The 71,365-nt window shown below is 52.4% G+C and overlaps 2 protein-coding genes across 3 annotated transcripts in view; both read left to right on the top strand.

Moving 5' to 3' along the window:
* Positions 1-10,796: 10,796 nt before the first annotated feature.
* LOC116957515 (H(+)/Cl(-) exchange transporter 4) lies at positions 10,797-44,880 on the top strand. 2 transcript variants are annotated; one of them, XM_032979720.2, is made up of 14 exons: positions 10,797-11,067; positions 14,408-14,604; positions 15,650-15,786; positions 19,118-19,217; positions 24,848-25,035; positions 25,403-25,525; positions 25,848-26,054; positions 31,125-31,205; positions 31,903-32,460; positions 35,494-35,674; positions 35,969-36,234; positions 37,507-37,639; positions 38,380-38,596; positions 42,084-44,880. In XM_032979720.2, the coding sequence occupies exons 2-14, from the start codon at positions 14,436-14,438 to the stop codon at positions 42,172-42,174; spliced, it is 2,451 nt and encodes an 816-aa protein (XP_032835611.2). In that variant the 5' UTR covers positions 10,797-11,067; positions 14,408-14,435; the 3' UTR covers positions 42,175-44,880. The 2 variants fall into 2 exon arrangements, with proteins under 2 accessions (XP_032835611.2, XP_032835610.2); XM_032979719.2 differs by having other exon boundaries at positions 11,037-11,254.
* Positions 44,881-68,572: 23,692 nt separating this feature from the next.
* The window catches only part of LOC116936956 (chromosome-associated kinesin KIF4-like), a 210,960-nt gene continuing 208,167 nt past the window's right edge, over positions 68,573-71,365 (top strand). Inside the window, 2 exon segments of the mRNA XM_076056569.1 lie at positions 68,573-68,614; positions 68,980-69,008. Of these exon segments, the coding sequence (XP_075912684.1) occupies positions 68,573-68,614; positions 68,980-69,008 (71 nt within the window).

Below are 71,365 nucleotides of genomic sequence, written 5' to 3'. Positions count from 1 at the left end.
TTGCCCCTGAAGAGCGCCCCGAACACAGCGCTCCACACGTGGCTGTGTCAAGGCGCTGAATTCCCGGAACCTGGCCGACCTACCGGACACACAAAACGGAGAGACCATTTCTCTCCCCTCATTGCGGCCGCCCCTCAGTGGAGACAAACGTACAAAGTCTCTCCCGTAGCCAAACTCTGCGGTGACCTCCGGTGGAGGTTGGCACACCGCACGTTGCCATCGGCCGTGTGGCTCAGCCGAATCTCGCCGGGGGTAACAGACTTGGTGCATTTCCTGCGGTGCCAGGGAGGATCTGTCCCACCAGTACTTGAACAATGTTCCGCCTTTTTGGGGGAAATCTTCAGGAAACTGGGGGTGCCCTTCTACAACAGCGGCAGCTTCGTATACGGGGTGGTGCCTTACCTGGCTAACAAGCGCCATGACCTCGCCAACTTCGCCTGTACTCAGGCGAAGTTGGCGGTGTACAGAACGAGGAGGAAGACGCTGCAAGGTGACACTGACGGCTGCTCTGTGGCGCTTCCGGTGTTCAGGGGCCTGCTCAAGGCGCGGCTCTGGCTGGAGCACGCCACGTGACACACACACGTGTCGGTGATGTGCAGCGCGTCTTGTTCCAACGTTGAGGAGCCGGACAAGCCCCTCTCTGTACCAGCGTGGACGGCACCCCCCACGTGTTCACCTTCTGAAGCGCTCGCTCGTCACGTGGCGTGCGCGATGACCACCACCACGTGACTTTTACTTCGTGTTGTGCGCGGTGCATTTAGCGCCACAGCGCGTGGATTTATAGCGTTTATTATTTGTGTTGCTGGTGACTTTGTGTGTTTGTGTGGCTGGTGACTTTGTGTGTATTTGTGTTGCTGGTGACAGTGTGTATTTGTGTTGCTGGTGACTTTGTGTGTATTTGTGTTGCTGGTGACTGTGTGTATTTGTGTTGCTGGTGACTGTGTGTATTTGTGTTGCTGGTGACTTTGTGTATTTGTGTTGCTGGTGACTTTGTGTATTTGTGTTGCTGGTGACTTTGTGTATTTGTGTTGCTGGTGACTTTGTGTATTTGTGTTGCTGGTGACTTTGTGTATTTGTGTTGCTGGTGACTGTGTGTATTTGTGTTGCTGGTGACTTTGTGTGTATTTGTGTTGCTGGTGTGTGTGTCTCTCTGCGTGTGTCTGTGTGTCTCTCTGCGTGTGTCTGTGTGTCTCTCTGTGTGTGCGTCTGTGTGTGTCTCTCTGTGTGTGTCTTTCTGCGTGTGTCTGTGTCTCTCTGTGTGTCTGTGTGTCTTTCTGCGTGTGTCTGTGTGTCTTTGTAGTGTGTGTCTGTGTGTCTCTCTGTGTGTGTCTGTGTGTGTCTCTGCGTGTGTCTATGCATGTGTGTCTGTGTCTTTCTGCGTGTGTCTGTGTGTCTCTCTGTGTCTGTCGGTGTGTCTCTCTGTGTGTGTGTCTGTGTGTCTCTCTTTGTCTTTGTCTCTCTGTGTTACTCTGCGTGTGTCTGTGTGTCTTTCTGCGTGTGTCTGTGTGTCTCTCTGTGTGTCTCTCTGTGTGTGTCTGTGTCTCTCTGCGTGTGTCTGTGTGTCATTCTGCGTGTGTCTGTGTCTCTCTGCGTGTGTCTGTGTCTCTCTGCGTGTGTCTGTGTGTGTCTCTGTGTGTGTCTGTGTCTCTCTGTGTGTCTTTGTGTCTTTCTGCGCGTGTCTGTGTCTCTCTGCGTGTGTCTGTGTCTCTCTGCGTGTGTCTGTGTGTCTCTGTGTGTGTCTGTGTGTCTCTCTGCGTGTGTCTGTGTGTCTCTGTGTGTGTCTTTGTGTGTCTGTGTGTCTGTGTCTCTCTGTGTGTGTCTGTGTCTCTCTGTGTGTCTCTGTGTGTCTCTGTGTGTGTGTCTGTGTGTCTCTCTGCGTGTATCTGTGTCTCTTTGCGTGTGTCTGTGTCTCTCTGTGTGTGTCTGTGTCTCTCTGTGTGTGTCTGTGTCTCTCTGTGTGTCTGTGTGTCTCTGCGTGTGTTTGTGTCTCTCTGCGTGTGTCTGTGTCTCTCTGCGTGTGTCTGTGTCTCTCTGTGTGTGTCTGTGTGTCTGTGTCTCTCTGTGTGTCTGTGTCTCTCTGTGTGTGTCTGTGTCTCTCTGTGTGTCTGTGTCTCTCTGTGTGTGTCTGTGTGTCTCTATGTGTGTGTCTGTGTGTCTGTCTCTCTCTGTGTGTGTCTGTGTGTCTCTCTGTGTGTGTCTTTGTGTGTCTGTGTGTCTGTGTGTCTCTCTGCGTGTGTCTGTGTCTCTCTGCGTGTGTCTGTGTGTCTCTGCGTGTGTCTGTGTCTCTCTGCGTGTGTCTGTGTCTCTCTGCGTGTGTCTGTGTCTCTCTGCGTGTGTATGTGTCTCTCTGCGTGTGTCTGTGTCTCTGTGTGTGTCTGTGTGTCTCTCTGTGTGTGTCTGTGTCTCTCTCTGTGTGTGTCTTTGTGTGTCTCTCTGTGTGTGTCTGTGTGTCTCTGTGTGTCTGTGTGTGTGTTGTGTCTCTTTGCGTGTGTCTGTGTGTCTGTGTCTCTCTCTGCGTAGTGCTCGCTCGTCAGCGGGGCGTGCGCGACCACCACCACGTGACTTGTTTGTGTCGTGCGTGACGCATCTCGCACTACACCGCGTGTTCTTATCACTTTTGTGTTATTTGTGTTGCTGGTGACTTTGTGTATTTCATACCGAAATCGCCTCCAATGCTGTTGCTGCTGGCGGCAATGAAAGTTGTTTAAAAGTCTCTGCTGTGTCTCTCTCCCCCACAATGCCGAGGGGGGATCTCTGCACCTGGTGGTGTTTCGAAACCTTGGAGCGACCAATATCTGGAAATAAAAAAACAAAGTCACAACGAGTAGCATTGCATCAGCAGCAGCAGCCTCAAGGTGTTAGCAAGCAATCCGTGTTCTAAAACTCGACTGATATAATCCATAATAAGGGTTGTTTTTTTTGGGTTAGATAGCGCAAATATGTGTCGTTAATCCACCAGCTCCAGACACAGCCGATTAGTAAGGGGTTTGTCACGTAAACAAAACGTGCCAATTAGTTATTAGTTGAGCACTAACCGGTTGTGTGTTGGAAAGTTAACCCACTACAACATTTATGATGATGATAATGACCCCTTTCCGGCAAGAACAACACCGCAGGAGGTGATAAGATGTCCAAACACCAAATTGACAGCGATTACCGCTAAGAGGCATATCGTCATCAAGTTGTCTGCATCAACCACACATCACGCTTGTGGTAAAAAAACTCAGACCAACACGCGCTTGTGGTAAAACACTCAGACGAACACGCGCTTGTGGTAAAACACTCAGACCAACAGGCGCTTGTGGTAAAACACTCAGACCAACACGCGCTTGTGGTAAAACACTCAGACCAACACGCGCTTGTGGTAAAACACTCAGACGAACACGCGCTTGTGGTAAAACACTCAGACGAAGACGCGCTTGTGGTAAAACACTCAGACCAACACGCGCTTGTGGTAAAACACTCAGACCAACACACGCTTGTGGTAAAACACTCAGACCAACACGCGCTTGTGGTAAAACACTCAGACCAACACGCGCTTGTGGTAAAACACTCAGACCAACACGCGCTTGTGGTAAAACACTCAGACCAACACGCGCTTGTGGTAAAACACTCAGACGAACACGCGCTTGTGGTAAAACACTCAGACGAACACGCGCTTGTGGTAAAACACTCAGACCAACACACGCTTGTGGTAAAACACTCAGACCAACACGCGCTTGTGGTAAAACACTCAGACCAACACACGCTTGTGGTAAAACACTCAGACCAACACGCGCTTGTGGTAAAACACTCAGACCAACACGCGCTTGTGGTAAAACACTCAGACCAACACGCGCTTGTGGTAAAACACTCAGACGAACACGCGCTTGTGGTAAAACACTCAGACGAACACGCGCTTGTGGTAAAACACTCAGACCAACACACGCTTGTGGTAAAACACTCAGACCAACACGCGCTTGTGGTAAAACACTCAGACCAACACACGCTTGTGGTAAAACACTCAGACCAACACGCGCTTGTGGTAAAACACTCAGACCAACACGCGCTTGTGGTAAAACACTCAGACCAACACACGCTTGTGGTAAAACACTCAGACGAACACGCGCTTGTGGTAAAACACTCAGACCAACACACGCTTGTGGTAAAACACTCAGACCAACACGCGCTTGTGGTAAAACACTCAGACCAACACGCGCTTGTGGTAAAACACTCAGACCAACACGCGCTTGTGGTAAAACACTCAGACGAACACGCGCTTGTGGTAAAACACTCAGACGAACACACGCTTGTGGTAAAACACTCAAACCAACACGCGCTTGTGGTAAAACACTCAGACCAACACACGCTTGTGGTAAAACACTCAGACCAACACGCGCTTGTGGTAAAACACTCAGACCAACACACGCTTGTGGTAAAACACTCAGACCAACACACGCTTGTGGTAAAACACTCAGACCAACACGCGCTTGTGGTAAAACACTCAGACCAACACACGCTTGTGGTAAAACACTCAGACCAACACACGCTTGTGGTAAAACACTCAGACCAACACACGCTTGTGGTAAAACACTCAGACGAACACGCGCTTGTGGTAAAACACTCAGACGAACACGCGCTTGTGGTAAAACACTCAGACCAACACACGCTTGTGGTAAAACACTCAGACCAACACGCGCTTGTGGTAAAACACTCAGACCAACACACGCTTGTGGTAAAACACTCAGACCAACACGCGCTTGTGGTAAAACACTCAGACGAACACGCGCTTGTGGTAAAACACTCAGACGAACACGCGCTTGTGGTAAAACACTCAGACGAACACACGCTTGTGGTAAAACACTCAGACCAACACGCGCTTGTGGTAAAACACTCAGACCAACACACGCTTGTGGTAAAACACTCAGACCAACACACGCTTGTGGTAAAACACTCAGACGAACACGCGCTTGTGGTAAAACACTCAGACCAACACACGCTTGTGGTAAAACACTCAGACCAACACACGCTTGTGGTAAAACACTCAGACGAACACACGCTTGTGGTAAAACACTCAGACCAACACGCGCTTGTGGTAAAACACTCAGACCAACACGCGCTTGTGGTAAAACACTCAGACCAACACACGCTTGTGGTAAAACACGCTTCCTCTTTTAACCTCTTCCTGGCTCCGCCCATCGCCGCCTTTGTTACCCTCACCTGCCATCACAGTCCCACCTGACACTCACTCAGTCCTCCAGCTCTTTTACCTTTTGAATGTTCCGGCCCAATCCTCTTGTTCCACCGTGCCCACTCCTCTTGTTCCACCGTGCCCACTCCTCTTGTTCCACCGTGCCCAATCCTCTTGTTCCACCGTGCCCAATCCTCTTGTTCCACCGTGCCCTATCCTCTTGTTCCACCGTGCCCAATCCTCTTGTTCCACCGTGCCCAATCCTCTTGTTCCACCGTGCCCAATCCTCTTGTTCCACCGTGCTCAATCCTCTTGTTCCACCGTGCCCTAACGTCTTGTTCCACCGTGCCCTATCCTCTTGTTCCACCGTGCCCAATCCTCTTGTTCCACCGTGCCCTATCCTCTTGTTCCACCGTGCCCAATCCTCTTGTTCCACCGTGCCCAATCCTCTTGTTCCACCGTGCCCACTCCTCTTGTTCCACCGTGCCCTATCCTCTTGTTCCACCGTGCCCTAACCAATCAGGAGCATGGAGTGTTTGCTCCAGCCTTTTTGATTACTCTATCCCAGAGATCGCGTGGGACAATCACTACATATGTATGTTGAACTCCTTTTGCACCGTACATAGGCAGCCGAGATAATCTGAGGTGCGGGGGGAGGGACAGCAACTTAAACACAACAACAAGAAGCAGTTCTAAAAGAATGAGTGCGTCAATCTATATGACGGATTTGAAAGTACAGAGTTCCCAGTGGCTTCTTAATATCGGAAGGAGGAGCATTCCAGACGGCCACAGAAGCGCTGTAACAGGATAAAATGAATCCGACACAAAATTAATGATAAAATTGTGCGTCTGAAAATAATTAAACTCATTGGCCTACACCGCAGCTATGGCCTCCTGCTCTCTGGCCTTGTTTCACCAGCAGTGCTAGAACAGAGAACAACACGAAAAGGCGAACAGTCGAAGCACAATGCAAACGCACTGTGACAATGATGCGATGCATTGTCCTTGTAACTGATTGGCCGAGACCAGAGCGACAGCCTCCTTTGTGGCCTCGTCTCAACAACGGTGATAGACCGAAATATACAAACATGTGAACAGTGTCAGGGCAATGCAAACGAACGTGCATTGATAACAACGTTACGCATGGCCATTGACATTAATTGGCCTGCAACAATCGCCTTGAGGGTTGCTTATGGACCAGAGCCTTGTGGTTCCATCGTTTAGCAAATGAGTTGTGTATTTGACAATGCATGCGTTGTTGTGGTTGCAGAGAGAGAGAGAGGGACACAGACACAGAGAGACACACAGACACACGCAGAGAGACACAGACACACGCAGAGAGACACACAGACACACACACAGAGGAGATACACAGATACACACAGAGAGACACACAGACACACGCAGAGAGATACACAGACACACGCAGAGAGACACACAGACACACGCAGAGAGACACACGCAGAGAGACACACAGATAAACGCAGAGAGACACACAGACACACGCAGAGAGACACACAGACAAACGCAGAGAGACACACAGACACACGCAGAGAGACACACAGACACACGCAGAGAGACACAGACACACGCAGAGAGACACACAGATACACACAGAGAGACACACAGACACACGCAGAGAGATACACAGACACACGCAGAGAGACACACAGACACACGCAGAGAGACACACGCAGAGAGACACACAGACAAACGCAGAGAGACACACAGACACACGCAGAGAGACACAGACAAACGCAGAGAGACACACAGACACACGCAGAGAGACACACAGACACACGCAGAGAGACACACAGACACACGCAGAGAGACACAGACACACGCAGAGAGACACACAGATACACACAGAGAGACACACAGACACACGCAAAGAGACACAGACACACGCAGAGAGACACACAGACACACGCAGAGAGACACACAGAGACACGCAGAGAGACACACAGACACACGCAGAGAGACACACAGACACACCCAGAGAGACACACAGACACACGCAGAGAGACACACAGACACACGCAGAGAGACACACAGACACACGCAAAGAGACACAGACACACGCAAAGAGACACAGACACACACAGAGAGACACACAGACACACGCAGAGAGACACACAGACACACGCAGAGAGACACACAGATACACACAGAGAGACACACAGACACACGCAGAGAGACACACAGACACACACAGAGAGAGACACAGACACACGCAGAGAGACACACAGACACACACAGAGAGACACACAGACACACGCGGAGAGACACACAGACACACACAGAGAGAGACACAGACACACGCAGAGAGACACACAGACACACGCAGAGAGACACACAGACACACACAGAGAGACACACAGACACACACAGAGAGACACACAGACACACGCAGAGAGACACAACAACAACCGCCATTCACCACTAAGTGGCGGTGACGTCACCACGACGCTTGTGCCAGGCCATGTGCACCTTGAGGCCACGTGAAGTGTCAAACGCCCGCTGACAGGAGGTCACGGGGCAGACCCAGGTGCCACGGGTCGACTGACTGAGATGACTGGCTGATTCACCACCTGTGCCCCCTACTGTGCCAATCTGCTGTGCTTTAGCCACCCGGTGCTCCGCTCGTTGTTATGAGCGTCGCTCCTCTGCCCTCCGTTGTTGTTGGAGGGCGACTACCTCCAACTGCCCAGTTGAGGGTTGCTTATTGGACCAGCTCCTTGTGTTGTGTATATGACAGTGCATGCGTTGTTGTGGTTGCATAACATTTTAAAATAAATAAATGAACAAAAGGGTTTTAATTGAGACGACTTGAGGCCACAATCAGAATCTTTATTTAGACTGCAGGAGAAATCCGATGAGCTCTGAAGCTCTTTACTAACAGGTGTCCAGTCGGGTCGATCTGACCTCGGAGTTGCAATGCAATGCGGCATTGAGAGTCGGCTTGGGTACGGAAATGAATGGTCCGCAGCTGTGTCAAGATAACCAAACATTATCGAAACTAAAAACTTAACTTTTATTTATTTATTTGACCGTCTACGGCCCACTGAGCTATGTAGTTATTTTTCAGGGTGACCTGGCTATCATAAATGATAGCTCAACAAAGTGGCTTATCACGTTGACATTTATTACAGCAGCCAAATATTCTAAACGCGTGAAGTTAATTCTAAAAGTGGCGGGGAAAAACCAGGGGACCTGGAGAAAAATCTACCACGTGGAGACAGAGAGAGACGCAAACTCAAAATATACAGTGGGCATCGTCAGAATCGGGATCAGGATCGACCCCACGAAATCCTGCATACCAGGCGAGGGAGATAACATCTCACCACCGCAATGCTCCAGACACACACAGACACACACGGAGAGATGCACACAGAGACACCATGATCTGCCTTTCGGCACTATGTGACGGTGACGTCACCAGAGCGCCTGTGCCAGGCCAGGTGCACTTTGAGGCTACGTGAAGTGTCGAAGGTTCGCTGACCACCGGAGTGGAAGAATGGCATGTGCATCTTCCAGATGACAAGCAAAAAGATCAGCTCCACGGTAGATCCTGGTGTCAAGAACATCGGCCCGCATCCGCTGTTCTATCACTATGTAGTCCAGCAGATGTTCTTCATTTGGCCGGGCGTGCATTCATGATGTATGGATGCACCAGTGCCGGAACAGTGTTGGTAATTACCGTTGTTATTGAGCTGATCTGGCCCATGCCTTCCAATCACTGCAGCCCAGGTGCCAGTGTCATGACCGACTCTGGCATGAAAGTCACCCAACAAGATGACTCTATCCCGAGGGGCCACTTGAGCTAGCACCTGTGACAGGAGGTCATAGAAGGCATCTCACTCATCGGCCTTGTCTGCATCCCTCCACTAATATTCCTTTTATTTGGGGGTGTAACCAACCACCATCACCACCTTTCCTCGCCTCTTGTTGATGTGGTGGGCGAGCCCACAGTAGCCTGGGACTTCCGGCTTCCCACACCTCACTGCCACACTCCCACGCCCCCTTCATTATTTTGTTCAGAATGAAGAGCCACTCCCTTTTGTTTAACAGTCTCCTGCCCTGAGTAGAGGAGTGTATACTCCTCATGGTGACTGGAGCTAGAAACTGTCCACTGGACCTCCTGAATACCACAAAGATCCAGGCAGTAACAGGCCAGCTTCTGACAGAGGAGTGGCAGCCTCTCCTCCGCAGTGAACATTGAAACGTGGCCTCTCGCAGTAGTTTTTTGCCGTTTCTGGAGGAACCCTATGGGTACGGGTTCAGCCTCCTGACTCTGCCAAGTGGGTTTGGCCAAGAAACGTCATAGACACCTGCCCCCCTGGGGCCTCTGACAAAAGATTAGTTCCATATTTTCCACGTATTCTTGTGGCAATTAAATTGAATGTGGAGGGGTTATCAGTCCTTTGACTCAACACTGCCCACAGACTCACAATGCCCATAGACTCAACACTGCCCACATACTCAACACTGCCACCCATAGACTCAACACTGCCACCCATAGACTCAACACTGCCACCCATAGACTAAATTCTGCACATAGACTCACAATGCCCATTGACTCAACACTGCTCACAGACTAAACACTGCCCATAGACTCAACATTGCCTAGACTCAACACTGCCCATAGACTCAACACTGCCACCCATAGACTCAACACTGCTCATAGACTCAACACTGCCACCCATAGACTCAACACTGCCACCCATAGACTCAACACTGCACCATAGACTCAACACTGCCACCCATAGACTCAACACTGCCACCCATAGACTCAATACTGCACCATAGACTCAACACTGCTACCCATAGATTCAACACTGCTCATAGACTCAACACTGCCACCCATAGACTCAACACTGCTCATAGACTCAACACTGCCACCCATAGACTCAACACTGCCACCCATAGACTCAACACTGCCACCCATAGACTCAACACTGCACCATAGATTCAACACTTCCACCCATAGACTCAACACTGCCACCCATAGACTCAACACTGCCACCCATAGACTCAACACTGCCCACAGACTCAACACTGCCACCCATAGGCTCAACACTGCCACCCATAGGCTCAACACTGCCACCCATAGACTCAACACTGCCACCCATAGACTCAACACTACCCATAGACTCAACATTGCCACCCATAGACTCAAAACTGCCCACAGACTCAACACTGCCCATAGACCCACCACTGGGCTGCTATACACATCGAGATGAAATACGCGAATATTAAAGTGGGCCATTGTCCGAAACGTCTCCTGTTCGGTAATTTTTTCTCACATTATTCGCGTTTGCGAGAATTCATTCTCGAATCCGCGTTAATCCGCGCCTACCCACGTGACACAGCAAAATAAAAACTTCTGCGCAGCAAAGTGGAGTTTCCGAACGCTGCCCGCTCCCCGATGAAGCCCCCCCCCACCGCGAGAGATCCAATCAGGAGCGAGCTCTGACTTAAGGGGGGGGGGGGTGGTCACGAGACCGCTCATGAATAATTAACGCGGAGCTCGCGAGCCCCCCCCCTCACGTGACTTCAATTCGATTTCTTTAATCTAAATCAATATGAAGGCAGCAGTCGATAGAGGAGTCGAATGAATGCGATCCTATTGGAGAGGAGTCGTATGAAGGGGAATCAAATGACAGGAATCAATATAATAGGGGTCGAATTGTGAGGAATATATTAAAGAGGAGCCGGATGAAGAGAAATCGATTAAAGAGGAATTAAAAAACGGGAATCGATTGAAGAGAAAACCCGTGCTGAGGAATCGAATGAGGAGAATACGAAAGAAGAGGAATCGGATCACGAGGAGTCACGTGGGGCCGTGCCGGGGGAAGTCACGTGACCCGCGATAGGAGGAAGAGGGAACGCAATCGGTAACACCAACAGCACTATCACCAATACCATCACCACCACCTCCTCCAACATCACTACCATCAACATCACTACCATCAACATCATCACCACCACCAACATAACTACCATCAACATCATCACCACCAACATCACTACCATCAACATCATCACCAGAACCATCAGCACCATCAGCAACACCACGGCCAGGTACTAACACAGCAGACCGTGACAGTGCAGTGTGTGTGTGTGATGGTGTCTCAGTGATGATGTCTCAGTGGTGATGCTGATGGTGTCTCAATAATGTTGGTGATGGTGTCACTGTGATGCTGCTTCAGACATGGTGGAGTGGTGAGCAGCGGCGATGGGTGGCCGTGTGGGTGGTCGTGACCAGGTGATGATGGTGGTGTCTCAGTGGTGATGGTGATGAAGTGGTGATGGTGGTGTCTCAGTGATGGTGGTGTCTCAGTGGTGATGGTGATGAAGTGGTGATGGTGGTGTCTCAGTGATGGTGGTGTCTCAGTGGTGATGGTGATGAAGTGGTGATGATGGTGTCTCAGTAGTGATGGTGATGAAGTGGTGATGGTGGTGTCTCAGTGGTGATGGTGATGAAGTGGTGATGGTGGTGTCTTAGTGATGGTGGTGTCTCAGTGGTGATGGTGATGAAGTGGTGATGATGGTGTCTAAGTAGTGATGGTGATGAAGTGGTGATGAAGTGGTGATGGTGGTGTCTCAGTGGTGATGGTGGTGTCTCAGTGGTGATGGTGTCTCAGTGGTGATGGTGTCTCAGTGGTGATGGTGGTGTCTCAGTGGTGATGGTGATTAAGTGGTGATGGTGTCTCAGTGGTGATGGTGGTGTCTCAGTGGTGATGGTGTCTCAGTGGTGATGGTGTCTAAGTGGTGGTGGTGTCTCTGGTCATGGTGGTGTCTCAGTGATGGTGGTGTCTCAGTGGTGATGGTGATGAAGTGGTGATGATGGTGTCTCAGTGATGATGGTGTCTCAGTGGTGATGGTGGTGTCTCAGTGGTGATGGTGGTGTCTCAGTGGTGATGGTGATGAAGTGGTGATGATGGTGTCTCAGTAGTGATGGTGATGAAGTGGTGATGGTGATTAAGTGGTGATGGTGGTGTCTCAGTGGTGATGGTGGTGTCTCAGTGGTGATTAAGTGGTGATGCTGTCTCAGTGGTGATGGTGTCTCAGTGATGATGGTGTCTCAGTGGTGATGGTGATGAAGTGGTGATGATGGTGTCTCAGTGATGATGGTGCCTCAGTGGTGATGGTGTCTCAGTGGTGATGGTGGTGTCTCAATGGTGATGGTGGTGTCTCAGTGGTGATGGTGATGAAGTGGTGATGATGTCTCAGTTGTGATGGTGGTGTCTCAGTGGTGATGGTGTCTCAGTTGTGATGGTGGTGTCTCAGTGGTGATGGTGTCTCAGTGGTGATGGTGATGAAGTGGTGGTGTCTCAGTGATGATGGTGTCTCAGTGGTGATGGTGTCTCAGTAGTGATGGTGTCTCAGTGGTGATGGTGTCTCAGTGGTGATGGTGTCTCAGTGGTGATGGTGGTGTCTCAGTGGTGATGGTGTCTAAGTGGTGGTGGTGTCTCTGGTCATGGTGGTGTCTCTCGTGATGGTGTCTCAGTGGTGATGGTGTCTCAGTGGTGATGGTGTCTAAGTGATGGTGTCTCAGTGGTGATGGTGTCACAGTGATGATGGTGTCTCAGTGGTGATGGTGTCTCATTGGTGATGGTGGTGTCTCAGTGGTGATGATGGTGTCTCAGTGGTGATGGTGTCACAGTGATGATGGTGTCTCAGTGGTGATGGTGTCTCAGTGGTGACGGTGTCTCAGTGGTGATGGTGTCTCAGTGGTGATGGTGTCTCAGTGGTGATGGTGTCACAGTGATGGTGATGTCTCAGTGGTGATGGTGTCACAGTGGTGATGGTGGTGATTAAGTGGTGATGGTGGTGGCGTCTCTCTGCTGATGGTGATGAAGTGGTGATGGTGGTGTCTCAGTGATGGTGGTGTCTCAGTGGTGATGGTGATGAAGTGGTGATGATGGTGTCTCAGTAGTGATGGTGATGAAGTGGTGATGGTGATTAAGTGGTGATGGTGTCTCAGTGGTGATGGTGGTGTCTCAGTGGTGATGATGTCTCAGTGATGATGGTGTCTCAGTGGTGATGGTGGTGTCTCAGTGGTGATGGTGGTGTCTCAGTGGTGATGGTGTCTCAGTGATGATGGTGTCTCAGTGGTGATGGTGGTGTCTCAGTGGTGATGGTGGTGTCTCAGTGGTGATGGTGTCTCAGTGATGATGGTGTCTCAGTGGTGATGGTGGTGTCTCAGTGATGGTGGTGTCTCAGTGATGGTGGTGTCTCAGTGGTGATGGTGATCAAGTGGTGATGATGGTGTCTCAGTGGTGATGGTGGTGTCTCAGTGGTGATGGTGATGAAGTGGTGATGATGGTGTCTCAGTGGTGATGGTGTCTCAGTTGTGATGGTGGTGTCTCAGTGGTGATGGTGTCTCAGTGATGATGGTGTCTCAGTGGTGATGGTGTCTCAGTAGTGATGGTGTCTCAGTGGTGATGGTGTCTAAGTGGTGGTGGTGTCTCAGTGGTGATGGTGGTGTTTCTGGTCATGGTGGTGTCTCTGGTGATGGTGTCTCAGTGGTGGTGGTGGTGTCTCAGTGGTGATGGTGGTGTCTCAGTGGTGATGGTGTCACAGTGATGATGATGTCTCAGTGGTGATGGTGTCACAGTGATGGTGATGTCTCAGTGGTGATGGTGTCACAGTGATGGTCATGTCTCAGTGGTGATGGTGTCACAGTGGTGATGGTGGTGATTAAGTGGTGATGGTGGTGGCGTCTCTGTGCTGATAGTGGTGATGTCTCAGTGGTGATGGTGTCACAGTGATGGTGGTGTCACAGTAGTGATGGTGTCTCAGTGGTGATGGTGTCTCAGTGGTGATGGTGTCTCAGTGGTGATGGTGTCTCAGTGGTGATGGTGTCTCAGTGATGGTGGTGGTGTCTCTGGTGATAGTGTCTCTGGTGATGGTGTCTCAGTGGTGATGATGTCTCAGTGGTGATGGTGGTGTCTCAGTGGTGATGGTGGTGTCTCAGTGGTGATGGTGATGTCTCAGTGGTGATGGTGGTGTCTCAGTGGTGATGGTGGTGTCTCAGTGGTGATGGTGGTGTCTCAGTGGTGATGGTGGTGTCTCAGTGGTGATGGTGTCTCAGTGTTGATGGTGTCTCAGTGGTGATGGTGTCTCAGTGGTGATGGTGTCTCAGTGGTGATGGTGTCTCAGTGTTGATGGTGTCTCAGTGGTGATGGTGTCTCAGTGTTGATGGTGTCTCCCACTCTGCTGCTGCTGCAGGTGAATGGCGAGGTGGTGAGCAGCGGCGATGAGTGGCCGTGTGGGTGGTCGTGATGAGGTGGTGGACGAGGAGAGGGTGGTGAGACAGCTGAGCAGCGACGAGGAGCTGATTGACGTGGCGGGGGCCGTGGTCTCCTTCAGTACCACGAACAACGACGACGACGATGAGGAGATCATCGATGGAGGGATCACCAACGGTGAGCGCGTGTGGTGGGTGGGGGGTCGGTGAGTGGGTGGATGAGTTGGTGTTTGTGTGGGTGAGAGGGTGGGTGGGTGAGTGGTTGGGTGAGAATGGTAGTGATTGGAGTAGTGATAGAGGTAATGGGTGGTGTCTCACCGCGTGGCTCACCGTGTATCTCCGTGTGCCACTGTGTGTCTCCACTTGTCTCGCCGCATGTCTCCACGTGTCTCCGCGACTCTGTGTGCTTTCTTTGCATGTCTTCGCGCGTGTCTCTGCCAGGCCCGTGCGTGTCAGGCTTCAGTGCGTGTGTCTTGTGTGTCACCGCGTGTCTCTGCGTGTCTCCGCATGTCTATGTGCGTGTCTCTGTATGGTGTCTCTGCGTGTCTATGCCAGGCCCGTGCGTGTCAGGTTTCAAGGACGCGTCTCACCGCGTGTCTCTGTGACTCACCGTGTTTCTCTGTGTGGTGTCTCTGCGAGTCTCCCCTAGGCCCGTGCGTGTCAGGCTTCGGTGCGTGTGTCTTGTGTGTCACCGCGTGTCTCCGCGTGTCTATGTGCGTGTCTCTGTATGGTGTCTCTGCGTGTCTCTGCCAGGCCCGTGCGTGTCAGGCTTCAAGGACGCGTCTCACCGCGTGTCTCTGTGACTCACCGTGTTTCTCTGTGTGGTGTCTCTGCGTGTCTCCCCTAGGCCCGTGCGTGTCAGGCTTCAAGGACGCGTCTCACCGCGTGTCTCTGTGACTCACCGTGTTTCTCTGTGTGGTGTCTCTGCGTGTCTCCCCTAGGCCCGTGCGTGTCAGGCTTCAAGGACGCGTCTCACCGCGTGTCTCTGTGACTCACCGTGTGTCTCTGTGTGGTGTCTCTGCGTGTCTCCCCTAGGCCCGTGCGTGTCAGGCTTCAAGGACGCGTCTCACCGCGTGTCTCTGTGACTCACCGTGTGTCTCTGTGTGGTGTCTCTGCGTGTCTCCCCTAGGCCCGTGCGTGTCAGGCTTCAAGGACGCGTCTCACCGCGTGTCTCTGTGACTCACCGTGTTTCTCTGTGTGGTGTCTCTGCGTGTCTCCCCTAGGCCCGTGCGTGTCAGGCTTCGGTGCGGGCCCCGCGGGCCTCCTGGAGGAGGCGATCCCGGGCGTGGGGACTTACGCCGACTTCAACACCATCGACTGGGTTCGTGAGAAGTCGCGCGACCGCGAGCGCCATCGCAAGGTGAACAACAAGCAGCAGCAGCAGCAGCAGCCTTGCAATCACCCGCTCGCAATCACCCGCTCGCGATCACCCGCTCGCAATCTCCCCTCCCAGCTCGCTGGCAATCTCTTACACTCATTTGAAATCTCCTTTCACTTGCTTGCAATCCGTCGCTCTCACTCGCTCACTCGCAATGCCACCCCTCCTTGCTTGCAATGTGTCACTCGCTCGCAATCCACCATCACTCACAATCTATGACAGAGAATCGTGTGCGTGTGTGACAATTGTGCTGTGTGTGTGCTGTGTGTGACATGTGTGCTGTGTGTGTGTGTGACGTGTGCTGTGTGTGTGCTGTGTGTGTGCTGTGTGTGTGACGTGTGTGCTGTGTGTGTGTGACGTGTGTGCTGTGACAATTGTGCTGTGTGTGCTGTGTGTGTGCTGTGTGTGTAACATGTGTGCTGTGTGTGTGTGACATGTGTGCTGTGACAATTGTGCTGTGTGTGTGCTGTGTGTGTGACATGTGTGACATGTGTGTGACACGTGTGCTGTGTGTGTGGGACATGTGTGCTGTGTGTGTGCTGTGTGTGTGCTGTGTGTGTGACATGTGTGCTGTGTGTGTGGGACATGTGTGCTGTGTGTGTGCTGTGTGTGTGACGTGTGTGCTGTGTGTGTGTGACATGTGTGCTATGTGTGTGTGACGTGTGTGCTGTGTGTGTGACGTGTGTGCTGTGTGTGCTGTGTGTGTGCTGTGTGTGCTGTGTGTGTGTGCTGTGTGTGTGTGACGTGTGTGCTGTGTGTGTGACATGTGTGCTGTGTGTGTGCTGTGTGTGTGCTGTGTGTGTGACGTGTGTGCTGTGTGTGTGACATGTGTACTGTGTGTGTGACATGTGTGTGTGCTGTGTGTGTGACATGTGTGCTGTGTGTGTGACATGTGTGCTGTGTGTGTGGGACATGTGTGCTGTGTGTGTGCTGTGTGTGTGCTGTGTGTGTGTGACATGTGTGCTGTGTGTGTGTGTGTGACGTGTGTACTGTGTGTGTGACATGTGTGCTGTGTGTGCTGTGTGTGTGCTGTGTGTGTGCTGTGTGTGTGTGACGTGTGTGCTGTGTGTGTGTGACATGTGTGCTGTGTGTGTGAGTGGGGAGCAGTAGTGTAGTGGTTAGCACTTGGCTACGAACCTGGTGAACCGAGTTCGATTCCCGCTCACATGAACACCAGTGACGATTATCTAAACCGGTCCTAGCCTTAAATGAGTACCTGATGTGGTGTGAAAACATCACCACTGGGGAGACAAAGGCGGTCGGGCGTGGTGCTGGCCACCCACCCCCTCATGTGCCACAGTGCCAGCCTTCATAGGTGCTGGTACTCGCTACTAAACAGCACTTGCCCCAACAGTCTGTTAAGGCTATACGGGAGAGCTTTGTGTGTGTGTAACTCTGTGTTTGTAACTCTGTGTGTGTAACTCTGTGTGTGTGACTCTGTGTGTGTGTCTCTGTGTGACTCTGTGTGTGACTCTGTGTGTGTGTGTCTGTGTGTGTGCCTGGCACAAGCGTCGTGGTGACGTCACCGCCAGTTAGTGGCGAATGGCGGTTGTTGGTATCTGTGTGTGTGTGTGACTGTCTCTGTGTGTGTTTCTCTGTGTGTGAGACTCTGGTGGTCCCCCTCTTTAAGAAGGGAGACCGCACAGACTGTAACAACTACAGGGGCATCTCACTCCTCAGTGTGCTGGGAAAGGTCCTGGCAAGGATTATTCAACATCGCCTTGCCAGGCACGCTGAGGAGAGGCTTGCGGAGCCCCAATGCGGTTTCAGGAAATGGCGGTCCTGCACAGATGCCATATTTTCTGTCTGTCTGCTACAGCAGAGGTGTAGGGAATTCCAGCAAGACCTACATCTCTGCTTTATTGACCTGGTCAAGGCCTATGATACCATCAATAGGCCTGGGCTCTGGGTTGTTCTTCGTGCTTTTGGAGTATCTGACCCTCTGCTCACGATCATTAAGGACCTTCATGATGGTGAGCGGGCCCGGGTAAAACTACGTGGCCGGGAGTCAGAGCCATTCCCTGTACACCTTGGGGTGCGACAGGGATGTCCTCTGGCTCCCACATTATTTAACATCTATTTTGACCACGTAGTTCGTGAAGCCTTCATTAGCTGTACCGGGGGAATCTCCATATGGTACAGATATAATGGTAGGCTGTTCGATGCCCGGGTGCGGTCAAGGGATGGCTCCCTATTGCTCAACCACGTTATGTATGCCAATGATTTGGTAATAGCTGCTCATTCAGAGGAGTTGGAGACGCTGCTGCTGAGACTGAAGCGTGCCACTAAGAGATGGGGCCTTACCATCAGCCCCACCAAAACTAAGCACCTGCCTGGGTATTTTGTACCATCGGACACTCCACCCCCACAACTCCCAATCGGTGATGGGGCAGTTGTGGAGAGAGTGGAGAGTTTCCCATGCCTGGGCAGTGTGCTTATGACTGGCTCCAGTTTAACAGCAGAGGTCTCACTCCGAATCAGTCGAGCGGCAATATCTTTTCATCGGTTGCATAACGCTGTGTGGAAGCTACCTGGTCTGTCGCTCCGCACTAAGCTTCAGGTCTTCTCGGCCACGGTCATTCCCTCCCTTCTCTACGCTTGCGAAACGTGGACCCCCTTAATGGAGCATCTTCGCCGGTTGGAAACATTTAGGCTGGCCTGCCTACGATCCATCCTGGGTTTAATCAGGCTGGATTGTGTGAGGAGCTCACAAATCCTTGAAAGATCTGGGCAAGGTCCCATCGGTGAGCTCCTCCGGCAGGCAAGGCTGCGTTGGCTGGGTCATGTAGCCCGCATGCCCAGCCACCGCATGCCGAAACAGCTTTTGTTCGGCCGGATTGAGGGGACTAAACGGGCACGGCACGGGCTAGAGAAGAGATGGAGTGATGTGGTACAGGAGGACGTGGCGCTGAGTGGACTTGCCGATGACCGGTACCAGCGGTGTCAAGATCGGCCTCTGTGGAGGAGGCTCGTGAAGGACGCTACTGGGCAGTTGGAGGCAGTCGCCCTCCAACAACAACGGAGGGCGGAGGAGCGACGCTCACAACAACGAGCGGAGCGCCGGGTGGCTAAAGCACAGCAGGTTGGCACAGTAGGGGGCACAGGTGGTGCATCAGCCAGTCATCTCAGTCAGTGGACCCGTGGCACCTGGGTCTGCCCCGTGACCCCCTGCCAGCGGGCGTTCGACGCTTCACGTGGCCTCAGGGTGCACATAGCCTGGCACAAGCGTCGTGGTGACGTCACCGCCACTTAGTGGTGAATGGCGGTTGTTGTTGTTGTTGTTGTGTCTGTGTGTGTCTCTGTGTGTGTGTAGATCACAAGCAGGAGGCGTGAGTCGGTGTGGAACTTTGTGAGGAGTGTTTTTGACGCGTGGTCGGGCTGGCTCGTCGTCACCCTCGTCGGGATCTCCGCTGGTAACCCGTGCCACTCCTTCTGGGACTCTACCACAGCCTCGCTGTCACTGTCCCACTGTGTCCCACTGTCACTGTGACTGTCTGACTGTGACTGTCCCACTGTGACTGTCACTGTCCCCCCTCGTCGGGATCTCCGCTGGTAACCCGTGCCACTCCTTCTGGGACTCTACCACAGCCTCGCTGTCACTGTCCCACTGTGTCCCACTGTCACTGTGACTGTCTGACTGTGACTGTCCCACTGTGACTGTCACTGTCCCCCCTCGTCGGGATCTCCGCTGGTAACCCGTGCCACTCCTTCTGGGACTCTACCACAGCCTCGCTGTCACTGTCCCACTGTGTGCAACTGTGACTCTGACTCTGACTGTGACTGTCCCACTGTCTGACTGTGTGACTGTGACTGTCCCACTGTCTTACTGTGTGACTGACTTTGACTGTGACTGTCTGACTGTGACTGTCCCACTGTGTGCGACTGTGACTGTCCCACTGTCTGACTGTGTGACTGTCTGACTGTGACTGTCACTGTCTGACTGTGTGACTGTCCCACTGTGACTGTCACTGTCCCCCCTCGTCGGGATCTCCGCTGGTAACCCGTGCCACTCCTTCCGGGACTCTACCACAGCCTCGCTGTCACTGTCCCACTGTGTCCCACTGTCACTGTGACTGTCTGACTGTGACTGTCCCACTGTGACTGTCACTGTCCCCCCTCGTCGGGATCTCCGCTGGTAACCCGTGCCACTCCTTCTGGGACTCTACCACAGCCTCGCTGTCACTGTCCCACTGTGTCCCACTGTCACTGTGACTGTCTGACTGTGACTGTCACTGTCCCACTGTGACTGTGACTGTCTGACTGTGACTGTCCCACTGTGACTGTCACTGTGCCCCCTCGTCGGGATCTCCGCTGGTAACCCGTGCCACTCCTTCTGGGACTCTACCACAGCCTCGCTGTCACTGTCCCACTGTGTCCCACTGTCACTATGACTGTCTGACTGTGACTGTCCCACTGTGACTGTCACTGTCCCCCCTCGTCGGGATCTCCGCTGGTAACCCGTGCCACTCCTTCCGGGACTCTACCACAGCCTCACTGTCACTGTCCCACTGTGTCCCACTGTCACTGTGACTGTCTGACTGTGACTGTGACTGTCCCACTGTGACTGTCACTGTCTGACTGTGACTGTCACTGTCCCACTGTGACTGTCACTGTCTGACTGTCACTGTCCCACTGTCACTGTCTGACTGTGACTGTCTGACTGTGACTGTGATTGTCCCACTGTGACTGTGACTGTCTGACTGTGTGCGACTGTGACTGTCCCACTGTCTGACTGTCTGACTGTGTGACTGTGACTGACTGTCTGACTGTGACTGTCTGACTGTGACTGTCTGACTGTGACTGACTGTGACTGTCCCACTGTCTGACTGTGTGACTGTGACTGACTGTCTGACTGTGACTGTCTGACTGTGACTGTCTCACTGTGACTGACTGTGACTGTCCCACTGTCTGACTGTGTGACTGTGACTGACTGTCTGACTGTGACTGTCTGACTGTGACTGTCTGACTGTGACTGACTGTGACTGTCCCACTGTCTGACTGTGTGACTGTGACTGACTGTCTGACTGTGACTGTCTGACTGTGACTGTCTCACTGTGACTGACTGTGACTGTCCCACTGTGACTGTCCCACTGTCTGACTGTGTGACTGTGACTGTCACTGTCTGACTGTGACTGTCCCACTGTGTGCGACTGTGACTGTGACTGTCCCACTGTCACTGTCTGACTGTGATTGTCTGACTGTGACTGTGACTGTCCCACTGTGACTGTGACTGTCTGACTGTGACTGTCCCACTGTCACTGTCTGACTGTGACTGTCTGACTGTGACTGTTTGTCTTCGTTCCCCTGCACCTCCGACTAGCAGCACAGTTGGCTACGTACGGTGCGAAAGAAGTTCAACAATAAGTACATACTGTACATACTGTACTTATTCAGCTGATCCGGCCCATGCCCTCCAGTCAGTCCAGCCCAAGTGTTTGCATCATGGCCCACTATGGGCATTAAAGTCAGCCAACAGGATGATTCTATCCCAAGGGCCACTTTAGCTAACAGCTGTGACAGGAGGTAATAGAAGGCATCTGACTCATTGGCCTTGTCTGCATCCCTCCACTGATGTTCAATTTTGGTGGGGGTGTAACCAACCACCATCACCGCCTTTCATGTGGATGGGGAAGCTAGCCCACGTTAGCCTGGGACTCACAGATTCCCACACCTCACTACCACACTCCCACAACACCCCCTTCATTCTTTAGTTCAGAAGAAGAGCCACTCCCTGTTGTTTGGCAGTCTCTTGTCCTGAGTAGATGACTGTCCACCCCTCATGGTGACTGGAGCCAGAACCTGTCCACTGGATCTTCTGAATGCCGCAGAGATCCAGGCAGTACCAGGTCAGCTTCTGACAGAGGAGTGGCAGCCTCTCCTCCTTCACAGTGGGCATTCGAGTATTGCACGTGGACACTCGCAGTGGCTTTTTGGGTCATGACACAGACACCTGGGCTGGAGTGATTGGAAGCCATGGGCCAGGTTAGCTCAATAACAACGGCAGGAGGCTGGTAGACTTCTGTGCAGCCCATGGGCTTGTAAACACCAAGACGCTGTTCCAGCATTGGCGCATCCACACCACATCGTGGATGCACGCCGAGGCCAAGCAAGAACATCTGCTGGACTAGTAAGTAACGGAACATCGGATGCGGGCCTATGTCCTTGACACCAGGATTTGCCGTGGAGCTGAACTTTCTACTGTCACAGTGGGACAGTGACAGTCACAGTCAGACAGTGGTGGCAATAAAATCCATCAAGGACCCCCACTCATACCCACAGTAGCCTAGTCTTGTCTAGCTGATCTGGGGCTGGCATCATTCCCCCATCTGTTGCTAATCAATTCTTGTGAATAGCTATTGCTAATCGACCGTTGCTAATCGATCGTTGCCAATCGGCTGTTCCTAATCAGCTGTTGCTAATGGGCTGCTACCGTCAGTGCGCTCACATCCACCGCAGTGTCCCAAAGCGTGGGCTCTGGATGGGTGTGAGGGGGTTGGTGACCCCCTCCCAACATCAATGAAAGACGGCATTGTAAAGAGAAAAATAAGCTCGTGCCGGAGGTCCTGGTCGGACAGGCGCTTGTGATCTCTCCTGGCCAAACCCAGGAGACTAACCTCATCGCCTGCCCATTGGTTGCTCCAGAAACAGCAGGACAACACTGCGAGTGGCCACATGGAATGTCCGAACGGTCACTGCGGAGGAGAGGCTGCCTACTCCTCTCTCGGGAGCTGGACCAGTTCCGCCTGGAGCTCTGGTATTTCAGGAGGTCTGGTCGACCGGTTCTGGCCCCAGTCACCATGAGGGTTGGACAGTTATCCACTCAGGGCACGAATCTGCCAATGAGCAGGCAGTGTCTCTTCTTTTGGACAAAAGGAATGAGGTGGTGAGGTTGGGGAAGCTGTGAGTCCCATGCTGATGTGGGCTTGCCTCCCCATCAACGGGAGGAGAGGAATGGTGGTGGTGGTGTTGGCTCATTAAACTCAACTCATTGTATGTTATATACAGTGAGGGAAAAAAAGTATTTGATCCCCTGCTGATTTTGTACGTTTGCCCACTGACAAAGAAATGATCAGTCTATAATTTTAATGGTAGGTTTATTTGAACAGTGAGAGACAGAATAACAAAAAAATCCAGAAAAACGCATGTCAAAAATGTTACAAATTGATTTGCATTTTAATGAGGGAAATACATATTTGACCCCCTCTCCTAGCTGAGACTAGGAGCACACTCTTAAAGGGAGTGCTCCTAATCTCAGCTTGTTCCCTGTATAAAAGACACCTGTCCACAGAAGCAATCAATCAATCAGATTCCAAACTCTCCACCATGGCCAAGACCAAAGAGCTCTCCAAGGATGTCAGGGACAAGATTGTAGACCTACACAAGGCTGGAATGGGCTACAAGACCATTGCCAAGCAGCTTGGTGAGAAGGTGACAACAGTTGGTGCGATTATTCGCAAATGGAAGAAACACAAAAGAACTGTCAATCTCCCTCGGCCTGGGGCTGCATGCAAGATCTCACCTCATGGAGTTGCAATGATCATGAGAACGGTGAGGAATCAGCCCAGAACTACACAGGAGGATCTTGTCAATGATCTCAAGGCAGCTGGGACCATAGTCACCAAGAAAACAATTGGTAACACACTACGCCGTGAAGGACTGAAATCCTGCAGTGCCCACAAGGTCCCCCTGCTCAAGAAAGCACATATACATGCCCGTCTGAGAGTTTGCCAATGAACATCTGAATGATTCAGAGGACAACTGGGTGAAAATGAGACCAAAATGGAGCTCTTTGGCATCAACTCAACTCGCTGTGTTTGGAGGAGGAGGAATGCTGCCTATGACTCCAAGAACACCATCCCCACCGTCAAACATGGAGGTGGAAACATTATGCTTTGGGGGTGTTTTTCTGCTAAGGGGACAGGACAACTTCCCCGCATCAAAGGGACGATGGACGGGGCCATGTACCGTCAAATCTTGGGTAAGAACCTCCTTCCCTCAGCCAGGGCATTGAAAATGGGTTGTGGATGGGTATTCCAGCATGACAATGACCCAAAACACACGGCCAAGGCAATAAAGGAGTGGCTCAAGAAGAAGCACATTAAGGTCCTGGGGTGGCCTAGCCAGTCTCCAGACCTTAATGCCAAACATCAGCCTCAAAACCTTAATGACTTGGAGAAGATCTGCAAAGAGGAGTGGGACAAAATCCCTCCTGAGATGTGTGCAAACCTGGTAGCCAACTACAAGAAACGTCTGACCTCTGTGATTGCCAACAAGGGGTTTGCCACCAAGTACTAAGTCATGTTTTGCAGAGGGGTCAAACACTTATTTCCCTCATTAAAATGCAAATCAATTTATAAAATTTTTGACATGCGTTTTTCTGGATTTGTTGTTGTTATTCTGTCTCTCACTGTTCAAATAAACATACCATTAAAATTATAGACTGATAATTTCTTTGTCAGTGGGCAAATGTACAAAATCAGCAGGGGATCAAATACTTTTTTCCCTCACTGTACTAACTTTTGTTATTTTATCAAATGAGGCCCACTGAGCTATGTAGCTCTTTTTTTAGAAGCCACCTGGCCACAAATGATAGCTCAACGTGGAAATTGACACGTGGAGGGAAAAACGGGAGGATCCGGAGAAAACTCCACGTGACCACCACAGGGAGAGAGGGATGCAGACTGCACCGATACAGCAGGCATCAACAGGGTCAGGATCGAACCCGTGACCTCCTGTAAACCAGGCGAGGGAAATCGCCACTGGAGTTTTTAGTTTTAGTTCTCTGTCTCACTGTGTTTATCTCTGTCTCCCTCTCTCCCCGTGTGTCTCCACCCCCCCCTCCATCGTCTCCCCCACGTGTCTCCCCCTCCTGTCTCTTCCTCGTGTCTCTCTCCGTGTGTCCCCCGCGTGTCTCTCCTGTGTATCTCTCCCCATGTCTCACTCCGTATCTGTCCCCGTGTCTCCCCCATCTCTTCCCGTGTCTCCCCCATCTCTTCCCGTGTCTCCCCCATCTCTTCCCGTGTCTCCCACTCGTCTCTCCCAGGCGCACTGGCTGGGTTGATAGACATCGTATCCGACTGGCTGTCAGACGTCAAGGAGGGAGTCTGTGTGGGGGAGCTGTGGTACAACCGGGAGCAGTGCTGCTGGGACTCCAACGAGACGACGTTTGAAGAGAGGGACAGCTGCCCCAAGTGGCGATCGTGGGCACAGCTCATGCTGGGGGACGCCACGGTGAGAGACGCGGGGGGAGAGACGCGGGGGGAGAGACGCGGGGGGAGAGACGCGGAGGAGAGACGCGGGGGAGAGACGCGGGGGAGAGACGCGGGGGAGAGACGCGGGGGAGAGACGCGGGGGAGAGACGCGGGGGAGAGACGCGGGGGAGAGACGCGGGGGAGAGACGCGGGGGAGAGACGCGGGGGAGATCCAGGGGGGAGAGACGCGGGGGAGAGACGCGGGGGAGAGACGCGTGGGAGAGACGCGGGGGGAGATCCAGGGGGGAGAGACGCGGGGGAGAGACGCGGGGGAGAGACGTGGGGGGAGAGACGCGGGGGAGAGACTGGGAGATGTCGTGTGATCCACTACCCCCCTCTTTGTGCAGGGTCCTGGTGCATACACGTTGGACTACACTCTCTATGTGGTCCTCGCCGTGCTGCTCGCCGTGGCGGCCGTGAGCCTCGTGCGGACGTTCGCTCCCTACGCGTGTGGGTCGGGAATACCCGAGGTGATGTCATCAACACAGTCACCACCAACATCACCGCCATCATCACCATCCACATCACCACTATCAACACCATAACTATCAACATCACCACCAGCCGATGGAGAGTTAACAATGGCGCCCGACTGATTCGAAGTGAGACCTCAGCTGACGTTGATGTCGTCGTCGTCGCTGTATGTAACTAACATCAACAACATCAATAACATCATTGTTGATGTCGTTCTTGTTGTTGATGTCGTTCTTGTGTTTGTCGTTGTTGATGTCGTTGTTGTTATCGTTGTTGACGTTGTTGTTGACGATTCATCGTCGTCGTGGCTGTTAACAGATCAAGACGATCCTCAGCGGCTTCATCATCCGGGGATACCTGGGCAAGTGGACGCTGCTGGTGAAGGTGGTGACGCTGGTGCTGGCCGTCTCCTCGGGCCTCAGCCTGGGCAAGGAGGGACCGCTGGTGCACGTCGCTTGCTGCTGCGGGAACATCGCATCACACGCATTCCCCAAGTACCGTAGCAACGAGGCCAAGAGAAGAGAGGTTAGACACACACACAGAGACACACACACAGAGATACACACACAGAGACACACAGACACACACACAGACACACACACAGACACACACACAGACACACACACAGACACACACACAGAGACACACACACAGAGACAGACACACAGAGACACACAGACACACACACAGACACACACACAGATACACACACACAGATACACACACAGATACACAGAGACACACACAGACACACACAGAGACACACACACAGAGACACACAGACACACACACAGAGACACACACAGAGACACACACACAGAGACACAGACACAGAGACACACAGACACACACACAGAGACACACACACAGAGACACACACACAGAGACACAGACACACACAGAGACACACACAGACACACACAGAGACACACACAGACACACACACAGAGACACACACAGACACACACACAGAGACATCGTGTCACACGCATTCCCCAAGTACTGTAGCAACGAGGCCAAGAGAAGAGAGGTTAGACACACACACAGAGACGCACACAGAGACGCACACAGAGACACACACAGAGACACACACACAGACACACACAGACACACACACAGAGACACACATACAGAGACACACATACAGAGACACACACACAGAGACACACACACAGAGACACACACAGACACACACACAGAGACACACAGACACACACAGAGACATCGTGTCACACGCATTCCCCAAGTACCGTAGCAACGAGGCCAAGAGAAGAGAGGTTAGACACACACACAGAGACACACACACAGAGACGCACACACACACACACACACAGACACACACAGACACACACAGACACACAGAGACACACAGACACACACACACAGAGACACACACACAGAGACACACACAGAGACACAACAACAACAACCGCCATTCGCCACTAAGTGGCAGTGACGTCACCACGACGCTTGTGCCAGGCTATGTGCACCCTGAGGCCACGTGAAGTGTCGAACGCCCGCTGGCAGGAGGTCACGGGGCAGACCCAGGTGCCACGGGTCGACTGACTGAGATGACTGGCTGATGCACCACCTGTGCCCCCTACTGTGCCAACCTGCTGTGCTTTAGCCACCCGGCGCTCCGCTCGTTGTTCTGAGCGTCGCTCCTCCGCCCTCCGTTGTTGTTGGAGGGCGACTACCTCCAACTGCCCAGTAGCATCCTTCACGAGCCTCCTCCACAGAGGCCGATCTTGACACCACTGGTACCAGTCATCGGCAAGTCCACTCAACTCCACGTCCTCCTGTACCACATCACTCCATCTCCTCTCTAGCCTGTGCCGCGCCCGCTTAGCCCCCTCAATCCGGCTGAACAAAAGCTGTTTCGGCATGCGGTGGCTGGGCATGCGGGCTACATGACCCAGCCATCGCAGCCTTCCCCGCCGGAGGAGCCCACCTATGGGACCCTGCCCAGATCTTTCAAGGATTTGTGAGCTCCTCACACAATCCAGTCTGGTTAAACCCAGGATGGATCGTAGGCAGGCCAGCCTAAATGTTTCTAACCGGCGAAGATGTTCCATTAGGGGGTCCACGTTTCGCAAGCGTAGAGAAGGGAGGGAATGACCGTGGTCGAGAAGACCTGAAGCTTAGTGCGGAGCGACAGACCAGGTAGCTTCCACACAGCGTTACGCAACCGATGAAAAGATATTGCCGCTCGACTGATTCGGAGTGAGACCTCTGCTGTTAAACTGGAGCCAGTCATAAGCACACTGCCCAGGTATGGGAAACTCTCCACTCTCTCCACAACTGCCCCATCACCGATTGGGAGTTGTGGGGATGGAGTGTCCGATGGTACAAAATACCCAGGCAGGTGCTTAGTTTTGGTGGGGCTGATGGTAAGGCCCCACCTCTTAGTGGCACGCTCCAGTCTCAGCAGCAGCGTCTCCAACTCCTCCTCTGAATGAGCAGCTATTACCAAATCATCAGCATACATAACGTGGTTGAGCAATAGGGAGCCATCCCTTGACCGCACCCGGGCATCGATCAGCCTCCCATTATATCTGTACCATATGGAGATTCCCCCGGTACAGCTATTGAAGGCTTCACGAACTATGTGGTCAAAATAGATGTTAAATAATGTGGGAGCCAGAGGACATCCCTGTCGTACCCCAAGGTGTACAGGGAATGGCTCTGACTCCCAGCCACGTAGTTTTACCCGGGCCCGCTCACCATTATGAAGGTCCTTAATGATCGTGAGCAGAGGGTCAGGTACTCCAAAAGCACGAAGAACAACCCAGAGCCCAGGCCTACTGATGGTATCATAGGCCTTGACCAGGTCAATAAAGCAGAGATGTAGGTCTTGTTGGAATTCCCTACACCTCTGCTTTAGCAGACGGACAGAAAATATGGCATCTGTGCAGGACCGCCCTTTCCTGAAACCGCATTGGGGCTCCGCAAGCCTCTCCTCAGCGTGCCTGGCAAGGCGATGTTGAATAATCCTTGCCAGGACCTTTCCCGGCACACTGAGGAGTGAGACGCCCCTGTAGTTGTTACAGTCTGTGCGGTCCCCCTTCCAATCCTGCGGAACCCGTCCAGTGGTCCAGACTGTTGTTATGATGTCATATAGGGCAGTCTGTGCACAAACGCCGCCCTCCCTCAGCATTTCGCTTGGGAGATCATCTCTGCCCGCTGCCTTTCCTGGTCTCAGACTCCGGATCGCCTTCAGTACTTCCTCAACAGATGGCACCTCAGCCAGCCACTCACAGGGGGTGACTTCTTCCAATATTTGAGGCACCGCAGCCTCAGCAGGGTCATCCTCACTTTGTGCCACGATGTTTTCCTGGCTGAGGGATTTTCCCTCCCCCAGGACCTCACAGAAATGCTCAGCAAATCTGCAAACCTGTTCCTGGGGGTCGGAGATTGGATCACCGTTTTTTCCCCTAATGATGGTAATAGGTGTGGCGCTGCAGGTTACTTTTTTGATGGAGTTAAATAGAGATTTGTGATCACGGGCCACTGAGGCAGACTCCATCTCCTCAGCAACCCGCGACCACCACCCATCCTTGCAGCGCCTCACGGCTCTCCGAACCTCCGAGCGAAGGCTGCGGTAAGCCTCCTCATTCTCTGACGTGGGATTCTGTAGCCAATGACAGTGGGCCTGTCGCTTTTTCTCAACCATCCTGAACACCTCCTCTGTCAGCCAGGGTCTCTGGGGAGGTCTGGACCGCGTACTCAAAGCAGCCATTGCAGCTGCATGAGTCACAGTCCTAAACCTCGCCCATTTACCCTCGACATCAGGAGGAGTCGGGGACGATGCCAATCCCAGCCGCAAGCGATGATGAAATTCTCGCTTGCAACTTTCATCAGATAACTGAGACCAGGCCACTTTAGGCTGGAATGGGGTCCTGGGTGTACACCCACCACCGGAGTGGAAGAATGGCAGGCGCATCTTACAGATGACTAGTCGATGGTCAGAGGGCAGATCAGCTCCACGGTAGGTCCTGGTGTCAAGGACATGGGCTCGCATCCGCTGGTCCGTCACTATGTAGTCCAGCAGATGTTCTTGCTTGGACCCGGCATGCATCCATGATGTTGTGTGGATGCGCCGATGCCGGAACAGCGTGTTGGTAATTACAAGCCCATGGGCTGCACAAAAATCTAGCAGCCTCCTACCGTTGTTAATGAGCTGATCTGGCCCATGCCCTCCAATCACTCCAGACCAGGTGCCAGTATCATGACCAACTCGGGCATTGAAGTCACCCAACATGATGACTCTATCCCGAGGGGCCACTTTAGCCAGCACCTATGACAGGAGGTCATAGAAGGCATCTGACTCATCGGCTTTGCCTGCATCCCTCCACGGATGTTCATCTTCGGTGGGGGCATAAGTAACCACGACCACCATTCCTCACCTCCGGTTGATGGGAAGGCGAGTCCAAAGTAGCCTGGGACTTACAACTTCCCACACCTCACCACCACGCTCCCACGCCCCCTTCATTCTTTTGTTCAAAAGAAGAGCCACACCCTGTTGTTTGGCAGTCTGCTGCCCCGAGTAGAGGACTGTCCACCCCTCATGGTGGCAGGAGCCAGAGCCGGTCCACCGGATCTCCTGAATGCCACATAGATCCAGGCGGTACCGGTCCAGCTCCCGACAGAGGAGTGGCAGCCTCTCCTCCACAGTGAGCCTTCGAACATTCTACGTGGCCACCCGTAGTGGCTTTTCGTTGTTTCTGGAGGAGCCCTGAGGGTAGATATTCAATCTCCTGGCTCCGCCAATTGGGGTTTGGCCAGAAGACGTCATAGACGCCTGGCCCCACGGGGCCTCTGGCACAAGCTTATTAGTTACATATTTCAGTTTAACTCGTGGTTTAGTGGTAATTAATTGAAGGTGGAGGGGTTACCAGCCCCTCGCACCCGTCCAGAGCCCACGTTTAGCCCCTTTGGTGGACACATATGCCATGAGGGGAGGAGCCAATCAAAATTGGACCTCCCCCCACAGCACTGTCCACGACAGAGTTGCCCGTCCGGCACCGCGAGGAGGTAGGGGGTTGTTTTGCCGCACGCACACACACACACACAGAGACACACACACACACAGAGACACACACACAGAGACACACACACACAGACACACACACAGAGACACACACACACACAGAGACGCACACAAACAAAGATAAAGAGATCTTTAACACACACACACACACAGACACACAGACACACACACAGAGACACACACAGAGACACACAGACACACACAGACACACAGGCACACACAGACACACACACACAGAGACACAGACATACACAGAGATACACACACAGCAAACAGAGACACAGATACGGGGACACAGACACGCAGAGACACGCAGAGACACAGAGATACACATACACATACTCACATAGAGGTGTGTATGATGTCGTGTATGGTGTGTATGATGCCATGTATGACGTTGTGTACGGTGTGTATGATGTGCATATATGTATATTGAACTGTTAAGGCTATCTGGGAGACCTGTGTCTGTGTGACTGGCTAACAGCACTTGCCCCAACAGTCTATGAGAGGCTACCTGGGGGTCCTGTGTCTGTGTCTGTTTTAAGGTTCTTTCCGCTGCGTCTGCTGCGGGGGTCTCCGTGGCGTTTGGAGCGCCCATTGGGGGCGTTCTCTTCAGCCTCGAAGAGGTCACTCACAGGGACTCACGGGGACTCACGGGGACTCACGGGGACTCACGGGGACTCACAGGGACTCACGGGGACTCACGGGGACTCGGAGGGACTCAGGGATACTCAGGGCTTAGAGGGACTCACAGGGACTCACTCATGGGGACTCAGGGACTAAGGTACTCATGGGGACTACAGGGACTCACAGAATCTCAAGGAAGTAGCTCACTTCACCAGGTGAGCTACTACTACCTCACTATCTCCATCTCACCATCTCACCCTCACCAGGTGAGCTACTACTTCCTCTCTCTCCCTCCTCCTCATCGCCCCTCACCCTCACCAGGTGAGCTACTACTTCCTCTCTCTCCCTCCTCCTCCTCCTCCTCGTCGCCCCTCACCCTCACCAGGTGAGCTACTACTTCCTCTCTCTCCCTCCTCCTCGTCGCCCCTCACCCTCACCAGGTGAGCTACTACTTCCTCTCTCTCCCTCCTCCTCCTCCTCCTCCTCCTCCTCCTCCTCCTCGTCGCCCCTCACCCTCACCAGGTGAGCTACTACTTCCTCTCTCTCCCTCCTCCTCCTCATCGCCCCTCACCCTCACCAGGTGAGCTACTACTTCCTCTCTCTCCCTCCTCCTCCTCATCGCCCCTCACCCTCACCAGGTGAGCTACTACTTCCTCTCTCTCCCTCCTCCTCCTCGTCGCCCCTCACCCTCACCAGGTGAGCTACTACTTCCCGCTCAAGACGCTGTGGCGCTCGTTTTTCGCGGCCCTGGTGGCTGCGTTCGTGCTGCGCGCCATCAACCCGTTCGGGGACAGCCGCCTGGTGCTCTTCTACGTCGAGTTCCACGCCCCGTGGTCGCTGCCCGAGCTGGCACCCTTCCTGGCCCTGGGCGCCTTCGGGGGCCTCTGGGGCGCCGCCTTCATCCGCGCCAACATCGCCTGGTGCCACCTGCGCCGCCGGGGCCCCGCGGGCCGGCTGGGCCGCCACCCGGCGCTCGAGGTGCTGGCTGTGGCGGCCGCGACGGCCGCGCTGGCCTTCCCCAACCCGTACACGCGCCGGGGCACCGGCCAGCTCATCCGCGACCTCTTCCGGGACTGCGGGCCGCTGGAGGCCGCCGAGCTGTGCGACTACGCGACCGCGGCCGGGGGCCCCAACAGCACGGCCGGCGTGCCGGAGCGAGGGGCCGCCGGACCGGGGGTCTACGCGGCCCTGTGGAAGCTGGGCCTGGCGCTCGCCTTCAAGGTGGTGGTCACCGTCTTCACGTTCGGCATGAAGGTGCGGTGGTTGGGTGGTGAGGGGGGTGGCGTGTGTGGTGTGTGTGGGGAGGGGTGTAGGGAGGGGTTTGTGAGTCGGGTGTATGGGGGGGAGTGTGGAGGGTGGGGTGGGGTGTGCGGTTTGAGTGAATGGGGGGTGGTGAGTAGGGTGTGAGGGGGGCGTGTGGAAGGTGTACGGTCTGACTGTGACGCTGTTGGTGTGACTGCGGTGTAACTGTGTGACCCTGTGCGTTGGCGTGACTGTGTGATGCTGTGACTGTGACTGTTGGTGTGTTAGTGTCTCTAGGACTTACCGTGCAGCTGACCTGCCCACTGACCATCAACTGGTGATTTGTAAGATGTGCCTGCAATTCTTCCACTCCGGTGGTGGGTGTCCATCTAGGACCCCATTTAAAACCACAGTGGCCTGGTCTCAGATAGCTGAGGATAGTTGCAAGCAGACATTTCAACATCGCTTGTAGCTGGGGTTAGCATCGCGTCCCCCTGATTCTGATGCTGAGGGGAAATGGGTGAGGTTCAGGACTGTGGCTCATGCAGCTGCAATGGCTGCATTGGGTACATGGTCCAGACCTCCCCAGAGACCCTGGTTGAAGGAGGAGGTGTTCCGGCTGGTTGAGAGAAAATGACAGGCCCACTCCCGTCGTCTACAAAATCCAACATCAGAGAATGAGGAGGCTTACCGTAGCCTTCGCTCGGAGATTCGGAGAGCCGTGCGGCGCGCTGCAAGGATGAGTGGTGAGGGCGGAATCACAAATCACTATTTAATTCCATCAAAAAAAGTAACTTGCAGCGCCTCACCTATCACCATCCTTAACGGAAACAATGGTAACACAATCTCCGACCCCCAGGGACGGGTCTGCAGGTTGGCAGAGCATTTATGTGAGGTTTTGGGGGAGGGGAATTCGCTCAGCCCAGACAATATCATGGGGCAAGGTGGGGACGACCCTGCTAGGGCTGCCGTGCCTCAAATATTGGCAGAAGTAGCCACCCCTTCCGAGTGGTTGGCTTGAGGTGCCATCTGTGGAGGAAGTGCAAGGGGCGATCTGAAGTCTGAGACCAGGAAAGGCGCCGGGCAGAGACGCTCTCCCAAGCGAAATGCTGAGGGAGGGTGGCATCTGTTTGGAGATTGCCCTACGTGACATTATCACAACCGCCTGGACCACAGGACGAGTTCCGCAGGATTGGAAGTATGCCCTGGTGGTCCCCCTCTTTAAGAAGGGGGACCGCACAGACTGTAACAACTACAGGGGCATCTCACTCCTCAGTGTGCCGGGAAAGGTCCTGGCAAGGAATATTCAACATTGCCTTGCGAGGCCCTGCACGGATGCCATATTCTCTGTCCTTCTGCTACAGCAGAGGTGTAGAGAATCCCAACAAGACCTACATCTCTGCTTTATTGACCTGGTCAAGACCTATGATACCATCGGTAGGCCTGGGCTGAGCACAGTCCCTGACCCTCTGCTCACAATCGTTAAGGGCCTTCATGATGGTGGGCAGGCCCGGGTAAAGCTACATGGCCAGGAAGCAGAGCCATTCCCTGTTCACCGTGGGGTGCAACAGGGATGTCCTCTGGCTCCCACATTATTTAAAATCGTCTTTGACCACGTAGTTCGAGAAGCTGCCCATAGCTGTATGGGATGAATTTTCATCTGGTACAGATTCAATTGGAGGCTGATCTATGCCCGGGTGCCGTCGACCATGTTACGTATGCTGATGATCTGGTGATTGCTGCTCACTCAGAGGAGGAGTTGGAGGCACTGCTGCTGAAACTGGAGTGTCCCGCTAAGAGGTGGGGGTCTTACAATAAGCCCCAGCAAAACTAAGCACCTGCCTGGGTATTTTGTGCCACCAACCACTCCTCCCCCTCAGCTCCCCTTTGGTGACGGGGCAGTTGTGGAGAGAGTGGAGAGTGTCCCTTACCTGGGCAGTGTGCTTATGACCGGCTCTGGTTTGACAGCAGAGGTCTCATTCCGAATCAGTCGGGCGGCATTATCTTTTCATCGGCTGTGCAATGCTGTGCGGAACCTACCTGGTCTGTTGCTCCGCATGAAGCTTCGGGTCTTCTCGGCCACAGTCATGCCATCCCTTCTATATGCTTGTGAAACATGGATCCCTCTAATGGAACATCTGCGCCGGTTAGACACATTTAGGCTGGCATGCCTGCGATGCATCCTGGATTTAACCAGGCTGGATTGTGTGAAGAGATCACAAATCCTTGAAAGATCTGAACACATTCCTATCAGTGAGCTCCGGCAGGCAAGGCTGTTGGCTGAGTCATGTAGCCTGCATGCCTAGCCACTGCATGCCCAAGCAGCTTTTGTTAGGCCGCAATAGAGGGGGCTAAACGGGTGCGACACGGGCTAGAGAAGAGATGGAGTGATGCGGTACAGGAGGATGTGGAGCTGAGTGAACTTGCCGATGACCGGTACCAGCGGTGTCAAGATCGGCCTCTGTGGAGGAGGCTCGTGAAGGACGCCGCTGCTGCTGCTACTGGGCAGTTGGAGGCAGTCGCTGTCCAGCAACAACAGAGGGCAGAGGAGCGACGCTCACAACAACGCGCAGAGCGCTGGGTGGCTAAAATGCAGAAAGTTGGCACAGTGGGGGTTTACAGCTGATGCATTTACAGGTCATCTCAGTCAACCAACCCGTGGCACCTGGGTCTGTCCCAAGACCCCCTGTCAACGAGGTTTCGACATTTCACCCGACGACCCGAGTTTGATTCCTGCTCACGGCCAACACCAGTAACAATGATCTGAAACCGTCTTAGGCATCCCCATACGAGTACCTGGTGCAGTGTATAACCATCGTCACTGGGGAGACGAAGACGGCCGTGCGTGGTTGCCAGCCACCCACCCCCCATGTGTGCCGTTCCGGCCTCCACAGGTGCTCGCTAACGGCACTTGCCCCAACAGTCTGTTAAGGCTCTACGGGGGGGGGGGGGGGGGGATCTTTGTCTTTTTTTATTGTTGGTGTGGCTGTATTGGTGTGACTGTGTGTTGGTGTAACTGCGTGACTGTCCGTTGGCGCTGTGCAGGTGCCCTCGGGGCTGTTCATTCCCAGCATGGCCGTGGGGGCGATCGCCGGCCGCATGCTGGGCATCGGCATGGAGCAGCTGGTGCTGGCCCAGCCTGAGCTGTTCTCTGACTGGTGCCGGCCTGGCACCACTTGCGTCACCCCGGGCCTCTACGCCATGGTGGGGGCAGCAGCCTGCCTCGGTAACCCGCTCGCACACTCGCTCGCTCGCTACTCGCTCACTCGCTCACTCGCTGCTCGCTCGCTACTCGCTGTCACACTCGCTACTCGCTCACTGTGACACTCACTCACCACTCAAGTGTCTCTGTCCCCGTTTGTGGTTGTGACGCCCCGCATCTGCACATCTCTAGACGCACGCAGGCGGTGTGACGCGCATGACCGTGTCGCTGGTGGTCATCACTCACTCACTCACTCTCTGTCTGTGTCTGTCTCTGCATCCGTGTCCCTGTCTCCGTGTCTCGTTGTGACGCACCCAGGCGGCGTGACGCGCATGACCGTGTCGCTGGTGGTCATCATGTTCGAGTTGACGGGCGGACTGGAGTACATCGTGCCCCTCATGGTGGCCGTGATGACGAGCAAGTGGGTGGGCGACGCGTTCGGGCGCGAGGGCATCTACGATGCCCATATCCGGCTCAACGGCTACCCCTTCCTAGACGCCAAGGAGGAGTTCACGCACACCACGCTAGCCACGGACGTCATGCGGCCTCGACGCACAGACCCCCCGCTCGCCCTGCTCACACAGGCACGTACACACACAGACACACACGGAGAGACACGGCACACGCACAAAGACACACGGAGACACGGAGACACGGCACGCACACGGAGACAAGGCTAGGAGATGTTAACAACCTCGCCTGGTGTACAGGAGGTTGTTGGTCCGATCCCGACCACTAACGCCTGCTGTTTATTTGGCGTTTGCATGTCTCTCTCCACGTGGTGGTTGCGTGGATTTTTCCCTCCACATTTATAATCGGATGTCACACGTTTAGAGTATTTGGCTGCTGCTATAAATGTCCACGTGATAATGAGAAGCCACTTCGTTGAGCTTTCTTTTGTGATACCAGGTCACTTCTGAAAAAGAGCTCTATAGCTCAGTGGGCCTTATCTGTGGGAATTTATAGCAGCAGCAGCAAAATACGTGACGTTGATTCTAAACATCGAGGAAAAAACGAAGGACCCGGAGACAAATCCACGCGACCACCATGGGGAGAAAGAGACGCAGACTCCAAATATAACACCGGCGTCGTCAGGGTCGGGATCGAACTCACGACCTCGTGTGCATCAGGTAAAGGAGATAACATCTCACCGCCAAGAGATGTAAGGGCTAAAGCAGATGTTGTGGACGCTGACAGCGATTGACAATAACCCGTGGTTACCAAACGACCAAACCTCATGTCCCCGTGGTGTCTCCGTGTTGTCTGTGTGTCCCTGTGGTGTGTCTGTGGTGTGTCTGTGGTGTCTCCGTGGTGTCTCCGTGTCGTCTCTGTGTCCCTGTGGTGTCTCTGTGGTGTGTCTGTGGTGTCCCCATGGTGTGTCTGTGTCTCTGTGGTGTCCCCGTGGTGTCCACATGGTGTCCCTGTGGTGTGTCTGTGTCTCTGTGGTGTCCCCATGGTGTCCCTGTGGTGTGTCTGTGGTGTCTCTGTGGTGTGTCTGTGGTGTCCCCATGGTGTCCCTGTGGTGTGTCTGTGGTGTGTCTGTGGTGTCCCTGTGGTGTCCCCGTGGTGTGTCTGTGGTGTCTCTGTGGTGTGTCTGTGGTGTCTCTGTGGTGTGTCTGTGGTGTCTCTGTGTCCCTGTGGTGTCCCTGTGGTGTGTCTGTGGTGTCCCCGTGGTGTCCCCGTGGTGTGTCTGTGGTGTGTCTGTGTCCCTGTGGTGTCCCTGTGGTGTCCCCATGATGTCTGTGTCTCTGGTGTCCCTGTGGTGTCCCCATGGTGTCCCTGTGGTGTGTCTGTGGTGTCCCTGTGGTGTGTCTGTGTCTCTGTGGTGTCCCCGTGGTGTTTCCGTGGCGTCTCAGGACGGGATGACGGTGGACGAGGTGGAGACGATGGTGAGGGAGACGACCTATAACGGATTTCCCGTCGTCGTTTGCGCCGAATCTCAGAGACTCGTCGGTCTGGCGCTCCGCAGGGACCTCCTCATCGCCATCGGTAACCATTCCATCAACATCATCATCGTCAATGTCATAATCATCAATACCAACTTCATCATCATCAACCTTATCAGTGTCATCATCAACGTCAACATCAATGTCATCATTCTCATAGCAATCAAAGACAACATCACCATAGCCATGGATGACGCGTAGCGAGCGGTGTGTGTGTGCGTGCGTGCACCGAGATTGTGCGTGCGGTTGCATGCGGCTACCCACCTACGCGCGTGCACTCGCCCATCCACCCACTCGCCCATCCACCCACTCTCCCGTCCACCCACCCACCCACTCGCCCGCCCGCCCACCCGCCCGCTCGCCCACCCACCCGCCCGCCCGCCCGCCCACCAACCCGCCCGCCCGCCAACCCACCCACCCACTCACTCACTCGCCCGCCCACCCACCGACTCGCCCTCCCACCCACCCAACCACTCGCCCGCCCACCCACCCACTCGCCCGCCCACCCACCCACTCGCCCGCCCACCCACCCACTCGCCCGCCCACCCACCCACCCACTCGCCCGCCCACCCACCCACCCACTCGCCCGCCCACCCACCCACCCACTCGCCCGCCCACCCACCCACCCACTCGCCCGCCCACCCACCCACCCACTCGCCCGTCCACCCACCCACTCGCCCGCCCACCCACTCACACACTCACTCACCCACTCGCCCGCCCACTCGCCCGCCCACTCACTCACACACACACTCACCCACCCCCAACCCATCCGTGTGAGCATAGAGAATGCGAGGAAGCGTGACGATGGTGTGGTGAGCCACTCCCCGGTCTACTTTGGGCTCCATGCCCCATCGCTCGCCCCAGACTCACCACCCCCCCTCAAGCTGCGCTCCATCCTGGACCTGAGCCCCTTCACCGTGAACGATCGCTCCCCCATGGAGATCGTGGTGGATGTCTTCCGCAAGCTGGGGATACGCCAGTGCCTCATCACTCACAACGGGTGGGTGAGCGGCCGGGTGGGTGATTGGGTGAGCGACTGGTTTGGTGAGCGACGGGGTAGGTGAGTGGGCGGTTGAGTGACTCGGTGGCTGAGTGACCAGGTGGGTGGGTGAGTGGATCAACGAGTGACTGAGTGGGTGGGTGAGCGAGTGGGTAAGGGGTAATGGTGTGTGTGCGTGTGATTCTGTGCAATGCGAGTGTGAAACATTGTGTGTATGTATGTTGAACTTTTTTTGGGACTGTACTTAGCCAGTCATGCTAATCGGAGATGCAGGGGGAGGACAACAAACTAAACACAAAGAGCCGTTCTAAAAAATTGTTTTATTTAGAATGGGTTTGTAACTGTGTGCTGCCTCAGTAACCGGCAGTAACAAATAATTATTTAATGCCATCAAATAAGTTACTTGCAGCGCCACACCCTATCACCATCCTGAAGGATAAAGGGGGCTAAATAGGCATGGCACGGGCGAGAAAAGAGTTGGAGTGATGTGGTACAAGAGGATGTGGAACCGAGTGGACTTGCCAATAACCGGTACCAGTGGTGTCAAGATTGGCCTCTATGGAGGAGGTTCGTGAAGGATACTGCTGGGAAGTTGGAGGCAGTCGCTCCCAAGCAACAACGGAGGGCAGAGGAGCGATGCTCACAACAACGAGCGGAGCGCCGGGTGGCTAAAACACAGCAGGTTGGCACAGTAGGGGGCACAGGTGGTGCATCAGCCAGTCATCTCATTCAGCTAACCCATGACACCTGGGTCTGTCCCGTGACCTCCTGCCAGCTGGCATTCGACACTTCACGTGGCCTCAAAGTGCACCTGGCCTGGCACAGGCGCCGTGGTTGTGTCGCAGTCAATTAGTGGCGAATGGCGGTTGTTGTTGTTGTGCCTGTGTGTGTGACTCTTTGTGTGTGACTCTTTGTGTGTGACTCTTTGTGTGTGTGTGACTCTTTGTGTGTGTCTCTTTGTGTGTGTGACTCTTTGTGTGTGTGTGTGACTCTTTGTGTGTGTGTGACTCTTTGTGTGTGTGACTCTTTGTGTGTGTGTGTGTGACTCTTTGTGTGTGTGACTCTTTGTGTGTGTGTGTGACTCTTTGTGTGTGTGACTCTTTGTGTGTGTGTGACTCTTTGTGTGTGTGACTTTGTGTGTGTGACTCTTTGTGTGTGTGTGACTCTTTGTGTGTGTGTGACTCTTTGTGTGTGTGTGACTCTTTGTGTGTGTGTGACTCTTTGTGTGTGTGACTCTTTGTGTGTGTGTGTGACTTTGTGTGTGTGTGTGACTCTTTGTGTGTGTGACTCTTTGTGTGTGTGACTCTTTGTGTGTGTGTGACTCTTTGTGTGTGTGTGACTCTTTGTGTGTGTGACTCTTTGTGTGTGTGTGTGACTCTTTGTGTGTGTGACTCTTTATGTGTGTGACTCTTTGTGTGTGTGTGTGACTCTTTGTGTGTGTGTGACTCTTTGTGTGTGAGTGACTCTTTGTGTGAGTGACTCTTTGTGTGTGTCTCTTTGTGTGTGTGTGTCTCTTTGTGTGTGTGTGACTCTTTGTGTGTGAGTGACTCTTTGTGTGTGTCTCTTTGTGTGTGTGTCTCTTTGTGTGTGTGTGACTCTTTGTGTGTGTGTGACTCTTTGTGTGTGTGTGTGACTCTTTGTGTGTGTGTGTGACTCTTTGTGTGTGTGTGTGACTCTTTGTGTGTGTGTGTGACTCTTTGTGTGTGTGTGTGTGTGACTCTTTGTGTGTGTGACTCTTGGTGTGTGACTCTTTGTATGTGTGTGTGAGTGACTCTGTGTGTGTGTGTGACTCTTTGTGTGTGTGACTCTGTGTGTGTGACTCTTTGTGTGTGTGTGACTCTTTGAGTGTGTGTGACTCTTTGTGTGTGTGTGACTCTTTGTGTGTGTGTGACTCTTTGTGTGTGGGTGTGACTCTTTGTGTGTGTGTGACTCTTTGTGTGTGTGTGTGACTCTTTGTGTGTGTGTGACTCTTTGTGTGTGTGACTCTTTGTGTGTGTGTGACTCTTTGTGTGTGTGTGACTCTTTGTGTGTGTGTCTCTTTGTGTGTGTGTGACTCTTTGTGTGTGTGACTCTTTGTGTGTGTGTGTGACTCTTTGTGTGTGTGACTCTTTATGTGTGTGACTCTTTGTGTGTGTGTGTGACTCTTTGTGTGTGTGTGACTCTTTGTGTGTGAGTGACTCTTTGTGTGAGTGACTCTTTGTGTGTGTCTCTTTGTGTGTGTGTGTCTCTTTGTGTGTGTGTGACTCTTTGTGTGTGAGTGACTCTTTGTGTGTGTCTCTTTGTGTGTGTGTCTCTTTGTGTGTGTGTGACTCTTTGTGTGTGTGTGACTCTTTGTGTGTGTGTGACTCTTTGTGTGTGTGTGTGACTCTTTGTGTGTGTGTATGACTCTTTGTGTGTGTGTGACTCTTTGTGTGTGAGTCACTCTTTGTGTGTGTCTCTTTGTGTGTGTGTGTGACTCTTTGTGTGTGTGACTCTTGGTGTGTGACTCTTTGTATGTGTGTGTGAGTGACTCTGTGTGTGTGTGTGACTCTTTGTGTGTGTGACTCTGTGTGTGTGACTCTTTGTGTGTGTGTGACTCTTTGAGTGTGTGTGACTCTTTGTGTGTGTGTGACTCTTTGTGTGTGTGTGTGACTCTTTGTGTGTGTGTGACTCTTTGTGTGTATGTGACTCTTTGTGTGTGTGTGACTCTTTGTGTGTGTGCGACTCTGTGTGTGTGACTCTTTGCGTGTGTGACTCTTTGTGTGTGTGTGACTCTTTGTGTGTGTGTGACTCTTTGTGTGTGTGTGTGACTCTTTGTGTGTGACTCTTTGTGTGTGTGTGTGTGAGTGACTCTGTGTGTGTGACTCTTTGTGTGTGTCTCTTTGTGTGTGTGTGTGACTCTTTGTGTGTGTGACTCTTTGTGTGTGTGACTCTTTGTGTGTGTGTGACTCTTTGTGTGTGTGTGACTCTTTGTGTGTGTGTGTGACTCTTTGTGTGTGTGTGTGACTTTGTGTGTGTGTGTGACTCTTTGTGTGTGTGTGACTCTTTGTGTGTGTGTGTGACTCTTTGTGTGTGTGTGTGACTCTTTGTGTGTGTGTGACTCTTTGCGTGTGTGACTCTGTGTGTGTGTGTGACTCTGTGTGTGTGTGACTCTTTATGTGTGTGACTCTTTGTGTGTGTGTGTGACTCTTTGTGTGTGTGTGACTCTTTGTGTGTGTGTGACTCTTTGCGTGTGTGACTCTTTGTGTGTGTGTGTGACTCTGTGTGTGTGTGTGACTCTCTGTGTGTGTGTGTGACTCTTTGCGCGTGTGATTCTTTGTGTGTGTGACTCTTTGTGTGTGTGTGACTCTTTGTGTGTGTGACTCTTTGTGTGTGTGTGTGACTCTTTGTGTGTGACTCTTTGTGTGTGTGTGTGACTCTGTGTGTGTGTGACTCTTTGTGTGTGTGTGTGACTCTGTGTGTGTGTGTGACTCTTTGTGCGTGTGACTCTTTGCGTGTGTGACTGTAGGCGGCTCCTCGGCATCATAACCAAGAAGGATGTGCTGCGCCACATGGCGCAGATGGCAAACCAAGACCCCGAGTCCATCCTGTTCAACTGAGCTCGTGGGTGGAGTAGTCACCCTGGAGCGAACCTAGCGGGTGGGGCACCACTCTCGCCCTGTGGGCGTGGGACACGTGACCCTCACGGAGCGGGCTCTCCACGTCCCCCCGTCTGCCTGTCTCCCGTGTCTCTGTTGGGTTTTCTGTCCCTTTGTCTTATCGTTTCTCAGTGTCTCCATGTCCCCGTGTGTTCTGTGTCCCCGTGTCTCCGTGTCTCCACTGTCTCCCACACCCTCTATGTCTCCGTTATGTCCCCGTGTCTCCGCTGTGTCTCTACACCCACGTGTCTCCGCTGTGTCTCTACACCCACGTGTCTCCGCTGTGTCTCTACACCCACGTGTCTCCGCTGTGTCTCCGTCAGTGACTCTGTTTACTTTGTTCCTGGGCTCTTTAACCGCCGTGCCGGCTCTCCGAGCCAGGACCACGCCACCAAACGTCTCTCTGCGCCTCGCGACCCGCCAGAGAACCGAGTTCCATTCCCGCTCACGGCCACTCGTTGTGATAGCGGCGATTATCTGCACAGCCGGTCCTGGGCCTCATCCCCTAGGTCAACTCGGCCTCAAAATAAATACCCACTGTGGTGTGCAATAAATATCGCCACTGGGGAGACAAAGGCGGCCGGGCGTGGTGCCGGCCACCCCACCCTCTCGTGTGCTACAGTGCCGGCCTTCATAGGTTCTGCTTGCTAACAGCACTTGCCTCTAGAGCCCTGCTAGAGGCTACACGGGGGATCTGTTTGTATCTGTGTGTGAGTGTGTCTATGCGTGTCTTTGTCTGTGTGTGCCGCGGGCGTTCGACACTTCACGTGGCCTCAACGTGCACACAGCCTGGCACAAGCGTCGTGGTGACGTCACCGCCACTTGGTGGCGAATGGCGGTTGTTGTTGTTGTTGTTGTTGTGTCTCTGTGTGTGTCTCTGTGTGTGTGTCTCTGTGTGTGTGTCTGTGTGTGTGTGTCTCTGTGTGTCTGTGTATGTCTGTCTGTGTGTGTGTCTGTGTGTGTCTGTGTGTATGTCTGTGTGTGTGTCTCTGTGTGTGTGTCTGTGTGTGTGTCTAACCTCTCTTCTCTTGGCCACTTAGTGGCGAATGGCGGTTGTTGTTCTTTGTCTCTGTGTACCTATGTGTCTGTGTATCTATCTGTCTTTGGTGCTACACGCTAACAGCACTTGCCCCAACAGCATCAAGGCTACGAGGAGGAACCTCTTTGTCTTGCGACTGTGTCCGTGTGACTTTGTGTCTGTGTCTGACCTTGTGTGTGTAGAGACAAAGACGGCTCGTGTAGCCTTGGAACAGACTGTAGGGGCAAGTGCTGTTATTAGCGAGTAGCAGCAGTGCCTGTGAAGGCCAGCACTGTGGCACACCACAGAGAGGGTGGGTGGCCAGCACCACGCCCAGCCACCTGGCTGCCTTTGTTTCCCTACCCAACGCCCTGAGACACTCACTGATGGGCCATCGCCGGCTTTCGGAGTTGTATGTTTTCAGGCTGAGTTGACCTAAGGGCGGCGCGGGGCGGTAGAACCCCAGGAGTGTGTGGAGTGTTCTTGCCACGCCATGATTCTGCACCGTGATTGACGCTTTGCCACTCTCACTCTCAATCCCTGCGACTCTCTACGATAATAATCAACAATAATCAGAATAATAATAATTTATCAGTTAGGTTTGTAACATAGTCGCTAATTCACGTAAGAGAGAGAGGGGGTGGGGAGATGACTTGGAAGAACCACGGGCGCACTTATCAATCGCCAAAATTAAAACTATGAACGATTTTTTAATTACACCAGGTAATGCCCCACTGAGCTTCTGTAAAGCTCTTTTTTCATAAGCGACCTGGCCACGTGTAATGAAAGCCCAATGGAAGCGGCTTCTCATCACCGCGTGGAAATTTACAGCAGTAGCCAAACACTCTGAACGCGTGACGTTGATTCTAAATGTGGAGGCGGAAAAAAACCGGAGGACCCAGAGAAAAATAAATGGGACCACCACGGGGAGAGAGACGCAGACTCCAAATATACAGCAGCAGCAGTAGGCGTCGTCAGGGTCGGGATGAAATCCACGACCTCCTGTATGCCAGGCGAGGTAGTTAATATCTAGCCACAGTGGTGGTGATGATGATGAGAGAGAGAGACGCAAACTCCAAATATACAGCAGCAGGCATCGTCAGGGTAGGGATTGAATCCAGGACCTCCTGTATACCAGGCGAGGTAGTTAACATCTAGCCACAGTGGTGATGATGATGAGAGAGATGCACAGAACTCCAAACATACAGCAGCAGGCATCGTCAGGGTAGGGATTGAATCCACGACCTCCTGTATACCAGGCGAGGTAGTTAACATCTAGCCACAGTGGTGATGATGATGAGAGAGATACACAGAACTCCAAATATACAGCAGCAGCAGGCGTCGTCAGGGTCGGGATCGAACCCACGGCCTCCTGTACACCGGGCGAGAGAGAGAGAACGTCTCCTAGCCACTGTTAAATGATGCGTCCCGAATCGGCACGACTAGAATCCTCACCATCTTCACCACCATCCTCACCGTTGTCATTGTCGTCTTAATATTTGTTTCTTTTTAAAATAACACAAGCTGTGGCGACGTTCTTGGGGTTTGCGACAAAGTTTTCTGTGCAATTTTTTTGATCTCGAGACTGAAGAAAAAAAAAACCTCACAAACCACGCACTGCGAATAAACAAATATCGATTGCAGGAGAAGAGAGGTGGGTGAGTATGGGTTAGTGTGGTGCGTGAATGGGTGAGTGTGGAGTGAGTGCGCTGTGTTGTCTTTCCCCCGCACCTCCGATTAACACGGTTGGCTTCGTACGGTGAGAAAGAAGTTCAGCGTACAGACATCGGCTTTGGGGGGATCTTTGTCTCTTGTATGCTGTCCCCCTATTAAGTACGTATGGGTTTCCTCCAGATTGTGCGATTTCCTCCCATAGCCAGACCCACAGTGGAGCTAAGAGCAGGAGCAGTTCCCCCCCTACAGTGAACACTTGTCAGGAACGTCCTGGAGAGACTAAACTAAAACGACACTTTTTAATTTACCAGCAATACAGAGTCCTTATGAACACCCACTTACAAACCAGTTTCCATGAAATATATATTTTTTAACATTGACTTAAAACCGTGAACTCTCACTAGCAAATTGAACCGCTGAACTATTTTGTTCAGCGGAGCGATTTTCCGCGAGATTTGAATGAGTTGGCCTCTTGTTGGAAATGAGTGGGAATTTGAATACAGTGCATTTGTGTTTCGACTTACGCACCGTTTGACTTACGAATGGGTCCCAGGAACGAGTTATGTTTGTAAGTCAATGACTGTCCGAATAACTTTTTTTTCAGAAGCAACATGGCTATCACAAATGATATCCCACCGCGGTGGCTTATCATCACGTAGACATGTATCACAGCCAAATGCTCTTAAACGCGTGATGTTGATTCTGAATGTGGAGGGGGAAAAACCAGAGGACCCTGAGAAAAGTCCACGCAACCACTGAGATAGAAACGCAGACTCCAATATACAATAAGCATTGCTCCTGGTATGGAACCCACGACCTCCTATATACCAGACGAGGTCGTGAATATCGAGCCACCGTGACGCCTTGAGGCTCGGTGCGGCTTTCCCCGGTCGACGAGTGGAGTAAAAACAAATCGAAGTAACAACAACAAATTGCGCCCAACGGCTCGAAGGACCGCAAGAAAGGTCAGAGAAGCGTCCTAAATTGAGAATGGCAAAAAAAATATTTGTATTGTCTTTCCAAATCGTATTTATCTTTCCAGAAAAGACTGAAAACCTCAATTCCTTATGTTGACATAGCAGCGCCTTCATCCAAGTCACTTTAAAATACTTTCACAAAGTTTGCACACGATCATAGTGGTTCAGATAAAGAGTGGGGTTATTGTTATTAAGAGTGGTGGTGGTGTGGTCATAGTGACAGGACAGGCGGGAGTGGTTAAGCAGGGGTGGTGGTAGGGAATTCTCCGGGTAGCGATAGGGGTAGGGACAGTGATAGTGGTAATGATGGTGTAGCGATAGGGTTATGGGTAGTGATAGTATGGGCAGTGATAGGGGTAGAGGCTTCAAACCCCTGTGATTTAGGGTTAGGATTGACTTTGCTTTACCCCCAAACGCTTCTGCGCTGTTGCAGAGGTCACCCTTGCAGCGGTGGCTGTGGTAGTTTGGAGCTAACACTTAATGGCATTCAGGCAGTCAATCCTTGGTCACCACGGGAATGGAGACAGACTCGCTGACCAGAGCCTGCACGTAGGGTACCCCCAGGCCGGCCCCCTTCGCCTTCACGAAATGGAGATGCGTTCCCTGGACTTTCACCCGCCCGTTGGCCAGATCGATTTTCATAGGCATGTGCCTCAGAACGTCCGTCCCCAACAGGCAGCGTTGCGGAGACAAGGATGGGTCCTGCTACCGAAAGCTGCCCAATCTGTATCGGGGCTTCAATCTGGCCCAGGAAGCCCACACTGCCTCCATTTGCTGCGACGGACGTCGTCTTGACGGGAACTAAAGGCCGATGCTTCCCTGTCAACCAGGATGCGTGCCGACGGCACCGACCAGGACCGAGGTTCCCGATGTGGCTGCTACCATCCGCCTACGCCGGATTCTTCCATTGTGTGGCCGAGTCCGGCAACTGACCAGGCGGCGGTTTACTATCCGCGGGGCGTGGCGGGGTGACGGGGGGGATGGATGTGAACGGGCCGAAGACGTGGTTCTCTCCCCTGGGGTGTGTCGCAGCAGGGTGAAGACGCACTTGCGACGTTGGGTGGGCTTGTGGTGGCACCGCAGCGGAGCAGCTCGGCCAGCACTACCCTCTCCTCGCACCTCCCCCCCCACGAACGCACGCACGCCTCAATAAACTCACGTGCACCCCCGTATGGTCTCGAGGAGGGATCACGTGGTACGATGGGTTTTCACCCGAGGACCCCACTAGCAGGGACGTTCCACGGTTTCCCCGGACCAGGAAATTGGCTGAGCACCCCCCCCCCAGACCGGATTAGATGGCGGCCCCCCCCCCCCCCAAAAAAAAAAGAGGGCATAAAGCTTTACAGGCCGGCCGCGATGAAGCATACACAACACAGGGGGATGGGACCTCAAGGCTAATTATTACTGGCAAAGACTAATTAGAGAATCCATTGAAATTGAGAGAAACCGAAATAACTTTAATCGTTCTGATAGCTATAGGCTTAGTGCGGCTTGGAAGCGTATTATTAAATAATACATATTACAGTTCCTTATAGGGGAAACACATTAACGGATTACTAATGTAGCATATAATCACAATAACAAACCTTACAACTAATTACCAATCTACAACTCATTACTAATCATAACCAATGACTGATTGCCAATCGATTATATAATTACAATACCCCCCCCTCCTCTGCCTCAAATGACTGCACCTGAAATGAGTTAAATGAAGACGTCACCCTGCTGCTCTATATAAAACCGGGAGCAAGCGAGGGCTTTACCATTCTGGCGAATTGCCCGATGATGCTGGATGTAATTACCAGCGAAACGTCGTGCTACTCAAACTGTAAATAGTGGATTCACTCTTCAACACGCCGGTGGGCTAAAGTAGTGAACTAATTTGTCTTTTGTCAACGTGACACTTTATTTTGCTGATTGGCCGTGTCGGGTGGTGGAGGGTTACGACACATTTAGAAATAACGCGATCTAACCCAAAAACCTTTATTATGAATGATAATTTCTTTGTCAGTGGGCAAACGTACAAAATCAGCAGGGGATCAAATACTTTTTTCCCTCACTGTATGTTTAACTTCGTCACCACTGTACATAGCCAAACATGCTAATCGGAGGTGCGGGAAACTTTCTGGCGAAGTACCACAGTACGTGTGTCCCCGTGTCTCCCAGACTCTGTCTCCTAGTGTCTCCCGGTGTCTCACAGACCGTGTCTCCCAGACCGTGTCTCCCAGTCTCACAGACCGTCTCCCGGTGTCTCACAGACCGTGTTTCCCCCAGACCGTATCTCCCAGTGTCTCACAGACTCTGTCTCCCAGACCGTGTCTCCCGGTGTCTCCCAGTGTCTCACAGACTGTCTCCCGGTGTCTCCCAGACCGTCTCCCAGACTCTCTCCCCGTGTCTCACAGACTCTGTCTCCCGGTGTCTCACAGACCGTGTGTCCCAGACTCTCTCCCAGTGTCTCCCAGACTGTCTCCCGGTCTCCCGGTGTCTCCCAGACTCTGTCTCCCGGTGTCTCACAGACCGTGTCTCCCAGTGTCTCACAGACCGTAACTCCCAGTGTCTCACAGACTCTGTCTCCGAGTGTCTCACAGGCCGTGTCTCCCGGTGTCTCCCAGACCGTGTCTCCAGGTGTCTCCCAGTGTCTCCCAGACCGTGTCTCCCAGTGTCTCACAGACCGTGTCTCCCGGTGTCTCCCATACCGTGTCTCCCGGTGTCTCACAGACCGTGTCTCCCGGTGTCTCACAGACCGTGTCTCCCAGACCGTGTCTCCCAGTGTCTCCCGGTGTCTCCTAGACGATGTCTCCCAGTGTCTCACAGACCGTGTCTCCCAGTGTCTCCTAGACCGTGTCTCGCAGTGACTCGCAGACCGTGTCTCCCAGTGTCTCACAGACCGTGTCTCCCAGTGTCTCACAGACCGTGTCTCCCGGTGTCTCCCAGACCGTGTCTCCCAGTGTCTCAGTGTCTCCCAGACCGTGTCTCCCAGTGTCTCACAGACTCTGTCTCCCGGTGTCTCACAGACTCTGTCTCCCAGTGTCTCACAGACCGTGTCTCCCAGTGTCTCACAGACCGTGTCTCCCAGTGTCTCACAGACCGTGTCTCCAAGTGTCTCACAGACCGTGTCTCCCGGTGTCTCCCAGACCGTGTCTCCCGGTGTCTCCCAGACCGTGTCTCCCGGTGTCTCCCAGACCGTGTCTCCCAGTGTCTCCTAGACCGTGTCTCCTAGACCGTGTCTCCCAGTGTCTCAGTGTCTCCCAGTGTCTCCTAGACTGCGTCTCCCAGTGTCTCACAGACTCTGTCTCCCAGTGTCTCACAGACCGTGTCTCCCAGTGTCTCACAGACCGTGTCTCCCGGTGTCTCACAGACCGTGTCTCCCGGTGTCTCACAGACCGTGTCTCCCGGTGTCTCACAGACCGTGTCTCCCGGTGTCTCCCAGACCGTGTCTCCTGGTGTCTCCCAGACCGTGTCTCCCAGTGTCTCCCAGTGTCTCCTAGACCGCGTCTCCCAGTGTCTCACAGACTCTGTCTCCCAGTGTCTCACAGACCGTGTCTCCCAGTGTCTTCCGGTGTCTCCCAGACCGTGTCTCCCGGTGTCTCACAGACCGTGTCTCCCAGTGTCTCCCAGACCGTGTCTCCCGGTGTCTTCCAGGCCGTCGTGTCTCCTGGACTGGGCATACTCTGCTCTTTTCCTTTTTTATTTCATATCCACAAACAACGAACACGAACGAAGTCCCCATAGGGAGAGGTCCCTCAGGAATCACTCAGAGGTCAACGCTAAGGAGTGGGGGTTGAAAGTCGTGGGGTGAAGTTGTGGGGAGACGCTTCAAATGTCAAAGTTCAGGGTTAAGGTTTAAAGGTCGGGGTTCGGCACTACATAGTCTGGGTGAAAGGTGAAAGGCGAGGGTCTGTGCGGAGAAGACAAGGGCTACATTTCAGGGATCAATGGCCACAAAGGGTCAGGGGTTACCCACCAGGGGTCAAACCGGGGGTCAAACCAGGGGTGACACGCGTGACGGGCAGAGAGACGCTATCTCCCTCGCCTAGTATGCAGGAGGTCGTGAATTCCACCCTGACCATGCCTGCTGCTGTATATTTGAAGTCTGCGTCTTTCTCTCCCCGTGGTGGTCATGTGGATTTTTCTCCGGTTCCCCCGGTTTCCCCTTCAACATTTAGAATCGACATCACACGTTCAGAGTGTTTGGCTGCTACAATAAATTCCCACACGATGATGATGATAAGCAACTTTGTTGAGCTATCATTACGTGTGGCCAGGTAGCTTCTGAAAAAAGAGCTACATAGCTCAGTGGGTCTTACCTGCTAAATAAACACGAGTGTAGAGTAAATAAACAATCGTTCATGTATAGGTTAGTCTATGGGTTTGGTGTTGGGCGGGGGTGGGGGGATGGGTGAGTTGAGGAAAGTGAGGGGGGGTTGAGGGTGAGTAGGGTGAGCGGGTTTAGGGTGAGCGGGATGAGGGGGTTTAGGGTGAGCGGGGCGAGGGGGTTGATGGTGAGTAGGGCGAGGGGGTTGATGGTGAGTAGGGCAAGGGGGTTAAGGGTGAGTAGGGTGAGGGGGTTGATGGTGAGTAGGGTGAGGGGGTTTAGGGTGAGCGGGATGAGGGGGTTTAGGGTGAGTAGGGTGAGCAGGTTTAGGGTGAGCGGGGTGAGGGGGTTTAGGGTGAGCGGGGTGAGGGGGTTGATGGTGAGTAGGGCGAGGGGGTTGATGGTGAGTAGGGCGAGGGGGTTGATGGTGAGTAGGGCGAGGGGGTTGATGGCGAGTAGGGTGAGGGGGTTGATGGTGAGTAGGGCGAGGGGGTTGATGGTGAGTAGGGCGAGGGGGTTGATGGTGAGTAGGGCGAGGGGGTTGATGGTGAGTAGGGCGAGGGGGTTGATGGTGAGTAGGGCGAGGGGGTTGATGGTGAGTAGGGCGAGGGGGTTGATGGTGAGTAGGGCGAGGGGGTTGATGGTGAGTAGGGCGAGGGGGTTTAGGGTGAGTAGGGCGAGGGGGTTGATGGTGAGTAGGGTGAGGGGTTGATGGTGAGTAGGGTGAGGGGGTTGATGGTGAGTAGGGCGAGGGGTTGATGGTGAGTAGGGCGAGGGGGTTGATGGTGAGTAGGGTGAGGGGGTTGATGGCGAGTAGGGCGAGGGGTTGATGGTGAGTAGGGCGAGGGGGTTGATGGTGAGTAGGGTGAGGGGGTTGATGGTGAGTAGGGTGAGGGGTTGATGGTGAGTAGGGTGAGCGGGTTTAGGGTGAGTAGGGCGAGGGGGTTGATGGTGAGTAGGGCGAGGGGGTTGATGGTGAGTAGGGCGAGGGGGTTGATGGTGAGTAGGGCGAGGGGGTTGATGGTGAGTAGGGCGAGGGGGTTGATGGTGAGTAGGGCGAGGGGGTTGATGGTGAGTAGGGCGAGGGGGTTGATGGTGAGTAGGGCGAGGGGGTTGATGGTGAGTAGGGCGAGGGGGTTGATGGTGAGTAGGGCGAGGGGGTTGATGGTGAGTAGGGCGAGGGGGTTGATGGTGAGTAGGGCGAGGGGTTGATGGTGAGTAGGGCGAGGGGGTTTAGGGTGAGTAGGGCGAGGGGGTTGATGGTGAGTAGGGCGAGGGGGTTGATGGTGAGTAGGGCGAGGGGGTTGATGGTGAGTAGGGCGAGGGGGTTGATGGTGAGTAGGGCGAGGGGGTTGATGGTGAGTAGGGCGAGGGGGTTTAGGGTGAGTAGGGCGAGGGGGTTTAGGGTGAGTAGGGCGAGGGGGTTGATGGTGAGTAGGGTGAGGGGTTGATGGTGAGTAGGGCGAGGGGGTTGATGGTGAGTAGGGTGAGGGGTTGATGGTGAGTAGGGCGAGGGGTTGATGGTGAGTAGGGCGAGGGGGTTGATGGTGAGTAGGGCGAGGGGGTTGATGGTGAGTAGGGCGAGGGGTTGATGGTGAGTAGGGCGAGGGGTTGATGGTGAGTAGGGCGAGGGGGTTGATGGTGAGCAGGGTGAGGGGGTTGAAAAGGGAGACTCGTTCAGGGTATGTGAGTGTGGTGAAGATCAGGTGAGTGAGTTGAGAGTGTGGATCAGGTGATCGAGTTGCATGAGGATCAGGTGAGTGAGTGAGTGGGTTGGGTGAGGATCAGGTGATTGAGTTGTGGGTGTGATAAGGATCAGATGAGTGAGAGGGTTGGGTGAGGATCAGGGGAGGAGGTTGTGTGTGTGTGTATGGTGAGGATCAGGGGAGGAGGTTGTGTGTGTGTGTATGGTGAGGATCAGGGGAGGAGGTTGAGGGTGTGTGTGTGTGTGTATGGTGAGGATCAGGGGAGGAGGTTGAGGGTGTGTGTGTATGGTGAGGATCAGGCGAGTGAGTTGAGGGTGTGTGTGTGTGTGTGTATGGTGAGGATCAGGCGAGTGAGTTGAGGGTGAGTGGTCAGGGGAAGAGGTTGAGGGGCTGGCGTGATCGCTGGGCGAGGTGAGCGCTGGCGATGTCACCGAAGACATCTCTCTTGAGCAGGGAGTAGGACAGGCGCAGCGTGCGGCCTGCCAGCTTGTGGAAGAACTGGGACCACACACAGCGGCGCGGTGAGACGTGGTGAGCATGGTGAGTGTAGCGAGTCCTGGTGAGTGGAGTGAGTTGAGGTCAGTGAGTGTAGGTGAGCATGGTGAGTGTAGCGAGTCCTGGTGAGTGGAGTGAGTTGAGGTCAGTGAGTGTAGGTGAGTGGTGAGTGTAGCGAGTCGAGGTGAGTGTAGCGAGTTGAGGTGAGTGGTGAGTCGAGGTGAGTCGTGAGTTGAGGTGAGTGTAGTGAGTTGAGGTGAGTGATAAGTGTTGTGAGTCGTGGTGAGTCGAGGTGAGTGAGTGTAGTGAGTTGAGGTGAGTGATAAGTGTTGTGAGTCGTGGTGAGTTGTGAGTTGAGGTGAGTGGTGTTTGGGGAGCGGTAGTGAGTATGGGGAGTCCCAGTGAGTGTGTAGTAGTGAGTGAGTAGTAGTGAGTAGTGAGTCTCAGTGAGTGAGTGTCGTGAGTCCCAGTGAGTGAGTGTAGTAGTGAGTCTGAAAGAGTGAGTGTAGTAGTGAGTCTGAATGAGTGTAGTAGTGAGTCTGAATGAATGAGTGTAGTAGTGAGTCTGAATGAGTGAGTGTAGTAGTGAGTCTGAATGAGTGAGTGTAGTAGTGAGTCCCAGTGAGTATAGTAGTGAGTCTGAATGAGTGAGTGTAGTAGTGAGTCTGAATGAGTGAGTGTAGCAGTGAGTCTGAATGAGTGAGTGTAGTAGTGAGTCTGAATGAGTGAGTGTGGTAGTGAGTCCCAGTGAGTGTAGTAGTGAGTCTGAATGAGTGAGTGTAGTGGTGAGTCTGAATGAGTGAGTGTAGTAGTGAGTCCCAGTGAGTGTAGTAGTGAGTCTGAATGAGTGAGTGTAGTGGTGAGTCTGAATGAGTGAGTGTAGTAGTGAGTCCCAGTGAGTGTAGTAGTGAGTCTGAATGAGTGAGTGTAGTAGTGAGTCTGAATGAGTGAGTGTAGTAGTGAGTCTGAATGAGTGAGTGTAGTAGTGAGTCTGAATGAGTGTAGTAGTGAGTCTGAATGAGTGAGTGTAGTAGTGAGTCCCAGTGAGTGTAGTAGTGAGTCTGAATGAGTGAGTGTAGTAGTGAGTCTGAAAGAGTGAGTGTAGTAGTGAGTCCCAGTGAGTGTAGTAGTGAGTCCCAGTGAGTGTAGTAGTGAGTCTGAATGAGTGAGTGTAGTAGTGAGTCTGAATGAGTGAGTGTAGTAGTGAGTCTGAATGAGTGAGTGTAGTAGTGAGTTTGAATGAGTGAGTGTAGTAGTGAGTCTGAAAGAGTGAGTGTATAGTGAGTCTGAATGAGTGAGTGTATTAGTGAGTCTGAATGAGTGAGTGTAGTAGTGAGTCCCAGTGAGTGTAGTAGTGAGTCCCAGTGAGTGTAGTAGTGAGTCTGAATGAGTGAGTGTAGTAGTGAGTCTGAATGAGTGAGTGTAGTAGTGAGTCCCAGTGAGTGTAGTAGTGAGTCCCAGTGAGTGTAGTAGTGAGTCTGAAAGAGTGAGTGTAGTAGTGAGTCTGAATGAGTGAGTGTAGTAGTGAGTCTGAAAGAGTGAGTGTAGTAGTGAGTCTGAATGTGTGAGTGTAGTAGTGAGTCTGAAAGAGTGAGTGTAGTAGTGAGTCTGAATGAGTGAGTGTAGTAGTGAGTCTGAAAGAGTGAGTGTAGTAGTGAGTCTGAATGAGTGAGTGTAGTAGTGAGTCTGAATGAGTGAGTGTAGTAGTGAGTCTGAATGAGTGAGTGTTGTAGTGAGTCTGAGTGAGTGAGTGTAGTAGTGAGTCTGAATGAGTGAGTGTAGTAGTGAGTCCCAGTGAGTGTAGTAGTGAGTCTGAATGAGTGAGTGTATTAGTGAGTCCCAGTGAGTGTAGTAGTGAGTCTGAATGAATGAGTGTAGTAGTGAGTCTGAATGAGTGAGTGTAGTAGTGAGTCTGAAAGAGTGAGTGTAGTAGTGAGTCCCAGTGAGTGTAGTAGTGAGTCCCAGTGAGTGTAGTAGTGAGTCTGAATGAGTGAGTGTAGTAGTGAGTCTGAATGAGTGAGTGTAGTAGTGAGTCTGAATGAGTGAGTGTAGTAGTGAGTCCCAGTGAGTGTAGTAGTGAGTCTGAATGAGTGAGTGTAGTAGTGAGTCTGAATGAGTGAGTGTAGCAGTGAGTCTGAATGAGTGAGTGTAGTAGTGAGTCTGAATGAGTGAGTGTAGTAGTGAGTCTGAATGAGTGAGTGTAGTAGTGAGTCCCAGTGAGTGTAGTAGTGAGTCTGAATGAGTGAGTGTAGTAGTGAGTCTGAATGAGTGAGTGTAGTAGTGAGTCTGAATGAGTGAGTGTAGTAGTGAGTCTGAAAGAGTGAGTGTAGTAGTGAGTCTGAATGAGTGAGTGTAGTAGTGAGTCTGAATGAGTGAGTGTAGTAGTGAGTCTGAATGAGTGAGTGTAGTAGTGAGTCCCAGTGAGTGTAGTAGTGAGTCTGAATGAGTGAGTGTAGTAGTGAGTCTGAATGAGTGAGTGTAGTAGTGAGTCTGAAAGAGTGAGTGTAGTAGTGAGTCTGAATGAGTGAGTGTAGTAGTGAGTCTGAATGAGTGAGTGTAGTAGTGAGTCTGAATGAGTGAGTGTAGTAGTGAGTCCCAGTGAGTGTAGTAGTGAGTCTGAATGAGTGAGTGTAGTAGTGAGTCTGAAAGAGTGAGTGTAGTAGTGAGTCTGAATGAGTGAGTGTAGTAGCGAGTCTGAAAGAGTGAGTGTAGTAGTGAGTCTGAAAGAGTGAGTGTTGTAGTGAGTCTGAATGAGTGAGTGTAGTAGTGAGTCTGAATGAGTGAGTGTAGTAGTGAGTCTGAATGAGTGAGTGTAGTAGTGAGTCCCAGTGAGTGTAGTAGTGAGTCTGAATGAGTGAGTGTAGTAGTGAGTCTGAAAGAGTGAGTGTAGTAGTGAGTCTGAAAGAGTGAGTGTAGTAGTGAGTCTGAATGAGTGAGTGTAGTAGCGAGTCTGAAAGAGTGAGTGTAGTAGTGAGTCTGAAAGAGTGAGTGTTGTAGTGAGTCTGAATGAGTGAGTGTAGTAGTGAGTCTGAATGAGTGAGTGTAGTAGTGAGTCTGAATGAGTGAGTGTAGTAGTGAGTCCCAGTGAGTGTAGTAGTGAGTCTGAATGAGTGAGTGTAGTAGTGAGTCTGAAAGAGTGAGTGTAGTAGTGAGTCTGAATGAGTGAGTGTAGTAGTGAGTCTGAATGAGTGAGTGTAGTAGTGAGTCTGAATGAGTGTAGTAGTGAGTCTGAATGAGTGAGTGTAGTAGTAAGTCCCAGTGAGTGTAGTAGTGAGTCTGAATGAGTGAGTGTAGTAGTGAGTCTGAATGAGTGAGTAGTGAGTCCTAGTGAGTGAGTGTCATGAGTCGAAATGAGTGCGTGTAGTAGTGAGTTTCAGTGAGTGAGTGTAGAAGTGAGTGAGTGCAGTAGTAAGTCCGAGTGAGTGAGTGTTGTATTGAGCCTGAGTGAGTGTAGTAGTGAGTGAGTATAGTAATGAGTCCAAGTGAGTGCAGTAGTGAGTCACCCAGTGAGTGCAGTAGTGAGTCCGAGTGCGCGCGTGTAGTCGTGAGTCCTAGTGAGGGAGTGTAGTGAATCCGAATCAGTGAGTGTAGTAGTGCGTCTGAGAGTAATAGTGAGTCCCAGTGAGTGTAGTAGTGAGTCTCAGTGAGTGAGTGTAGAACTGAGCCTGAGTGTAGGAGTCAGTCTGAGTGAGTTTAGTATAGTAGTGAGTCTGAGTGAGTGTAACAGGAAGTCCTAGTGAGTGTAGCAGTAAGTAGTGAGTCACCGAGTGAGAGTAGTAGTGAGTCCAAGTGTAGTAGTGAGTCCCAGTGAGTGAGTGTAATAGTGAGTCCCAGTGAGTGTCGTAGTCAGTCCGAGTGCGTGAGTGTAGTCGTGAGTCTGAGTGTAGTAGTGAGTTTGAGTGAGTGTAGTAGTGAGTCAGTGAGTGTAGTGAGTCTGAGTGAGTGTAGTAGTGAGTGTAGTAGTGAGTGTAGTAGTGAGTCAGTGAGTGTAGTGAGTCTGAGTGAGCGTAGTAGTGAGTGTAGTAGTGAGTCCGAGCGGAGCGAGACTCACATGGGATCCGTGGCAGAAGAGGTTGAGTCCGAACTCAAGTCCCATACCGTAGTCAGACTCGTCGTTTGCGAACTGAACCAGCGTCGAGAGCTCCTGAAGTGGCGCAAACGCAGTGACGCGCGTAGCATCGTCCTCACAGCGCACCACCGCGTCACACAGACGCCGCAACTCCGCTACACACACCGTCACACAGACACACACTGTCACACATACATGTAACACACACACCATCACAAATACACACACCGTCACACATACATGTAACACACACACCATCACAAACACACAACAACCGCCATTCGCCACTAAGTGGCGGTGACGTCACCACGACGCTTGTGCCAGGCTATGTGCACCCTGAGGCCACGTGAAGTGTCGAACGCCCGCTGGCAGGAGGTCACGGGGCAGACCCAGGTGCCACGGGTCGACTGACTGAGATGACTGGCTGATGCACCACCTGTGCCCCCTACTGTGCCAACCTGCTGTGCTTTAGCCACCCGGCGCTCCGCTCGCTGTTGTGAGCGTCGCTCCTCCGCCCTCCGTTGTTGTTGGAGGGCGACTGCCTCCAACTGCCCAGTAGCATCCTTCACGAGCCTCCTCCACAGAGGCCGATCTTGACACCGCTGGTACCAGTCATCGGCAAGTCCACTCAGCTCCACGTCCTCCTGTACCACATCACTCCATCTCTTCTCTAGCCCGTGCCGCGCCCGCTTAGCCCCCTCAATCCGGCCGAACAAAAGCTGTTTCGGCATGCGGTGGCTGGGCATGCGGGCTACATGACCCAGCCATCGCAGCCTTGCCCGCCGGAGGAGCTCACCGATGGGACCTTGCCCAGATCTTTCAAGGATTTGTGAGCTCCTCACACAATCCAGTCTGGTTAAACCCAGGATGGATCGTAGGCAGGCCAGCCTAAATGTTTCTAACCGGCAAAGATGTTCCATTAGGGGGGTCCACGTTTTGCAAGACACAGACACACACTGTCACACATACATGTAACACACACACCATCACAAATACACACACACAGACACACAGACACACACTGTCACACATACATGTAACACACACCATCACAAACACACACAGACACACACTGTCACACATACATGTAACACACACACCATCACACACACACACAGACACACACTGTCACACATACATGTAACACACACCATCACAAACACACACAGACACACTGTCACACATACATGTAACACACACACCATCACAAATACACACACAGACACACACTGTCACACATACATGTAACACACACCATCACAAACACACACTGTCACACATACATGTAACACACACACCATCACAAATACACACACACAGACAACAACAACAACAACCGCCATTCGCCACTAAGTGGCGGTGACGTCACCACGACGCTTGTGCCAGGCTATGTGCACCCTGAGGCCACGTGAAGTGTCGAACGCCCGCTGGCAGGAGGTCACGGGGCAGACCCAGGTGCCACGGGTCGACTGACTGAGATGACTGGCTGATGCACCACCTGTGCCCCCTACTGTGCCAACCTGCTGTGCTTTAGCCACCCGGCGCTCCGCTCGCTGTTGTGAGCGTCGCTCCTCCGCCCTCCGTTGTTGTTGGAGGGCGACTGCCTCCAACTGCCCAGTAGCATCCTTCACGAGCCTCCTCCACAGAGGCCGATCTTGACACCGCTGGTACCAGTCATCGGCAAGTCCACTCAGCTCCACGTCCTCCTGTACCACATCACTCCATCTCTTCTCTAGCCCGTGCCGCGCCCGCTTAGCCCCCTCAATCCGGCCAAACAAAAGCTGTTTCGGCATGCGGTGGCTGGGCATGCGGGCTACATGACCCAGCCATCGCAGCCTTGCCTGCCGGAGGAGCTCACCGATGGGACCCTGCCCAGATCTTTCAAGGATTTGTGAGCTCCTCACACAATCCAGTCTGGTTAAACCCAGGATGGATCGTAGGCAGGCCAGCCTAAATGTTTCTAACCGGCGAAGATGTTCCATTAGGGGGGTCCACGTTTCGCAAGCGTAGAGAAGGGAGGGAATGACCGTGGCCGAGAAGACCTGAAGCTTAGTGCGGAGCGACAGACCAGGTAGCTTCCACACAGCGTTACGCAACCGATGAAAAGATATTGCCGCTCGACTGATTCGGAGTGAGACCTCTGCTGTTAAACTGGAGCCAGTCATAAGCACACTGCCCAGGTATGGGAAACTCTCCACTCTCTCCACAACTGCCCCATCACCGATTGGGAGTTGTGGGGGTGGAGTGTCCGATGGTACAAAATACCCAGGCAGGTGCTTAGTTTTGGTGGGGCTGATGGTAAGGCCCCACCTCTTAGTGGCACGCTCCAGTCTCAGCAGCAGCGTCTCCAACTCCTCCTCTGACTGAGCAGCTATTACCAAATCATCAGCATACATAACGTGGTTGAGCAATAGGGAGCCATCCCTTGACCGCACCCGGGCATCGATTAGCCTCCCATTATATCTGTACCATATGGAGATTCCCCCGGTACAGCTATTGAAGGCTTCACGAACTACGTGGTCAAAATAGATGTTAAATAATGTGGGAGCCAGAGGACATCCCTGTCGCACCCCAAGGTGTACAGGGAATGGCTCTGACTCCCGGCCACGTAGTTTTACCCGGGCCCGCTCACCATCATGAAGGTCCTTAATGATCGTGAGCAGAGGGTCAGGTACTCCAAAAGCACGAAGAACGACCCAAAGCCCAGGCCTACTGATGGTATCATAGGCCTTGACCAGGTCAATAAAGCAGAGATGTAGGTCTTGTTGGAATTCCCTACACCTCTGCTGTAGCAGACGGACAAAAAATATGGCATCTGTGCAGGACCGCCCTTTCCTGAAACCGCATTGGGGCTCCGCAAGCCTCTCCTCAGCGTGCCTGGCAAGGCGATGCTGAATAATCCTTGCCAGGACCTTCAATACTTCCTCAGCAGATGGCACCTCAGCCAGCCACTCACAGGGGGTGACTTCATCCAATATTTGAGGCACCGCAGCCTCAGCAGGGTCATCCTCACTTTGTGCCACGATGTTTTCCTGGCTGAGGGATTTTCCCTCCCCCAGGACCTCACAGAAATGCTCAGCAAATCTGCGAACCTGTTCCTGGGGGTCGGAAATTGGATCACCGTTTTTTCCCCTAATGATAGTAATAGGTGTGGCGCTGCAGGTTACTTTTTTGATGGAGTTAAATAGAGATTTGTGATCACGGGCCACTGAGGCAGACCCCATCTCCTCAGCAACCCGCGACCACCACCCATCCTTGCAGCGCCTCACGGCTCTCCGAACCTCCGAGCGAAGGCTGCGGTAAGCCTCCTCATTCTCTGACGTGGGATTCTGTAGCCGATGACAGTGGGCCTGTCGCTTTTTCTCAACCATCCTGAACAACTCCTCTGTCATCCAGGGTGTCTGGGGAGGTCTGGACCGCGTACCCAAAGCAGCCATTGCAGCTGCATGAGTCACAGTCCTAAACCTCGCCCATTTACCCTCGACATCAGGAGGAGTCGGGGACGATGCCAATCCCAGCCGCAAGCGATGATGAAATTCTCGCTTGCAACTTTCATCAGATAACTGAGACCAGGCCACTTTAGGTTGGAATGGGGTCCTGGGTATACACCCACCACCGGAGTGGAAGAATGGCAGGCGCATCTTACAGATGACTAGTCGATGGTCAGAGGGCAGATCAGCTCCACGGTAGGTCCTGGTGTCAAGGACATGGGCTCGCATTCGCTGGTCCGTCACTATGTAGTCCAGCAGATGTTCTTGCTTAGACCCGGCATGCATCCATGATGTTGTGTGGATGCGCCGATGCCGGAACAGCGTGTTGGTAATTACAAGCCCATGGGCTGCACAAAAATCTAGCAGCCTCCTACCGTTGTTATTGAGCTGATCTGGCCCATGCCCTCCAATCACTCCAGACCAGGTGCCAGTATCATGACCAACTCGGGCATTGAAGTCACCCAACATGATGACTCTATCCCGAGGGGCCACTTTAGCCAGCACCTGTGACAGGAGGTCATAGAAGGCATCTGACTCATCGGCTTTGCCTGCATCCCTCCACGGATGTTCATCTTCGGTGGGGGCATAAGTAACCACGACCACCATTCCTCGCCTCCGGTTGATGGGAAGGCAAGCCCAAAGTAGCCTGGGGCTTACAGCTTCCCACACCTCACCGCCACGCTCCCACGCCCCCTTCATTCTTTTGTTCAAAAGAAGACCCACACCCTGTTGTTTGGCAGTCTGCTGCCCCGAGTAGAGGACTGTCCACCCCTCATGGTGGCAGGAGCCAGAGCCGGTCCACCGGACCTCCTGAATGCCGCATAGATCCAGGCGGTACCGGTCCAGCTCCCGACAGAGGAGTGGCAGCCTCTCCTCTGCAGTGAGCGTTCGAACATTCCACGTGGCCACCCGTAGTGGCTTTTCGTTGTTTCTGGAGTAGCCCCGAGGGTAGGTATTCAATCTCCTGGCTCCGCCAATTGGGGTTTGGCCAGGAGACGTCATAGACGCCTGGCCCCCCGGGGCCTCCGGCACAAGCTTAGTTGTTACATATTTCAGTTTAATTCGTGGTTTTGTGGTAATTAATTGAAGGTGGAGGGGTTACCAGCCCCTCGCACCCGTCCAGAGCCCCCGTTTAGCCCCTGTGGTGGACACATATGCCATGAGGGGAGGAGCCAATCAAAATTGGATCTCCCCCCACAGCGCTGTCCACGACAGAGTTGCCCGTCCGGCACCGCGAGGAGGTAAGGGGTTGTTTTGCCGAACGACACACACTGTCACACATACATGTAACACACACCATCACAAACACACACAGACACACACTGTCACACATACATGTAACACACACACCATCACAAATACACACACACACAGACACACACTGTCACACATACATGTAACACACACCATCACAAACACACACAGACACACACTGTCACACATACATGTAACACACACACCATCACAAACACACACACCGTCACACAGACACACACTGTCATACATACATGTAACACACCATCACAAACACACACAGACACACACTGTCACACATACATGTAACACACACACCATCACAAACACACACACAGACACACACTGTCACACATACATGTAACACACACACCATCACAAACACACACACAGACACACACTGTCACACATACATGTAACACACACACCATCACAAACACACACACCGTCACACAGACACACACTGTCATACATACATGTAACACACCATCACAAACACACACAGACACACACTGTCACACATACATGTAACACACACACCATCACAAATACACACACACAGACACACAGACACACACTGTCACACATACATGTAACACACACACCATCACAAACACACACACAGACACACAGACACACACTGTCACACATACATGTAACACACCATCACAAACACACACAGACACACACTGTCACACATACATGTAACACACACACCATCACAAACACACACACAGACACACACTGTCACACATACATGTAACACACCATCACAAACACACACACAGACATACATGTAACACACACACACCATCACAAACACACACAGACACACACTGTCACACATACATGTAACACACACACACCATCACAAACACACACAGACACACACTGTCACACATACATGTAACACACACACCATCACAAACACACACAGACACACACTGTCACACATACATGTAACACACACACACCATCACAAACACACACAGACACACACTGTCACACATACATGTAACACACACCATCACAAACACACACACAGACACACAGACACACATGTAACACACACCATCACAAACACACACACCGTCGCGTCGTCCTCACAGCGCACCACCGCGTAACACAGATGGCGCAACCCCGCAAAACACACACACACACACACAACGTGTGACACAGACACTACCTATTGAGTGAGGAAGCGGTGATGTATCTGTGAGTAATGAGAATAGTGAGTAGTAGTGATTGTGAGTAGGAGTGAGTAGTATTAGTGAGTGTGACTAGTGAGTAGTAGTGACTCACCGGGTGAGTGAGGCAGTTCTCTGATTGTGAGTACTACTGAGTAGTAGTAGTGAGTAGTAGCGAGTCACCTGGTGAGTGAGGCAGCTCTAACTGTGAGTAGTTGTGGCCTAGTGAGTACTAGTAGTGAGTAGTAGTGAGTCACCCGGTAAGTGAGGCAGATCTCTGTAACTGAGTACGAGTGAGTAGTAGTGAGTACTGGTGAGTAGTAGTGAGCACTAGTGAGTATTAGTGAGAAGTAGTGAGTCACCTTGTGAGTGAGGCAGCTCTAACTGTGAGTAGTTGTGGACTAGTGAGTAGTAGTGAGAAGTAGTGAGTCACCGGGTGAGTGAGGCAGATCTCTGTAACTGAGTACAAGTGAGTAGTAGTGAGTACTAGTGAGTAGTAGTGAGCACTAGTGAGTAGTAGTGAGAAGTAGTGAGTCACCTGGTGAGTGAGGCAGCTCTAACTGTGAGTAGTTGTGGACTAGTGAGTACTAGTAGTGAGTCACCCGGTAAGTGAGGCAGCTCTCTGTAACTGAGTACGAGTGAGTAGTAGTGAGTACTAGTGAGTAGTAGTGAGCACTAGTGAGTCGTAGTGAGAAGTAGCGAGTCACCGGGTGAGTGAGGCAGATCTCTGTAACTGAGTACGAGTGAGTAGTAGTGAGCACTAGTGAGTAGTAGTGAGCACTAGTGAGTAGTAGTGAGAAGTAGCGAGTCACCGGGTGAGTGAGGCAGATCTCTGTAACTGAGTACGAGTGAGTAGTAGTGAGTACTAGTGAGTAGTAGTGAGCACTAGTGAGTAGTAGTGAGAAGTAGTGAGTCACCTTGTGAGTGAGGCAGCTCTAACTGTGAGTAGTTGTGGACTAGTGAGTACTAGTAGTGAGTCACCCGGTACGTGAGGCAGATCTCTGTAACTGAGTACAAGTGAGTAGTAGTGAGTACTAGTGAGTAGTAGTGAGCACTAGTGAGTATTAGTGAGAAGTAGCGAGTCACCGGGTGAGTGAGGCAGATCTCTGTAACTGAGTACGAGTGAGTAGTAGTGAGCACTAGTGAGTAGTAGTGAGCACTAGTGAGTAGTAGTGAGAAGTAGCGAGTCACCGGGTGAGTGAGGCAGCTCTCTGTAACTGAGTACGAGTGAGTAGTAGTGAGCACTAGTGAGTAGTAGTGAGCACTAGTGAGTAGTAGTGAGAAGTAGCGAGTCACCTTGTGAGTGAAGCAGATCTCTGTAACTGAGTACGAGTGAGTAGTAGTGAGCACTAGTGAGTAGTAGTGAGCACTAGTGAGTAGTAGTGAGAAGTAGCGAGTCACCGGGTGAGTGAGGCAGATCTCTGTAACTGAGTACGAGTGAGTAGTAGTGAGCACTAGTGAGTAGTAGTGAGCACTAGTGAGTAGTAGTGAGCACTAGTGAGTAGTAGTGAGAAGTAGCGAGTCACCGGGTGAGTGAGGCAGATCTCTGTATCCAACGTCTTTGTCGTCCACCGGAACCACGATACCAGCTCCATGAAACAAGCGCGACACCACCTGGTGGTGAGCAGCAGGCAAGAGTGCTTGTGCTAAGTAGTTGGCGAGTAGTAAATAGCAGGAGTTGTGGTGTACGTAGCTGCAGTGGCGGTGTCCAGTAAATACAACCCCCTATCTACTTGGTGGTGCCGGACAGTATAGCTGTAGTGAGCAATGCCATGGGGGGGAAGGCCGATTCCAATCAGCTGTTTCCCTCATGGAGCTCGCAGCCACCACAGCGGTCAATTGGGGGCTCTCTGAATGCGTAACCCCTCCACCTTCAATTTAACTACCACGAATACACGTGCAAAATATTGAACTAAGCGCGTGCCGGAGGCCCCGGGGGGGGGGGGGTCGGGCGTCTATGACGTCTCCTGGCCAAACCCCATTTGGCAGAGCCAGGAGACTGAACCTGTACCCTCGGGTCCTCCAGAAACAGCAAAAAAACCACTGCGAGTGGCCACGTGGAATATTTGAACGCTCACTGCTGAGGAGAGACTGCCACTCCTCTTTCGGGAGCTGGACCGGTACCGCCTGGATCTCTGTGGCATTCAGGTCTGGTGCACCGGCTCTGGCTTGAATCATCCTGTGAGGGGGTGGACAATCCTCTATTCGGGGCAGGAGACTGCCAAACAACAGGGAGTGGATCTTCTTCTAAACAAAATAATGAAGGGGGCTCTAGGAGCGTGGCAGCGAGGTGTTGGAAGCTGTAAGCCCCAGGATACTGTGAGCTCGCCTGCCCATCAACAGGAGGCGAGCAATGGTGGTGGTTGCTTTATGCCCCCACCGAAGATGAACATCAGTGGAGGGATGAGGGCAAGGCCGATGAGTCAGATTGCCTTCTGTGACCTCGTGTCAAAGGTGCACGCTGAAGTGGCCCCTCTGGATAAAGTAATCCTGTTCCGGCATTTGTACATCCACACATCATGGATGCACAGCAGGTTCAAGCAAGAACATTTGCTGGACTACATAGTGATGGAACAGCAAATGTGGGCCCATATCCTTGACACCAGGACCTAACGTGCAGCTAATGTGCCTACTGACCATTGGCTTGTCATCTGTAAGATGTGCCTGCTATTATTAGACTCTGGTGGTGGGTGTCCATCTAGGACCCAATTCAAACCCATAGTGGCCTGGTCTCAGCTAGCTGAAGAAAGTTGCGAGAATTTCATCATCGCTTGCAGCTGGGGTTGGCATCGTTCCTCCCTCCTACTGATGCCGAGGAAAAATGGGCGAGGTTTAGGACTGTGGCTCATGCAGCTGCAATGGCTGCTTTGTGTACATGGTCCAAACCTCCCCAGAGACCCTGGCTGATGGAGGTGTTCTGGCTGGCTGAGAACAAGTGACATGCTCACTCCCATCATCTACAGCATCCCACGTCGGAGAATGATGAGGCTTACCGCAGCCTTCGCTCAGAGGTTGGGTGAGCCTTGTGGTGCTGCAAAGATCACTGGTGACCGCGGGTTGCTGAGGAGATGGAGTCTGCCTCAGTAGCCCGTGATCAGAAATTACTTTAATTTTACCCAAGAGTAACTTGCAGCACCACAGCTCTCATCATCCTTAGGGAGAGGTGATCCAATCTTCGACCCCCTGGTACAAATTTGCAGGTTTTCTGAGCATTTCTGTCAGGTCTCGGGGGAGGAGAAATCCCTTAGCCTAGAAAACATCATGGGGCAAAGTGGGCATGACCCTGCTGAGACTGCGGTGCCTCAAATGTTGGCTGGCTGAAGTGCCACCTGTTGAGGAAGTAGGGAAGGCGATCCAGAGTCTCAGACTAGGAAAGGCACTGGGCAGAGATGATCTTCCAAGTGAACTGCTGCAGGAGAGTGGGGTTTGTGCACAGACTGCCCTATGCGACATAATAGCAGAATGGACCACTGGACGGATTCCGCAGGATTGGAAGGATGCCCTGGTGGTCCCCCTCTTTCAGAAGGGTGACCGCACAGACTGTAAATACTACAGGGGCATCTCACTCCTCAGTGTGCCGGGAAAGGTTCTGGCAAGGATTATTCAACATCGCCTTGCCAGGCAGGCTGGGGAGAGGCCTGTGGAGCCCCAATGTGGTTTAAGGCCATGGCGGTCCTGCACAGACGCCATACTTTATGTCTGTCTGCTACAGCAGAGATGTAGGGAATTCCAACATAACCTATATCTCTGCTTTATTGACCTGGTCAAGGCCTATGATACCATCAATAGGCCTGAGCACTGGATTGTGCTTTGTGCTTTCGGAGTTCCTAACTCTGCTCACAATCATTAAGGAACTTCATGATGGTGGGCAGGCCCGGGTAAAGCTATGTGGCCAGGAGTCAGAGTCATTACCTGTTCACCTTGGGGTGCGACAGGGATGTCCACTGGTGCCTACATTATTTAACATCTTTTTCGACCATGTAATAGGAGCCTTATATCAGCCCCTCCCAAAACTGTTTTGTGTCATCAAACACTCCAACTCCTCAACTCCCTATTGGCGGGGTAGTTGTGGAGAGAGTGGAGAAGTTTCCATACCTGGTCAGTGTGCTTGTGACCAGCTCTGGTTTGACAGCAGAATCAGTTGAGGGGCATTAACTTTTCATCGGCCGCGTGCCCCTGTGTGGAACCTACCTGGCCTGTCGCTCCACATGACGATTAGGGTGGTGGTAAGTAGTAGCGGTGGTATTGGGCTGGGGAGTGAGTAGTGGTGGTGACTAGTAGGGGTGGTGTATATAGTATCAGACATAGTAAATTGTAGTTGTGGTTAGAAGTGATGGAGAGTAGTAGAGTCTCACCCTCTTGTTCCGAGCTGCAATACTCGGTGACTTTGTCTCCAGGGAGAACCCCAATCTGGTTGCCGTGGCGATGAGAGCGTCACGCACAGAGGAGATGGAGGCGATGGAGGAGGTAGAGGAAGATTTGGAGGTACTTTTGGCTGAGCGGATCTTTCGGTCAGCCACACATCTGCCATACATTACCACAGGCATCCACTCAGTCACTCACCCAACTACTCACTCACTCAGACACTTACTTGGCCAGACACACCCACACACATCCAATCCTCTCATCAACCCACTCAGTCACTCACTCAGCCACCCACACATCCACTCTAACATCCAGCCTCTCACTCACCCACTTAACCACCACTCGCTCATCTAGCCTCTCACCCACCCACTCAATCACCCAACTACCTATTAAAAACCTGTGAAATCTGGCCAATAGAAGTAAAAAAACATATTCACCTGCAAGCGACGTCTCGACAGTAACACCTCGATATGCGAATATTCGACATATGGAGTTTCAGTATAACGAACATTGGATTAATTACTATTATTTTAATGGTAAAAGATACAGCAAAATAATGAATACAGTCGACCCTTCCACATCGCGGGGGTTAGGGGCGCAGGCCCCCCACGATCTGGAAAATGTTTTGGTCCCCTTGGCGAGCACCTCCAGCCGGGGGGTTCGGGGGGGGGGGGGCGCTGTGAGCCTTTGCGTGTCGTCTGATGGCTTTCGCGCTCTTTTTGCAAACTTAAACTTTTTACAAAATTATACTTTAAAAATAATTGCGTATATTTATGGTATTAAACGATAAAATACATTAATATTATGCAGAACTGTACATATATTTTATGCATTTGAGTTACTAAAACTTTTTGCGTGTCGTCTGCGGCTTTCGCAAAACTCCCAAAAAATGTCCATTCAATTTCTTATGCTGATCCCGCGATACATCAAAACCGCAATGGGGAAAGTCGCGATGCAGGAGGGTCGACTGTACACTGCAACGATATAATAACCTTATCCATTGATGGTGCTATATCAATAAGGATACAATTATAATAGGATACGGTTTCTTGAGCATTTGCACAGCGATGGGTCATAGAACGTTAGTTTACATTCGTCTTTTGTTGCTGTTGTATTGCTGCCTTATCACAAACTTGCATTTAGTGTTGAAAAAATCGGTCAGCATTTGATGCACTAAGGCAATTTGAACTTACATGTTTTATTTATGTTTATTTATTGTCACTTGCTTAACATTCCTATGCTTTGCACTCCTAACGTTATTTTTTATTTGTATTATTTGTTGTTGTTGTAGCTTTCTAACCCTGCGCCTCTACTAGACATCTGTGACAAAGAGCTCCATAGCTCATCGGATTTCCTCCAATATAAATAAAGATTCTGATTTAGGACGGGGGTTGTGTCCAAACAAAAAGTGGGGACGCCTGTTAATGAATGTAGCTCGGAGATCTCCCTCGCCCGGTATACAGGAGGTCTTGGGTTCAATCCTGATGATGTCTGTTATATATTTGGATTCTGCGTCTCTGTCTCTCTCCCCGTGGTGGTCGCGTGGATTGTGCTCCGTGTCCTCCAGTTTTTCCCTCCAAATTTAGAATCAACATCACGCTTTTAGAGTATTTGGCTGATGCTATAAATTCGCACATGATGATGATGATGATAAGCCACTTTGTTGGGCTATCATTACATGTGGCCAAGTCACCTGTGAAAAAGAGCTACATAGCTCAGTGGGCTTTAACTGGTAAATAAAATAGTTATAGTTTAGTTTTAGTTTCTATGGGTCTCTAGGTATCTATATGAGTCTTTGTGTCTCCATGTATCACTGTGTCTTTACAGGTCTCTACAGGTCTCTACAGGTCTCTACAGGTCCCTGTGCATCTATACGAGTTTAGAGTATTTGTCTGTTTTAAATTCCTACAAGATGATGCTATGATTTGAAGCTTTCGTGACTGCAGGAATCCATACTCTTTGGTTCTTTCGGTAAAGTCACGTAGGTAAAAAAATAAAATAAATCACGACGTTTCGGGCGCAACACAAGCATCCGTCATCAGGTGGGAAAGATGCTTGTGTTGCGCCCGAAACGTCGTGATTTATTTTATTTTATACCTACATCACTTTACCGAAAGAACCAAAAAGTAAAGATGATGATATCAGCCACTTCGTTTAGCTATCAGCCACTTCGCTTAGCTTTCATTACGTGTGGCCAGGCTGCTTCTGACAGAGCTTACAGCTCAGTGAGCCGTACCTGGAAACATTTTAAATAGTTTAGTTTTAGAAAATGAAAGTTACTTGAGAGCAGCGAAGATGTTGTCTCCTAGGGGGGTGATCGTACAGCCACGGTTTGCCACGTTCTCTCCAACAAACACAGGCAGCTCCCCAGGGCTGTCTCTACACACAGTCAGACACAGACGCACAGATACAGACAAACACAGGCAGCTCCCAAGAGTTGTCTCTAGAAAGACAAAGATGCCCCCCATATAGCCCCTGGCCACTTGCCAGAATCACCTTTGCTCCTTCCAAGGATGGATTCCCGGGGCCTCAAACCACTATGGACGGTTTCTAGCACCTTGGGGATACGCAGGGACAGGAAAATCTCCTTCCCCTCCATTCTACATCGACAATCTCCTGAATGGGGCAACCCTGCACTAAAAATAGAGGGTGCAGGGGTTACCTGGCCCAGCTGGAAAGCAGCCTAGACATAGTGGGGACTTCCTAACCAAGGAAGGGAAAGTGAAGTCACTTTCACAGGTGTGGGCACATTACAATATCCCGGGGACGCACTTTTTTAGACACCTGCAGATCAGGGATGCTATTACTAAAGCTCCGGAGTGGAAGATGGCCGCCTTCATGTGCCCCACTCTAAGTGAGAAATCAAGACAAATGCCGGCAACGCGGCGACCGAACATCGATCATCGTTCTCCCGGTCTCCAGAGCAACAACGGCCCTGTTCAAAGGGCAAGGATCACCCAACTGAACATTGAGGGACTCTCCCCGATGAAATGCGAGTATCTCGCGACCCACAAACACGACCAAGAAGAAGAAGACATCACGGCGATACAACTCCGCTGCTCCTGACGCGGTTATCCGGCTTGAGCACCTGAATGTGAAATTGTAGTTGTTGCTCTGCATCTACGTCAGCCATATGGCCTTGTTGCCCATTCTATTTTAAATTGGCCAAGGGGTTTAAAAAAAAATAGAGATTGGCAGAGGCATACCACCTAATCGATGGGGAGAGTGACCGGATAAGACCCAAAACTAGAAAGCTGTGGGCAAAAGCTGCTGGGACAGGACATTCCTCAACAGAAATGGACTCAGACAAGGCAGTGGGTCCCAAGTCTCTGCCGCTGAAAGTCATTCAGTTCAAGTTCCCGCATTTGGACCTACCCGCACTACAGGAGGGCCAAATTTACCAACTCCTCCCCAGATTGCCCGAGGCACACGCAAGGCATGGTACAGACATACAGCCCACCTAACGGACGATTCTAACCAGATTTGTGGCACAGAAATTGAGCCCCTCAGCAGACTCAACCCTGTGGGGCTTGAAGCCAAGAGGAGTGACAAGAGCACCAGCACACACCACTCCAAACAACTTATGCTGTAGCAAGGAAAACTATCCTGGCAAATTGAAAAGATTAAGAACCCCCTTTCTCGGGGACTGGCAGAGAACTGTGCTTGCCTTGCTGGGAATGGAGCACCTTAGCCACACACTTCAAGGGAAAGAGGAGTTGGAGGAGAAATGAGGCTGCGTGGTCTCCGTTTTTGGTGAGCTCAGCAATAAATTGTCGCATAGAGGAGAGCCGGAGAGAGGGGATGGACTCCAGCAGGCCCCCTCTTTTAGGGTGGGGGGGGGGGTTTGCCCCAAAATGTTACATGTTCATGAGCTGTGTTCTTGAACAATACATTTTTTAAAATAATAGAACAAACTTTTGGGGTGAGTAGCAGCAGCACATGTAACACACACACACCTTCAAGACAAAGATCCCCCGTGTAGCCTTACCAGACTGTAGGTTCAAGTGCTGTTATAGCGAGTAGCATCTATGAAGTCCGGCACTGTGGCACATGATGGGGTGGCGTGGCCAGCACCATGCCAGCCCGGCGGGCATGGTGATGTTTACACATCACACCAGGTACTCATTTGAGGATGAGTCGACCTAGGGGAGGCCCAGGACCAGTTCAGATATATTCGTCACTGGTGTTGGCACTTGGCGGGAATTTAACTCTGGTCACCGGGTTTGTAGCGCAGTGAGCTAACCGCTAAAGCCCCCATTCCCCGCTTACCAAAATAAATAAAAGACATGAACACACAGTTACAGACACACACAGTGAGAGGGTGAGTGGGCCTCTGAGTGAGTTGGTGAGTCTCTCTCTGAGTGAGTTGGTGAGTCTCTCTCTGAGTGAGTTGGTGAGTCTCTCTCTGAGTGAGTTGGTGAGTCTCTCTCTGAGTGAGTTGGTGAGTCTCTCTCTGAGTGAGTGAGTTGGTGAGTCTCTCTCTGAGTGAGTTGGTGAGTCTCGCTCTGAGTGAGTGAGTTGGTGAGTCTCTCTCTGAGTGAGTGAGTTGGTGAATCTCTCTCTGAGTGAGTGAGTTGGTGAGTCTCTCTCCGAGTGAG

Source organism: Petromyzon marinus, chromosome 76 (genome assembly GCF_048934315.1).
Source record: "Petromyzon marinus isolate PM22_M1 ecotype Great Lakes invasive population chromosome 76, UKy_Petmar_22M1.pri1.0, whole genome shotgun sequence".
NCBI lineage: Eukaryota > Metazoa > Chordata > Hyperoartia > Petromyzontiformes > Petromyzontidae > Petromyzon > Petromyzon marinus.
This window is presented reverse-complemented; position numbering and strand designations above follow the sequence as displayed.

Coding starts and splice junctions, on each gene's coding strand:
- LOC116957515 (XM_032979720.2), top strand. CDS start 14,436: ATGAGTGGCCGTGTGGGTGGTCGTGATGAGGTGGTGGACGAGGAGAGG. Junction 15,787..19,117: donor ACCGCGAGCGCCATCGCAAG/GTGAACAACAAG, acceptor GTGTGTGTGTAG/ATCACAAGCAGGAGGCGTGA. Junction 25,526..25,847: donor GTGGGTCGGGAATACCCGAG/GTGATGTCATCA, acceptor GGCTGTTAACAG/ATCAAGACGATCCTCAGCGG.